Genomic DNA, 65681 nt, shown 5'->3' with positions numbered 1-65681 from the left:
CATTTTGATTGGTAAATCTGTTGCATTTACACTGACCAAAACCATTTCTGACAAAGACGGCAGATATCTGATAGTTCTGGGTACTTTGTTTCGGGTGCCTATCCTACTGGTTAATGTGTATGCACCAAATTTTGATAATCCCTGCTTTATGAACAAGTTGTTTGAAAATCTACCCTCTCTGAGCGACTGCTTTCTGATTTTTGGAGGGGACATGAACTGCGTTATTGATCCTCAATTAGACCGTTCTAAACCTGGCTCAACCCAATCATTAATTGCTAGGACCCTTTGCAATTTCCTGTCTAGTAATGGCTATGTTGACCCGTGGAGATTTTGTAATCCATACAATAGGCAATACTCTTTTTATTCACATATGCACCAAACATTTTCTCGCATAGATTATTTCTTCATAGATGCTAATCTTATGCCAAAAGTGACAAATGTATCGTACCATCCAATTATTGTTTCAGATCATGCGCCTGTGTCCCAAGATGTTCAGATTTCCCCCAGACCTCACTATCCCAATCAATGGCGATTCAACACATTATTATTATTATTAGCAGATGACAAGTTCCATAAATTCATTACAAGTGCAATAGAGGATTTTATTACTCTTAACGACTCTGATTCTGAACCCATCTCTAGGGCACTACTGTGGGAGTCCTTAAAAGCATATTTACGAGGTCAGATAATTTTCATATTCGGCACATATAAGAAAATTAAGGATATCAAATATTCAGAAGCTTTCAACTGATTTAGAATCAGTAGACCAACAGCTTGCGACCGCCCCATCTGATGATCTCTCTAAGCATCGCAGGGTCTTGCAAACTGAGTTGGATCTTATCACAACCAATGAAGAAGAACGCATGTTACTTCACTCCCATTCTAGATATTATGAACATGGCGACAAGGCTGGTAGGTTACTATCTCACCAGTTGCGTCGTGAAACAGCCTCACGTTTAATACCTCGCATTAGGGATGGATCAGGAGAGCTCCAGGAGGAATTGGATGTTATTAACTCTGTCTTTTCATCTTTTTACGAGTCCCTGTACAAGTCTGAGCTTTCACCAGGTCTAGCCGACATGCACATGTTTTTTGATGAACTTCGGTTTCCCTCCGTAAATCCAGAATAGATTTATCAATTGGACTCTGCCCTGACTATTCAAGAACTAAATTCAGCTTTACAAAACATGCAAAATAATAAAACCCCGGGACCTGACGGGTTTCCGGTCAAATTTTTTTAAGCATTTCATAGCCAATTTACTCCATTGCTTTATTCTGTTTATGTTGAATCTTTCTCACTCCGTTCTCTCCCTCCTACATTGAGACAGGCCTCTATTAGTGTTCTTTTAAAAAAGGACAAGGATCCCGATCTTTGCACCTCCTATAGATCAATCTCTTTAATGAATGTAGATACAAAGATTCTTGCAAAGGCCATGGCTCGCCGACTTGAGAAGGTCCTTCCGACTATCATTTCTAAGGAACAATCTGGCTTTATAAAGGGGCATTGGCTCTATTATAATATTCAAACTCTATTAAATGTAATCTACTCAAAAGAAACTACAGTTACGCCTGAAGTAGTAATATCAATTGATGCTGAAAAGGCGTTCGATCGAGTTGAGTGGAACTATCTATTTGCAGTCTTAGCTAAATTCAGATTTGGTGAAAGTTTTATATCATGGACACGCCTTCTTTATACATTCCCATGTGCCAGTATTACCACTAATAACATTCAATCTGGCTATTTTCTCTTTAATCAAGGTTGTAGACAGGGCTGCCCCCTATCTCCCCTCTTGTTTGCACTTTCAATAGAGCCCCTGTCTATTTATTTGAGGACCTCCCCACCCGGAAACTGAACATTTTTTTAATGTTTTTAGAACGTTCGCATAGAATTGTTCGCGAACATGAAACGAAAATTGCACGAACATTACATGAACAAAGAATGAGGACAGGTAATGTTCGTATGCGAACATTATATGAACATTATACAAATGTTCACAAATGTTCACAAACATCATGAACAGTTGAAGCAGAACATTCTATGAACAGTTGAAGCAGAACATTATCTGAACATTTGTAGCAGGTGTCCATCCAGCCACACCAGGGAGCTGCTATTCACAGGGGATCATACAGACAGTGGGCCTACAATTTTTATGATTGTATTAGAGGCTTACTCTCCAATATTGAGAACTAAAAATGAAGTAAAACAAACTTTATGAATGTTTTAAAATTCAATGTTTTATTCCAATAATGACTTGCAAATGATACGCTGGATAAACATAAACATTACTAAATCTCTGCTTGAAACAAAACAAACTCTACACCAATCTTTTCATGTAGACATCTACATACAATTAATAATACATCATATTTAAGAGCAAAACTGAACAGTTTTAACACAAACACATTACAATCAATAAATTTCCGGAGAAAATTCATATGAAAAATTACATCATACAAAAAAATACAAAATTAATAATTAAAATTAATGTTTAATCCCCAGAGAAAAAGTTTCTCCAGAAGTAAAATTCAATTTTATCAAAAATATTGTACAACCCTGACTCCAAAAAAGTTGGGACAAAGTACAAATTGTAAATAAAAACGGAATGCAATGATGTGGAAGTTTCAAAATTCCATATTTTATTCAGAATAGAACATAGATGACACATCAAATGTTTAAACTGAGAAAACGTATCATTTAAAGATAAAAATTAGGTGATTTTAAATTTCATGACAACAACACATCTCAAAAAAGTTGGGACAAGGCCATGTTTACCACTGTGAGACATCCCCTTTTCTCTTTACAACAGTCTGTAAACGTCTGGGGACTGAGGCGACAAGTTGCTCAAGTTTAGGGATAGGAATGTTAACCCATTCTTGTCTAATGTAGGATTCTAGTTGCTCAACTGTCTTAGGTCTTTTTTGTCGTATCTTCTGTTTTATGATGCGCCAAATGTTTTCTATGGGTGAAAGATCTGGACTGCAGGCTGGCCAGTTCAGTACCCGGACCCTTCTTCTACACAGCCATGATGCTGTAATTGATGCAGTATGTGGTTTGGCATTGTCATGCTGGAAAATGCAAGGTCTTCCCTGAAAGAGACGTCGTCTGGATGGGAGCATATGTTGCTCTAGAACCTGGATATACCTTTCAGCATTGATGGTGTCTTTCCAGATGTGTAAGCTGCTCATGCCACACGCACTAATGCAACCCCATACCATCAGAGATGCAGGCTTCTGAACTGAGCGCTGATAACAACTTGGGTCGTCCTTCTCCTCTTTAGTCCAAATGACACAGCATCCCTGATTTCCATAAAGAACTTCAAATTTTGATTCGTCTGACCACAGAACAGTTTTCCACTTTGCCACAGTCCATTTTAAATGAGCCTTGGCTCAGAGAAGACGTCTGCACTTCTGGATCATGTTTAGATACGGCTTCTTCTTTGAACTATAGAGTTTTCGCTGGCAACGGCGGATGGCACGGTGAATTGTGTTCACAGATAATGTTCTCTGGAAATATTCCTGAGCCCATTTTGTGATTTCCAATACAGAAGCATGCCTGTATGTGATGCAGTGCTGTCTAAGGGCCCGAAGATCATGGGCACCCAGTATGGTTTTCCGGCCTTGACCCTTATGCACAGAGATTCTTCCAGATTCTCTGAATCTTTTGATGATATTATGCACTGTAGATGATGATATGTTCAAACTCTTTGCAATTTTACACTGTCGAACTCCTTTCTGATATTGCTCCACTATTTGTCGGCGCAGAATTAGGGGGATTGTTGATCCTCTTCCCATCTTTACTTCTGAGAGCCGCTGCCACTCCAAGATGCTCTTTTTATACCCAGTCATGTTAATGACCTATTGCCAATTGACCTAATGAGTTGCAATTTGGTCCTCCAACTGTTCCTATTTTGTACCTTTAACTTTTCCAGCCTCTTATTGCCCCTGTCCCAACTTTTTTGAGATGTGTTGCTGTCATGAAATTTCAAATGAGCCAATATTTGGTATGCAATTTCAAAATGTTTCACTTTCAACATTTGATGTTGTCTATATTCTATTGTAAATACAATATCAGTTTTTGAGATTTGTAAATTATTGCACTGATATTACATTATCAGCACTGGCGTGGAATAGCTTAAGAGTAAACAGTGTTGGAACTTAAAATTATCTTTTATGTAGCCTATACTGTATAGTGTTTTTAACCCACAAAGAGACAGATAAACACTTCTCTTATTTTATTTGCCAACAAATTTGAAAACAAAGGTGAGAACATTGTGACAGACTTGAATCATACTGGCTGTCATTATACACCATCACCGAAATACATCTGAATTTTTACAATTTCATCAAAAACAAGTCAAATTTCATCAAAGGTTTTTTTATTATTATTATTTCTCAGGAGTGGGATAATTTATTTATTTATTTTTCTTTAGAGCTTGGATGTCAATTTCAGTCATCATTGCCATGTTTTTATACTTTGGCATTTAATACAATATTGCTTTAAATTTTGATTTTTTAAAGAAAATGAATATGTTCTTAATCCTGAGTATCTGTTGTTATTTTGTGAATTCTTACCTTTATAATTTCATTGTAACTTAAGGTACAAAACACTTAAGTTGTCTCCTGGTAGTGTGCATGAGGTAAGGGTTAGGGCGTGAAAACTAATAGTATACCTAGAAGGGTAATTGCAGTATACTTCAAAACTAAAACGTGGACTAGATGTATATAACCAGTAACTAATAGTATATTTCCAATATGCTATAAAGTATACTTTTATAAACTAAAAAGTGGACTAGAAGTGTGTAACGAGCAAACCAATAGTATATTTCCAGTATACTACAAAGTATACTTTAGTAAACTAAAAAGTGGACTAGAAGTGTAAAACAAGTAACTCATAGTATATTTCCAGTACACTATGAAGTATGCTTTGGTAAACTAAAGAGTGAACTACAAGTATAGAACTAGTAAACTATTAGTATATAAGTTTACTTGTGGTATACTTACAGTACAAAATAAAAAATACTAGTTGTATACTCAAGGTTTACTTCTCTTAGACATAACGTATATTTTATAAACTAAAAGTGGGCCAATTTAGTCCCAAGAAGTATTAGATTAGTTTACTTACAAGTATACTGTAAGTACATTGATATCAGTATACTTGGTACACAAAAGTATACTTAAGGAAATATACTTTAACTTTACTTAAGTATACTTAATAAAATGAACTTGAAGTATGCTTCTTTTTGATAAGGGTATACACAGCTCTGGAAAATTTTAAGAACCCACTGCAAAATTATCAGTTTCTCTTGTTTTACTATTTATCAATATGTGTTTGAGGAACATGAATATTTTTGTTTTGTTCTGTAAACTACTGATAACATTTCCTCAAAACTCCATATAAAAATACTGCCACTTGGAGCATTTAATTGCAGAAAATGACAACTGGTCAAAATAACCAAAAGGATTAAGTGTATTCAGATCTTGAATAATGCATAGAAATCAAGATCATATTCAATTTTATACAACACAATACTAATGTTTGAACTTAGGATGAGTTCAGAAATCAATATTTTGGTGGAATAACTAACATTTAATCCTAGTCAAGTCAAGTTTATTTATAGAGTGCTTTGAACAACAGACATTGTCGCAAAGCAGCTTTACAGAAAATTCAAGACTTTAAACATAAGCTGATTTTATCCCAAAGTTATCCCTGCTTTATCCCCAATGAGCAAGCCTGTGGCAATGGTGGCAAGGAAAAGCTCCCTCAGGCGACACGAAGAAGAAACCTCAAGAGGAACCAGACTCAAAAGGGAACCCATCCTCATTCGGGTGATAACAGATAGTGTGATTATAAATAATTTGCTTCTTTAAATGTGTCCTATATAGACACAAAGTATAACTGTGTTACCAGGAAAATCATTATAGTTTTAACATGAAGTCTGTTTTGTTGAAGTTATAAACTGTTCATTGATGGAAACTTGAGTGCAAAACTGTTCATGGCTATCAACTGCAGTCCTAAAGTTAGCAAGTCAACTGTCGTCCTCAGACATAAATGTATTACTGTAAGTGTCCAGAGCTGTCTTCCAAATATGACTTTCGACTGTCCATATGGGGCCGTCCTCCACACTCCATAACTTTCATACCTCTTGGCATGCTCTCCACCAGTCTTTCACATTGGGTGACTTTATGCAACTCCTGGTGCAAAAATTCGATCATCTCAGATTGTTTCATGGCTTGTGATCATCCATCTTCCTCTTGATCACATTCCAGAGGTTTTCAATGGGGTTCAGGTCTGGAGATTGGGCTGGCCATTGTGGTCCTCCATCCACACCTTGTTTGACCTGGCTGTGTGGCATGGAGCATTCCCCTACTGTAAAACCCAATCCTCAGAGTTAGGGAACATTGTCAGAGCAGAAGGAAGCAAGTTTTCTTCCAGGATAACCTTTTATATGGCTTGATTCATGTGTCCTTCACAAACAAAAATCTGCCCCATTCCAGCCTTGCTGAAGCACCCCCAGATCATCACCGATCCTCCACCAAATTTCACAATGGGTATGAGACAAAGTGGCTTGTAAGTTTCTCAAGGTCTCCGTCTAACCACTAGATGACTAGGTGATGGGAAAAGCTGAAACATGGACTCATCAAAGAAGATGACTTTACTCCAGTCCTTCATGGTCCAATCCTTATGGTCTTTAGCAAACCTCAGCCTGGCTCTTCTTTGATGAAGGGCTTTTTTCTTGCTTTGCATGACTTCAACCCCTCCTGGAGGAGCCTGTTTCAAACAGTCCTTACCATGCACTTAACCCCAGCTGCCATATGCCATTCTTTTTGCAGGTCACTTCATGCCATCCTATGGTTGTTGAGTGAGACTTGAAGGGGCTGATGATCATCCTGGTCAATGGAGAGTCGTTTTCACCCTCTGCCAGTCTGTAACTTTGTTGTCCCCAGTGTCTGCTGTTTGACCTTGTTCTTATGAACTGCTATCTTTGAAATTTTGAGGATGGAAGCAACCTGACACTCACTGTATCTCTCTGCCAGTAAAGCCAGAATTGGAACCCTTCTTTTCCTCACTCAAAACTTTTCTTTTTAACTCTTTTGGCATGATACATAGATATTTTTGTATTCCAATTAAATTTAAGGTACTACAAGCACTGTTTTCACCATCCAAACTGGTCCTATTGCAAAAGAATAGTGATGACCACAGCAGTGGTTTTTATACTTTTCCACATTAAATAAGATTTGGTTCAGGTGATCACCTAATCAGTACAGAAAAAATAGTTTCTGAGCAGCATATTACAGAAGAGAGCACTTTTCAGATGAAAAAAGAAAACATAATGAAGACTGCTGGGTTTTGGTGCAAAATGAAGAAGCGAGTGTGAGAGTCAAAGTGTCCAGAAGAACTGTGGCTGGTTCTGTAAGATGCTCAGTAAAACCTACAGCACATTTCCGCATACAGTGGGGCAAAAAAGTATTTACTCAGTCACCAGTTGTGCAGGGCGGCACGGTGGTGTAGTGGTTAGCGCTGTCGCCTCACAGCAAGAAGGTCCTGGGTTCGAGCCCCGGGGCCGGCGAGGGCCTTTCTGTGTGGAGTTTGCATGTTCTCCCCGTGTCCGCGTGGGTTTCCTCCGGGTGCTCCGGTTTCCCCCACAGTCCAAAGACATGCAGGTTAGGTTAACTGGTGACTCTAAAATTGACCATGAGTGTGAATGGTTGTCTGTGTCTATGTGTCAGCCCTGTGATGACCTGGCAACTTGTCCAGGGTGTACCCCGCCTTTCGCCCGTAGTCAGCTGGGATAGGCTCCAGCTTGCCTGCGACCCTGTAGAAGGATAAAGCGGCTAGAGATAATGAGATGAGATGAGACCAATTGTGCAAGTTCTCCCACTTAAAAAGATGAGAGAGGCCTGCAATTTTCATCATAGGTATGCCTCAACTATGAGAGACAAAATGAGAAAAAAAAATCCAGAAAATCACATTGTCTGATTTTTAAATAATTTATTTGCAAATTATGGTGGAAAATATGTATTTGGTCAATAACAAAAGTTCATCTCAATACTTTGTTATATACCCTTTGTTGGCAATGACAGAGGTCAAACGTTTTCTGTAAGTCTTCACAAGGTTTTCACACACTGTTGCTGGTATTTTGGCCCATTCCTCCATGCAGATCTCCTCTAGAGCAGTGATGTTTTGGGGCTGTCGCTGGGCAACACAGACTTTCAACTCCCTCCAAAGATTTTCTATGGGGTTGAGATCTGGAGACTGGCTAGGCCACTCCAGGACCTTGAAATGCTTCTTACGAAGCCACTCCTTCATTGCCCGGGTGGTGTGTTTAGGATCATTGTCATGCTGAAAGACCCAGCCACGTTTCATCTTCAATGCCCTTGCTGATGGAATGAGGTTTTCACTCAAAATCTTACGATACATGGCCCCATTCATTCTTTCCTTTACACGGATCAGTCGTCCTGGTCCCTTTGCAGAAAAACAGCCCCAAAGCATGATGTTTCCACCCCCATGCTTCACAGTAGGTATGGTGTTCTTTGGATGCAACTCAGCATTCTTTCTCCTCCAAACACGACAAGTTGAGTTTTTACCAAAAAGTTCTATTTTGTTTTCATCTGACCATATGACATTCTCCCAATCCTCTTCTGGATCATCCAAATGCTCTCTAGCAAACTTCAGACCGGCCTGGACATGTACTGGCTTAAGCAGGGGGACACGTCTGGCACTGCAGGATTTGAGTCCCTAGCGGCGTAGTGTGTTACTGATGGTAGCCTTTGTTACTTTGGTCCCAGCTCTCTGCAGGTCATTCACTAGGTCCCCCCGTGTGGTTCTGGGATTTTTGCTCACCGTTCTTGTGATCATTTTGACCCTACGGGGTGAGATCTTGCATGGAGCCCCAGATCGAAGGAGATTATCAGTGGTCTTGTATGGCTTCCATTTTCTAATAATTGCTCCCACAGTTGATTTCTTCACACCAAGCTGCTTACCTATTGCAGATTCAGTCTTCCCAGCCTGGTGCAGGTCTACAATTTTGTTTCTGGTGTCCTTTGACAGCTCTTTGGTCTTGGCCATAGTGGAGTTTGGAATGTGACTGTTTGAGGTTGTGGACAGGTGTTTTTTATACTGATAACGAGTTCAAACAGGTGCCATTAATACAGGTAACGAGTGGAGGACAGAGGAGCCTCTTAAAGAAGAAGTTACAGGTCTGTGAGAGCCAGAAATCTTGCTTGTTTGTAGGTGACCAAATACTTATTTTACCGAGGAATTTACCAATTAATTGATTAAAAATCCTACAATGTGATTTCCTGGATTCTTTCCCCCCATTCTGTCTCTCATAGTTGAAGTGTACCTATGATGAAAATTACAGGCCTCTCTCATCTTTTTAAGTGGGAGAACTTGCACAATTGGTGGCTGACTAAATACTTTTTTGCCCCACTGTAAAACTGCACTTATTGTGCCTGAGACTACTATTTTTTTTTTTAAGCAAAGGGTCATCTCACACCAAATATTGACTTTGTTTCATTTATTATGGCTTATGGCTTATTGTTTATAGTATTTTTTAACATTGAAACATTTCATGTCATTATTTTAAACCATTTTTAGTCTACAGCATTTCTTTACATGTGCCTAAGACTTTTGCACAGTATTGTATATTTTAAGGCCCAAAGCCAACATGATGAAGAGAAAAAGAAAGAGGCAGCTTTCTGACACACTGCTGTTCACTCAAGTGTGAAATCACAGCAGCACCAAGTTCATTCTCTCATATCCCATTTCACAGAAGGCAGGATGTTGAACGTATGACCAGTTTGATGAAGATTATAATCCGGCCCTCCAGATGAATTTAAAAGTAGACAGCCTTTCGATTTCATAGAATCGGTGAAGTTTAGTTCCCTCTGAAATTTGGTCATTGTGATATATGTTTATTTCTGCAATATCGAAACAAGGGTGTTCTGAGAGCACAATATCCCCCGCGACAAAATATTGCAAATTAAATTTTAATATGCGTATTACTCAGTGGCGGCTGCTGGTTTTTAAAACAGGGGAAGCCCATTTTACGCATTCATCGTAAAACCTGTAGGCCGGATATCAAAGCATAGAAAGGTGTGCCCCATTAGCATAGTGAACTAGACAACCCTACCTAGTGGCAGAAAGTATTTTTGCTTGTACATTTCATGTTATAGTCTGGCTTGCCAGGCTAGTGCCTCATATCCTTAATCAAAAATATCAAACATCCAAAAATCACTGGCTATTCAACGAAGAGCCTTGAACATCATACCCTGATATGCAACACAGAGTCTTTAACACAACACCCAGCTGTGCAACACATCCTTGAACATCTTCTGCAACACAGTCTAGAAATTCATAACCAGGTAGGCTATGCAACACACAGAACCTTGAATATTATACCCAGGTATAACCTATAACACAGAGCCCACCATTCTCTTAACATTACTGAACAATATACACACTTCAGATTCATGAACATGAACACTATTTATACACAAATTCTGCCCTCCGCTCCTTTTCCAGAAAATGGTCTGTGACCCTGTCATACCAGCTGGTTGTGCTTTCCAGAGACTTCACCAATTTCTGTTAGCAGCTAGCACTGCAGATCCCAATAAGGCTCAAGCTAGCCTACAACCAGATTGAACTACAAATGAAATAAACGAGTGAATTCATGAATGATCAAACTGATAGAATGGATGAAAGTTAACGGAGCACAACGAGTAATATTTACATTTATTTACAGAGTAATGTACAGAGACATCAATGAGAAGAACCGTTTATATGAAAAGAAATTCGGACAGCACTTTGGCACACGACTACACTTTCTCGACATCCACTAGGGACTGACTGATCATACTTCCGTGTTCCTCACCGAAGTACCGCCCTCCTCATGTCTTTCAAACACTACCTCCAATAATCCTTTATCAGCCCGGCTTCTTGTCCCTCCCACTGTCTCGTTTAGTCCCAGAGAAGCCCGGCTTCCCTGGAAGTGACAATTTTGTTGATTTTAACCAATAACAACTAGCTGAAATTGGCTGTTCAGAGCCGTCTCGTAGACTGCAACAGATACCCGGCTGCCAGTCAGTGTTGCCAGATACTGCTGACGTTTTCCACCCAAAATATGTTCAAAACCCGCCAAAATGCACTTAAAACCGCCCAGTCTGGCAACACTGCTGCCAGTCCATAGAGCCCATTGAAATAAGAAAGGTTACAGCCTGGCAGCAAAGGTGATTCTCGTAGCGAACTGCAAGTTCGTCAGACATCACTCAAATAAGTTACAGGATAGTTATGAACATAAATACAATCTTGGGCATATATTATGTTATGCAAGTTATTGTTTTAATGAGAATTCAACGTCGTAGACGCCGCAGTTTGGGGAGAGAATTTTAGGGGAAGCTCGGCTTCCCTTGTTGTCTCTGAGAAATCGCCCCTGGTATTACTGTCCTATAACAAAGCCTTTTGCCAAGTTTTGTGAAATTCCTCCAAAAATTGGGAGAGGAGTTGATTGCAGAAGGTGAGAACCCTTTCCGGGACAGACAGATGGACAGACAGACGGATTTTGCCACGACATAATCCCTCTTTGGGCCTTTCAGCCAGCTGGGGATAAAAAAAAAGCCAGGTCATTCTATGGCTGGGAAGTGATTTGAGGGGATTCCTGAGCAAATAATGTGCATGAAATCGCTCACTTCGTGCAGTCAAGCCGACAGAGGAAGTCTGTGTGCGCATGCGCAGGTTTACCTGCTTCTTCTTTGGGGTTTTATGGCAGTTGGCATCCACAGCATTGCATTACTGCCATTTAGAGGTTTACCTTTGACTGTACACTGACAGTTCCAGCATTCTGTCACTAAACAAACAGCTGATCACACCGAAGTGTTCGCTGACCGCCGATATTTATTAGTTTGGTCCTGCGTTTCCTTTCCTTCGCAACATAATATCTTTTCTTCTCGCTTTCCGTTATTGTAGTAGGTCTTTCACATTTCATTCGCACACTCACGTCCTCCATTTTTCTCTCCTGTTTCAAATTTGTATCCCATAATGCCTTGCACAAACGGGAAAAGCCCACCACGTGATGCATGATGTAGTATTTTGAATTGGGTCATGGTGAAGCAGGAAAAAATAGCGGAAAATTTTGCGCCACGTGGCCCTTAATTCATTCATTGTTCTCTGAAAAAAACTAATAAAATTGGAAGTCTGTGATTTGAATTCAGTAGCGTTTGCTCTATTAAACAAAAAATAATTGGGTGTCAGGGGAAAATTCTTTTTATGACCTAAACTTGAAAAATCTGAAAGGCATTACAGCTTCAAAATTAGTGTTCCTCATCAAAATCTACTTCTAGTCCTGAATTGAATTGAAAGATAGGGAAAAACCCACAGTATCTGTCCAACTGGTCCCACTCAGGGATGGTTGTGGAATCTTATGCAAGGCCCCCAAAAGTATTTGGACAATTAAACACCTGTCCATCAGGTTTCCAAGTCAATCTTTAAAAGGTTTCACAGTTTAAACACACTGATGATCTCTGTTTCTCTTCAAACATTCCACTGTCATTGTGATTGTTGTCATGAGCTGTGCTGCAAATCAAGATCTCTGATCTTACATTCAATAAATAAATAAATATATAAATCCAGAAATTCCAGAAGCCTGGCCCACAAAACAGACCTTTTGGTAAAATTCAAACATGAACTGTAAGAGGAAAACTGGATCGTGTTCGTACTCAATAATGGTCTCGAAAAAGACACAGTGCTAGTTTGTTTAGCAGAGGTAGCTGGATGGAGAAATTTGTCCATTTCTGTATCCCTTGTTTTTCTTTTTCTCCCCCAGGGTTGATCTATTAGAACAGCCGTAAGCAACACAAACCATCAGCACTTTTGCATCGTGAGTGGTCGTTTGCAAAGAACCCATGGCTCCAGGTTAGTTTAGGCAAAAGATCATTATGTTCATGTAAATGAGTGAGCGATAATGTACAGTAAGCTGGTTATTATCATGAAATACACCCTGACAGGGTGATGCAGGAGTCCAACACAAAGCAGAGAAGGTCTTGAATCACCCTGAAGGGGTTTTATTTTGCGATAAGAATCGGCTCACTATACATTATCCTATTTATTACACAGTTATGTACTAAAATAACTCAACATCTGACACAAAATATTGTTTTAAAATTATTTTATTGCTTCTGGTAATGTCGTGGTCCATAACAGTTTGTAATAAAGAAAAAACAGGCCGTAAGCCAATCAGAATCAAGTATTTAACAAAGCTTTGTAATAATAATACAACCCCAATTCCAAAAAAGTTGGGACACTGTGTAGTGGGAAGACATGGGACAAAAATAAAATACCTAGGCCTAAATGTTTAATTTTTATTTATTATAGATGAGACAGATCTTGTCATGTTTTAACCCGTATGATACAGCAGCCAGGGATAATGGATGAGAGTTAAATATAACTTGCGGTTAAATGACGATAGAGAACATTGAGAAAATTGTTGCTTTTAACACCTTTAATGACTGACTCTCTCACCTGCCTCTCTCTCTTCCACATCCTCTCAGTGATCACTTACACACACATTAAACTGAACACATCCCTGATACTAATCATGTAAATAACAACCACTGCACACATCTGTACAAATAAATAAACATCCACATCATGACCATTTTAACTGTTAATAATAAACATTACACAGATTACAAATATATTTATTAGTGCATATTTTAATTGTCCCATTATGCAGATTAACAGTGTTTAATATCAGAATGAACAAAGTGAATTTATTTCACTCAGAACTGATTTGAACTTGTGAATCATCACCTAATGCAGCATTAACATACAAATCCATCTGATCTTTACAAAACCACAAACTGCTGGTGGAGGGAAACTTAGAGCTTGAATTCTCCTCCACTGCACAGTTTCACACACACACACACACACACACACACACAATCCAAGATTAACAGCAAATGCAAACAAGTACAAATACAGTAAAGACATATTTACTGAGAATAAACTCAGAAACAAATGCTCAGTTTATTTAAACTATTTAAAACATAAATAAAATTCTTTTCAGCTCATTCTGCATTTAAACACACTTTTGTGATTTTAATTAAATGCTATGTCGTAAGTTTGAGTTAATACCTTGTTATTTCAAGACAGTGTGTCATTATTTCACTTATTATTTTGACTTCCTCGTGCTTTCAAAATATACCATAATAATATATTTTAAGATATCTTATTATTTGAGTTAATTCATTATTTCAAGATATTCTGTCAATATTTTGAGTTGATTCACCTGAAAAAAAAAATCAGTGTGTGCTTCAGGGTTTCCAAAAGGGGGAAAAAAGACTTACACAAAGAACACTAATATTTTAATCTGCAGTATTTTATTAATGAACTGGAATAAAACAACATCAATGCTAACTGATCTGATTCACTCTTACAGAGCACTCAAGTGGGAGGATCTTTAGAGGAGATTCTTTATGATCAACACCTAGGAATGGCAGTAATTTATCAGTAAATGTGTGTGTGAAAGTGTGTAAGTGTGTGTTAGTGAGACGGTCGGAGAATGACAGTTTTCCTCTGTCCCAGTCCAGCTTCACTCTGATCCTCTGGAGTTTCTGTGCTACTGAGAGCTGAGTGCCTGTATCTGGTGTTGAAATTGCGCCATATTCATCACCATCATACCCCACACCCCAGATTCCACTTCTGGAGGATATCTCCCCCTTCCTCTGAGCAGATTCTGTCATCACACCCACAATCCACCCTGTACCGTCTCCAACTTCCACATCCCAGCAGTGTGTCCCTGAGTTAAAGCCCTCAGATCCCAGGATATGCCAATATTCATCATCAAATCTCTCTGGATTATCAGGAAGTTTCTGTTCCTCATCGCTGCGTCTCACACTTTTCAGATCATCAGATACAATGAGTCCAGGATGAGCAGTGTTGGGGTCCAGAGTTACAGGTGCTGAAAACACACACACACAGAATTAAGAGTCTTACTGCAGAGGTGTAGAATTGGGTATGGACGGTATGGGCGTGTCCCGACCGATATTTCTGATTGAAGGAAAAAAAAAATGGCGGTACACAAATGGTTCCTGTAGGTTTCCACTGGGCGAAACAGCATGCAAAATTCCCTCATGAATATTCGCTCTCAAACATTTTCACGTAATAAGCAAAACAGCCTCCGCCTTCTGGATCAGAAATGTTTGGTTCCTCCCGCCTCTCTTTTGAAAACGTCCCATACCGAGAACACACATCCGCTGAACTGATTGGTTCTCGAGGGGCTTCATTTGAAAGCGGGGGCAAAAACTTTTCTCTGTAGAACCCTGTCACTCCCTCCTCCCCCTCCCCCCTCCGCGCTGGGCTCAAGACAACAGAAGGGCAATAATATAACAACAACCAATCAGAATTCAGATACAACAACCAATCAGAATTCAGATACATTCTGTTGCCAAGTAAAATTGTAGCCTTTCAACATATTAAAAAGGTTCTAGAGCAGGGGTTTCAGAGTGTGGGAGAGTCAGACCCCCCTCACAGAGCAAATAAACAACAGCGCCCCCCACACACAATTTTTATTGTTGCTGTACTTAATGTCTCATCTCATCTCATTATCTCTAGCCGCTTTATCCTGTTCTACAGGGTCGCAGGCAAGCTGGAGCCTATCCCAGATACTTAATGTTCCATTCGTATTTAAAAAAAATAATGGTTGTTGTACACATTTTAATTTTTTTATTTTAAACATATGAGCTTTATTAAAACCTCTTTTTTTTTTTTACACATTTTAAACATCTGTGCTTTTTAAAACCTCTTTTTTACACATTTTAAACATCTGTGCTTTTTAAAACCTCTTTTTTTTACACATTTTAAACATCTGTGCTTTTTAAAAACATCTTTTTTACACATTTTAAACATCTGTGCTTTTTTAAAAACCTCTTTTTTTTACACATTTTAAACATCTGTGCTTTTTAAAACCTCTTTTTTACACATTTTAAACATCTGTGCTTTTTTTTTTAAACATCTTGTTTTACACATTTTAAACATCTCATAGCATCGTTAGCTAGCACCTCTTGGCAGACAGCACACTGTGGCAGTGGAGCATCTTCAGATCCCGTCCATGAAAATCCAAACTTTAAATAATCGTGGTCATACTTCCTTCTTTGTTTGCTTGGCCCAGACTCTGTCTCCTCACTCACTGTAGCTTTAGGTACTAAAAATCGATCAATTTTGTCTCTGGCAAAGGCTAGCTGAAGTTCGCTAAATGTCCGCAATAGTAACTTATTCTGGTTTATTTTTCCTCACGTTGCGCCCCCCCCCCCCGAAGAACTCTGGCGCCCCCTAGGGGAGGCGCGCTCCACACTTTGTAAAGCCCTGTTCTAGAGCCCTTGTCCTGTTTTACCGTTAGATCAATCACATATCAGCTTAAACTGGCATTTTAAAACTAGTGGAAGATCCCACAGAAGAGAGCCGACTCCCCCTGCCAGCCTCATGGAACGCAGTGCTTAAGGCTCCGGATGTGTTTTACTTCCATTGATGAGGGAAAGGAACATACGCCCTCCCGACAGTCAATGCATTATTCGCTTGTAAAACACATTTGCAAATTGGTAGAATGAGTTAATCATCACATGCAAGATTTGCAATTAATCAAATGAATTGCATCCATCCATCCATTATCTGTAGCCGCTTATCCTGTTTTACAGGGCTGACACAGAGACAAACAACCATTCACACTTACATTCACACCTACGGTCAATTTAGAGCCACCAGTTAGCCTAACCTGCATGTCTTTAGACTGTGGGAGAAAACTTGAGCACCCAGAGGAAACCCACGCAGACACGGGGAGAACATGCACACAACACACAGAAAGGCCCCCGCTGGCTGCTGGACTTGAACCCAGGACTTTCTTGCTGTGAAGCGACAGTGCTAACCACTACACCACCATGCTGCCCAATGAACTGCATATTATTATTATTATTCATTAATTATTACAGTTCTGAACTTCAAATTTTAAAAGTCTGGACTTTGGAGAGATGATGGATACTCTTTTGGTGGAACACAACAGAGCAAAATATTGCGACTCTATAATGTTGACCTGACGTTGGCGCCACTGGGGGTTGGCATTGGGTTTATGTCCCCACCAATGTTAATACCAAACCTAAGCCATTGTCTTACTGTATTGGACGGTATACTGCATCTTCTCCCAGACTCTGAACTGCAGGTTGGCCAGATGTATTGCCACATGGATCAGTGCTCCTGAAAGCTCCTCTGGATGCTGCAGTGTGCTCTGGGCTCTGCAAAAACATTCAGGAGTCAGTGTTGCTGTGGGTTTGGATTCAGAAACACAGAGAATGGAGAGAGACAGGAAGCACATCACTCACCTGTTCACTGTGGCCTTGTAGTTCTGTAAAACAACAAAGCAAATATCAGTGGATATCATTTACATTTTTACACCACTGAAATGTGACGTTTCTGGTGATGGAAAGAAGTTTTACTTTCTCACAGTATAAATACTGACTAAATGACCCTCACTTCTAAGAATGAAACATCTTCAGCTCTCATCTCCTCTTCTATGGCTCCAATTGTGTCTGATAGAGATGATATGTCTTTGCTCAGCTTCTCAAACTTCTCCTTCATCATCTGACTCTTCTGCTCCTCTTCCTCTCTCAGTGCAGTGATCCTGACTGCCTCTTCATCTCGTAGAAACTGGTGAAGCTTCTCAAACTCCTCCTTAATCTGGCGCTCTGTGTGTTGGGCCTGAATCTACAGTGAAGAGGAAATCAAATGAAACATCACTGAATATGCAATGAAACAAAATATAATTATAATATCAAACCCATGTTATTGATTCTAACCTTTATATGTTCTGCAGTCTGACTCCAGTTCAGTTTCCAGTCTTTAAAGACCTTCAGTTTCTCCTGTAGGGGCTTCAGTGCAGTTTTGAGCTTCTCCTGAAATAAATTAACACGCTGCATGTAGTCTCTGTGTTTTTTATATTATTTGAACTCAGATGAACTAAATTGATTACAAAGTAATTGTCATAGTTATGAACAACAGCATTTGTTCACATGTGACCCATGAGTTCATATGTACATTTTATTTACCTTACAGTCTGTTACTGCCTCATCAATGGGGCAGAATTTGTGGTTGGTGTGTTTTCTTGAAGTCTGACACACCAAACACACCGGCTGTTGATGATCCAGACAGAAGAGTTTGAGTTTCTCACTGTGCAGACTGCAGACTGTTTCAGAGCCTGATGAAGATCTCTGACTTCTCTCCTGTAAGAAAGTCTCACACAGGTTCTTTAAGGCCCGGTTTATGGGAGGAAACTCCATAGATGACTTCCTCCTACAAACAGGACATTCTCTGGATCCTTTGGTCTCCCAGAACTGCTGCAAACACACTTTACACACACTGTGAGTGCAGTGCAGAACAACAGGATCCTTGAAGATTTCACAGCACACAGGACAGGAGAAATCCTCCTCTGAAAACTTAGAAGCCATTTCTTTTGCTGCTGTTGTTGTTCTCTCTCGTCCGAATGCTCAGAGTTTCACTTTCACTTCTGTGAAAAGTAATTACACCCTGATTTCAGGTTTCTTTAAAGCTAAATAGATGACTTTGTAGGTTCAGTTAATCATCACTTCCTTTCACTGTGCTGAAAATGAGACTCGGATTTCTCCATAAACTGAGAATAAATCTCAACTCACCAGAGCAGAACACTGCAGGCTGTTAATGAAGGACTTCAGTCGTGTCAGACTTGGCACTTCCTTAATAGGAGGAGTTTTCGAGAGACACATTATGACCTGTTACACTCCTCAGTTACATCAGAAACAGCACACGGCACTTACTTATGTTTAAGCACTGAGCATTAACTGTAATTTTGGTACAAATTTATCCAGTTATGAATTTCACTCTTCTGAACTGAAAATAATGTTTCACTTCTGGAATCATTTAAAGTCGATCTTGCAGTTTCAGACACAAGACCCAGAATGCTCTAATCATCAGTGGGATGAACTGGATCTCAGTCAGAAGAGTTATAAGCTCTTATAAACAGCAAATGATACTGCACCTTATCCTCAGACCTGAATAAGGAAGACACCCACAGGAAACAGCGCAATGGCAAATAGTCACATACTGTACTGAGTGAGATTATAGTTTTTAATAATATTTACTCTACATAACACAGTTGATGCAAATCCTGTAGTGCTACAACTGATACAAGATGTTGTTGATCATAAATGGAAACCATTTACCAATATTGAATGGCAAATGATATTCATCATATTTGTATAATATTGTGTGACATTTTGTTGCATTCACCGTTTTATAGAAGGGGGTCAGTTGTAACATTTTTCATATTTTTTTAAAAATTCAAACCTCATTTCCCGAAAAGCAGGAATATTTTCCAAAATGCAATAAAAACAAAAATATGATTTGTTAATTCACGTGTATCTTTAGTTAACTGATAAAAGCACGAAGAAAATATTTTCAAGTTTTACTGACCAACTTAATTCTCATCTCATCTCATTATCTGTAGCCGCTTTATCCTGTTCTACAGGGTCACAGGCAAGCTGGAGCCTATCCCAGCTGACTACGTGATTTGGCATGTTTTAATTGTGCGACAGTAATGATGTAAATACCAGCATGACGGAGTAGTGTCCAAAAGCATTTTTTTCATTTTACCAATGAAATCACTATATAGTCCTCATCTCATCTCATCTCATCTCATCTCATCATCTCTAGCTGCTTTATCCTGTTCTACAGGGTCGCAGGCAAGCTGGAGCCTATCCCAGCTGACTACGGGCGAAAGGTGGGGTACACCCTGGACAAGTCGCCAGGTCATCACAGGGCTGATACATAGACACAGACAACCATTCACACTCACATTCACACCTACGGTCAATTTAGAGTCACCAGTTAATCTAACCTGCATGTCTTTGGACTGTGGGGGAAACCGGAGCACCCAGAGGAAACCCATATGGAGAACATGCAAACTCCGCACAGAAAGGCCCTTGCCAGCCACTGGGCTCGAACCCGGACCTTCTTGCTGTGAGCCGACAGCGGTAACCACTACACCACCGTGCTGCCCCAAATTAATTCTATTTTGAAACTATAAATTAAGTTTGAATTTGATACCTTGCAACACATTAAAAAAAAAGTTGGGAAGGAGGCAAAATAAGACTGAAAATTTTATAGGATATTCAAGTAACACCATTTTGGAAGATTTCACGATAAGGAGCTTAATTGGTAACATGATTGGGTATAAAAGGAGCAGCACCAAAAGCACCAGCCTTTGCAAGCAAGGATGGGTTGTGGCTCACTCTTTGTGCCAAAATTTGTGAGAGAATTGCTAGTTATTCAAAAAAAAAAATTTCTCAATGCAAGATTACAGAGAATTTAGCTCTTTCAAAAACAACAGTACTTAACATTTTGAAAAGTTTTAAGGAATTCGGAGACATCACAGTGCATAAAGGGCAAGGTCGGAAACCACTGTTGAACGTGCGTGACCTTCGAGCCCTCAGGCGGCACTGACTGGGAAACTGTCATGCTAATGTGACAAATACAGCCACATGGGCTCGGGAGTACTTCGAAAAGCTGTTGTCATGTAATAGACTCAGGAAATCATGGATTACAGCTTGAAAGTTCCAACACTCCAATCAACTAAAAAATGTACAATTTAAATGGGAAACGTGCTTCAGTTACACTGTGTTCGCTATACTTTCCAGGGGTGTCAATAATTTTGAATTTTTTTTTGTTGAAAATAATTATTTCTTGATAAGTCATTTGTTTTTCTCTGAATAAATTTAGTTCAATTAAACATTGGATTTTTCTCATTTTTTTCAGTGTGAAATGAAGCGACTTCACTAAAAGGTCTATTTTTTTTCTAACCCTTTTCACTAATGTTTACAAGGGGTGCCAATAATTGTGAAGGGCACTGTACATGCAGTGGCTTCTGAGAAAAACATTGGAATACTGTGCCTTGATAAGCTTTATGGATCAAGATATAAGGATCTCACTACTCGACTTGATGCCTTCTTGATTTCTTGCTCCTGCATCCATCATCCTTCCATAAAATAAAATCTTTATGGATGTATCAATTCTCACTCAGAGGAAACAAGGAGAGCAGAGACAGGAGATCTTTTTTTCCATCGCATGTGACATAAGCACAGTATAATGCCACCTCCTCCAAAGAACAAATTCCAAAAAATAATCATCCAATCCATCCATATGGTCCGCACCTAGGAAGATGATCGGGGACCCTTCTCACGACGTCGTCGACGCCTCGCTGCTGCTCGTTCCATGAGCTGATGCTCTGACAGGGTTCGACCAAGCTTCACCTGGGCACGCCATGCCGTTCTGTCAGCCGCCACCTCAAACCAATTGTTGCCGAAGCCAAAGATTTTTAGGTCTTCTTTCGCACTGTCTTTCCATCTTTTAAGGGGATGGCCTCTCGGTCGGGTGCCGTGCGAGAGTTCGCAGAAGAGAAGCTGCTTTGGGATCCTGTTGTCACCCATCCTACAGACGTGACCCAGCCAGCGGAGTCTATTAGCTCGAATCATAGTTTCCACTGTAGTTGAGTTGGCACGTGACAGGACCTCTGCGTTCATGATGTGATGCTACCATTTAACTCTGAGGAATTTCCGCAAGGATCGTTGATGGAAACTTTCTAGCATTTGCAGTTGCTTTGAGAGAGTTGGCCATGTCTCACTGCCGTAGAGCAGAATCGGTAGTATAATGGCTCTGTACACTGTCAGCTTGGTGGTGGTGGACAGTCCATTTCTGTCCCAACATCTCGTAGCTAGACTGCGGAATGAGTGAGCTGCTCGGCTAATTCTCTTCTTGACCTCGGCTTGAAGGCTCCCATCGTCGCTGAGGTTGCTACCCAGGTACACAAAATTGTGTGCCCGCTTGAGTTTAAAGCCATCTAGGAGGATCGGTGGTGGTTCTGAGCACTGAATGTGCATTACCTCGGTCTTGGGTTTGCTGATGGTGAGGCCATAGTCGTTACATGCGTTGTTAAGGGCTGTTGTGACATTCTGTAGAGAGTTAAGGTCTGCAGTGGCTAAGGCTGCATCGTCGGCATACAGGAAGTCGCTCAGTGTCATTTTGGATGCTGATTTAGACGAGGCGGCGAAGTTGGAAAAGCTTGCCATCCAACTTGTGTCGTATCTCAACTCCACAGTCTTGCATTTCCTTATGTGCATGGCGAAGCATGAAGGGAAAAAAAAGGATAAACAGCGTGGGTGCGAGAACACAACCTTGCCGTAGTCCAGAGGAGACTTCGAATGCTTCAGTGAGTTCGCCTTTGATAGAGACTTAGGCCTGCATGCTGTCATGGAAGCTGCTGATGATGGCCACCAGCTTAGGGGGGATTCCAATCTTGCGCAGGATATCCCATGTGAGAGACCTATCCACTGTGTCAAACGCTTTGACAAGGTCAATGAAGATGATATGGAGCTGCTGGTTCTGCTCGCGGCTCTTCTCAATCAATTGGCGCAGGGCACAGATCATGTCATTGGTTGAGCGCCCTTCTCTGAAGCTACACTATGTCTCTGGGATGTGCTTTTCTATGCTTGGCCAGATACGATTCAGGATCACTCGTGCAAACAGTTTTCCGACGATAGATAACAAGGAGATGCCACAATGGTTTCCACATGTAAACCTGCAGTTCTTCTTGAAGAGTGTCATGATGTTGCCATCCTTGAAGTCTTGGGGCACTCTCTCTTCCTGCCAGATTGTGAGCAGAAGCTTGTGGAGCTCGTTGGTGAGAGCGATGCCACCGGCTTTGAGGACTTCCGCAGGGATACAATCTGGGCCAGGTGATTTGTCGTTCTTTAAGTGTTTTAGTGCCTTCTGCACTTCAGCAAGGAGCGGTGGTTCAGCAAGCTCATGTAAGATTGGCTCTTGGGGAATGTCATTGAGAACTGATGGATCAGCGCTACTCGGTTGGTTGAGCAAAGTGGCAAAATGTTCTTTCCAGCGAGTTAGTATGTCGTCTTTCTCGGTAAGGTGAATACATTGTTGATGGGACCAAGGCCAGATGAACGCCTCTGCTGAACCATCTTCACTGCCTTAAAGAAACTCTGTGAGTCATGTTTCTCCGCATGTTCTTCTATCTCGCTAGCTCTGTCAAAAATAATCATAAAATACACTAATATTGAATGAATCAAACATTAGATAAAGGTCCAGATGTGTGTGAGAAGCCAAACTACAGTTTTATATATGATTTGTTTTTACACAACACACACAAGTCTGGCTCTCGAAGAAACTGCTGGAAAATTAAAACTGAAACTGACACTTGTCACACGTATGTGTAATTACACATCAAATATAATCCAGATTAAAGGTGTGGGGAAAAAAGGCTTGTGCACAGTTCTGGATATACAGGTTGGGTGAAAATGTTTAGTTTTATTAAAACACTTTGAGGCAGAAAATTTGTCAGGACAAATCCATCCATCCATCCATCCATCCATCCATTATCTGTAGCTGCTTATCCTGTTCTACAGGGTCGCAGGCAAGCTGGAGCCTATCCCAGCTGACTATGGGCGAGAGGTAGGGTACACCCTGGACAAGTCGCCAGGTCATCGCAGGGCTGACACATTGAGACAAACAACCATTCACACTCACATTCACACCTACGGTCAATTTAGAGCCACCAACTAACCTCACCTGCATGTCTTTGGACTGTGGGGGGAAACCAGACCACCCGGAGGAAACCCACGCGGACATGGGGACAGCATGCAAACTCCATACAGAAAGGCCCTCGTCAGCCGCTGGGCTAGAACCCAGGACCGTCTTGCTGTGAAGCGCCAGTGCTAACCACTCCACCACTGTGCCGCCCTGTCAGGACAAAGTGAACTTAAAACACATCGAGCAGGCACAGTGCAGGTGATGAGCAAATAGACAGAGAGAGACTCGATAATGATAACAAACCAGGATATCAAACACAGAATAAAAAAAGCCAAAGTCCTTCCCACACCAAGTGGCGGTGCCGATCTCCGTTTACATGGCTAGGGTTAGAGTAGGGGGCTGGTCCTCTGGTAACCACAAGAGTTTGACTCCCCACTCACATCTGTATTGCAGCGTGCCTTGCCAGGTGGTAGCAGGTACCATTTTTATGATGGTCTTTGGTATGACTCGATTGCGAGTAGAACTCGCGATCTCCTGATCGAGAGGCGGACACGCTAACCACGAGGCCACTCGCTGGTTCAACACAGAATAAGCAGCTCACTAACATCCCGAGTAAAGACCAAGTGTGAGATTTCACAGTGATTAATTGAAATCGAGTGATTGTGAATGTGATGTGGTCAGTACTTTTGAGAATCATGGAAGTTGGAGTTTGTGTTTTCAGTCGAAGGAGACGAGACAGATCTTGTCATGTTTTGACCCACATGATACAGCAGCCAGGGATAATGGATGAGAGTTAAATATAACTTGCGGTTAAATGACGATAGAGAACATTGAGAAAATTGTTGCTTTTAACAACTTTAATGACTGACTCTCTCACCTGCCTCTCTCTCTTCCACATCCTCTCAGTGATCACTTACACAGACATTAAACTGAACACATCCCTGATACTAATCATGTAAATAACAACCACCACTGCACACATCTGTACAAATATATAACTGTCCATGTCACAAACAGTTTAACTGTTGATAATAAACATTACACAGATTACAGATATATTTATTTGTGCATATTTTAATTGTCCCATTATGCAGATTAACAGTGTTTAATATCAGAATGAACAAAGTGAATTTATTTCACTCAGGATTGATTTGAACTTGTGAATCATCACCTAATGCAGCATTAACATACAAATCCATCTGATCTTTACAAAACCACAAACTGCTGGTGGAGGGAAACTTTGAGATGGAATTCTCCACGACCCTGTATTGAGGTATTTCACCTGACGTCACAGGGTCACGTGACGCCCCGGTGTCCACCATTTTGGACGGCAAGCTAGTTAATGTCAACAACAGTAGCTAGTATGTTACTGTAGCAATATTTACGTTCAGTCATTTGGATGACTGTTAAAACCTTTCAGTCTCAAGTTTTTCCTTTACTGGATTTACTAGTTTACTGAGCTAGCGCGCGATGGCTCCCGGCTTGGCCGGCTAGCGCGCGATGGCTCCCGGCTTGGCCGGCGAGCGCGCGATGGCTCCCGGCTTGGCCGGCGAGCGCGCGATGGCTCCCGGCTTGGCCGGCGAGCGCGCGATGGCTCCCGGCTTGGCCGGAGAGCGCGCGATGGCTCCCGGCTTGGCCGGAGAGCGCGCGATGGCTCCCGGCTTGGCCGGAGAGCGCGCGATGGCTCCCGGCTTGGCCGGAGAGCGCGCGATGGCTCCCGGCTTGGCCGGAGAGCGCGCGATGGCTCCCGGCTTGGCCGGAGAGCGCGCGATGGCTCCCGGCTTGGCCGAGCGCGCTAGCTCAGTAAACTAGTAAATCCAGTAAAGGGAAAACTTGAGACTGAAAGGTTTTAACAGTCATCCAAATGACTGAACGTAAATATTGCTACAGTAACATACCAGCTACGATGTTGTTGACATTAGCTAGTGCTAACAGCTAGTTGCTAATACACTGCTACAACTACACCGACCCTAATAATACAGTTCTTGGTCATTGCCTGGTAACAGCAAATTTATAACGGGCCATGTCTCAACAGACTAAGAAGTTATTTCAATGACATTTAATAACATTTTGTTTATCCTGAGGACCGAAAGTAAATGAAAATGTGAACAAACCTTAGCTGTAATCAGATGGCGACCACCGGCTCCAGGGACGACCCGCTGATGTAGGCATGTTACCCAGCCTGACACAAAATATTTGTAGGCATCCAAACTCTTATACGCTTTCAGATCAATACCTGTGTATGGCGATGGGTTTTTAACGACATAGGTATACAGATCATGTGGGCCGAAGTCAGGTAAAGACGAGGGCTTCGTGTACTTCCGTACATCAGTGAACAATCCTGGTGGAAGCAGGTAAACGTCATTCTCTAAGCCTGCTAACCTCAATTTTTGCAAATACCTCTCCCTCTGCTCGCCCTGTAAATGCCCTACGTCGCTGGATAGTGAAGGTGTTTTCTGCATCTCGCTCCTTTTTCTTTTATGTTTTTCGTTTGTCGCCTTCCTCGCATTCAAACTGATTCGAGCCGTGCCGTCCAAAATGGCAGCGTCACATGACTTGGTCACGTGAGTGAAATACCTCAATAGGATAAGCAGCTACAGATAATGGATGGCTGGATGGAGTTTCCATGACACACAGACCTTACAGACCATTTGCACTTACATCATGAATCTCCCGTGATGCTCTCCGATTTTGTTGTGTCCACCATCTTTGTGGTATAACATCCATGGCGACCGAGGAGAGTACATTGACAAAACGTAATTTTTCGCAAATATATCACGAATTGAGTAATAGTGACAAGGTCAGATACAGGGAAAAGATAAAAGAATGTTCAGGGATGGATCCGTACAGCAATGTTGTAGAGTATGAAGACGATGTACGAATGTCGCCAAGTGTGAATTACACAGACATTGTGAATTATCAGGTGTTAACGACTAGCTTCGTCACTGGTACCAACTGATGTACACTACATTTCACTGTTTAGTGCAAGTTTACTGTAAGGCTCTAGTAGGTTCCTGATGTGGGCAAATGTTACACAAAACACAAACCAAAAAAAACAACCTTGACGTCTTCGAAGGCAACATTTTACCGAGCTCAACGACCTACATTTTACTGGGGCTTTGTGCTATGCAATTGTAACTGCACTATGAATTGGAGTAGCGCTTACATGTATATCACTTACAGTATGTCGCATCTTTATATATAGTTTGTCTATGGTTCACATAAACGGAAGAAATATAAACTTACCCTTTATGAAAGGATCTGCACATTTGTACATATTTGTATCTGGTCTCTTTTTTGTCCGATCTATTCAGATTTGCAAGCCACTGTCTCTGTCGTCTACGGGTTAGATCTTCCATTTGGGGTCCTTCTCGCATTTTAACTGAGCAATCTGACTCCAGCCTCAGCAGAATTGTTCAAGCAGCCGATAACTGAGCAAATTTGTGGCATTTCGTATAAAAGGAGAACTGAAGGCAAATTTTTTATTATCAAAATTCTATTTATCTCATTTTATTCAATATAGGAATGCATTTCTGATAGCGATTTTGTCACTGCTATAGCAAGTTATGAGTGTTTGAAATATGCTATGGAATATATCAGTCCATATGTCAAAGCGATGGCTGTAAACGAGATGCATTGAGACCTGTGCGAGATATCGTAGGACGGAAGTAAAACGTTCAGCGGAAATCAAACCCTGTGTCCGAAATCGCTCACTCATTCACTACTCCCTGTGTAGGGAATTACTATAAAGAGGACTATATAGTGGGCGGCATGGTGGTGTAGTGGTTAACGCCTCACAGCAAGAAGGTCCGGGTTCGAGCCCCGTGGCCGGCGAGGGCCTTTCTGTGCGGCGTTTGCATGTTCTCCCCGTGTCCGCGTGGGTTTCCTCCGGGTGCTCCGGTTTCCCCCACAGTCCAAAGACATGCAGGTTAGGTTAACTGGTGACTCTAAATTGACCGTAGGTGTGAATGTGAGTGTGAATGGTTGCCTGTGTCTATCTGTCAGCCCTGTGATGACCTGGCGACTTGTCCAGGGTGTACCCCACCTTTTGCCCGTAGTCAGCTGGGATAGGCTCCAGCTTGCCTGCGACCCTGTAGAACAGGATAAAGCAGCTAGAGATGATGAGATGAGATGAGATGAGATGAGATGAGATGAGATGAGGACTATATAGTGAGTTCATTGGTAAAATGAAAAAAATGCTTTTGGACACTAGTCCGTCGTGCTGGTATTTACATCATTACTGTCGCACAATTAAAACGTGCCAAATCAGTCGGCTGGTGGGTTTTCAAAATAATAAACACATGCATGTATTTTTGTGATAAATCTATATTATACTGAGTGTATTTCCCACATTAATCAATACAAAGTACCTGCAACTTGCAGTTCTTTTAAATCAAGGCTGAATACTTTCTTTTTTGCCACTACCTTTTATTAAATCAAATTTGAGACTTTTAATTTGACTTCTTTCAGCATGACTACAATACATGATGGGATATATTGTTTGGGTTAGTGACCATCGGTTGTACACTACTTTTCATGATGCATTGTGGGATACTTTGAGTGCAATATATAGGTGTTAGGGTTTTGCTGGGATTCAAACCTGGTTCGTTGGTGTGATAATCCAGCAAACCCCCACTAGGCCACCAGGGGGATGACTCAAATGCAGAGGCCTGAGGCAGAAGTAGAAAAAGTATCAAAAAGGTTTATTTACAATATGTACAAAAAATATCCAAAAAGTAAAAATACAAAAATGCTCAGAAGATATAAGGGAAAAAATAAAAAAATCCAAAAGCACAAAACAAAAGCCAAAAAAACAGAAAAGGCAAAAATACCAAAGCTCAGAAGATCCAAAAAACACAGTAACTACTAGGTCCAAAAGAAAAGCAAAATGCAAAATAAAGAACACGGTACAGAGGAAACTGGAGATAAACATAACAGCACAAAGACTCCCTGACAAGAGGACTGAACTCAGGGGGTATAAATACACAAACTAAATTGAACACAGGTGAAGATAATCAGGACTAAACAGGCAATTAACACAAACACAAAACACAGGAACAGTGGCGGCCTCTAGAGGCCAAAATAAACATGACACGAAAAGGAAATAACAGCGGCCTCTAGAGGCCAAAACAGTCCTAGTCCTAACAGGACCCCCCCCTCTAGGAGCGTCTCCTGACGTTCCCAGGGCGATCCGGATGGGCCGAATGGAAGTCCCGACACAGTTCTTTATCTAGGACATCCTGAGCAGGAACCCAGCAGCGCTCCTCAGGACCATAGCCCTCCCAGTCCACCAGATATTGCAACCCGCCGCGGACCCGGCGGGAGTCAAGCAGGCGATGCACAGTGAACACAGTCTGACACTGGAAGATGCGGGGGGGTGGGGGGTTCCTAGGGGCAGGGGCATACATAGACGTCAGTACGGGCCACAACAGGGAAACATGGAAAGTGGGGTTGATCCTCAGAGTCCGGGGCAACTGGAGCCGGTAGGAGACAGGGTTAACCCTGCGCACCACCTTGAAGGGGCCAATGTAGCGAGGAGCAAGCTTGCGGTTCTCCACCCGCAGCGGAAGGTCCTTAGTGGACAGCCAAACCCGCTGCCCAGGGCGGAAAGCGTGTGCAGGTCTTCTATGGCGGTTGGCCTGAGTCTGGTTGGTTCTGAAGGTCTGTATGAGGGTCTTTCTGACCTTGCTCCAGGTCTTGCGACACCGTCTCACATATTGGTTGACCGAGGGCACCCCTGCGTCCTCCTCCTGGTCCAGGAACAGAGGTGGCTGGAACCCGAATTGGCACTGGAATGGCGACAGCTTGGTGGCCGATGACTGCAGGGTGTTGTGGGCGTACTCTGCCCATGGCAGCCAGGTGCTCCACGATGTCGGGTTATCCATAGCCAGGCCTCGCAGGGTGGTTTCCAGGTCCTGGTTGAGCCTCTCCGTCTGACCATTGGACTGTGGGTGAAACCCAGAGGAGAGGCTGGCAGTGGCTCCGATGACCTTGCAGAACCCGTGCCACACTTGGGAGGAGAACTGGGGCCCTCGGTCTGAGACGATGTCCTGTGGAAGACCAAAGACTCGGAAGACATGATTAAACATGAGTTTCGCTGTTTCAAGAGCAGAGGGGAGTTTGCACAGTGGTATGAAGCGGCAGGCCTTGGAGAATCTGTCAACTATGACCAAAATGACCGTGTTACCTTGTGACTCAGGGAGACCCGTGATGAAGTCGACTGCCACGTGGGACCAGGGATGCCGGGGAATGGTCAGAGGATGCAGGAGACCCTGGGGACGCTGTCGTGGGTTCTTGGTTCTGGTGCAAACCTCACAGGACAGGACAAATGACCTTACTTCCTTCTCCATGTTAGGCCACCAGAAGCGTCTTTTCAGGAAGTCCAGGGTCCTCCGAGCTCCCGGGTGGGTGGTGAGAGGGGAAGAGTGACCCCACTGGAGAACCTTGGCCCGGGCTTGATGTGGGACGTACAAGAGGCCCGGTGGCCCCGTCCCAGGACCGGGGTCCTGGCATTGAGCTCGTCGGACAGCCTCCTCAATACCCCAGCGGACAGGGGCCACAATCCGGGACACAGGGATAATAGGCCCGACTTCATTCTCCCTGTGAGTGGCAGAGAACAGCCTGGACAGTGCGTCAGGTTTGGTGTTCTTGGAGCCAGGGCGGTACGAAAGGGTGAAGTCAAACCGACTGAAAAACAGGGCCCACCTAGCCTGTCGAGGGTTCAGTCTCTTGGCTTGCTGGAGGTACTCCAGGTTCTTGTGGTCAGTCCAAACCAGGAATGGATGTTGCGCTCCCTCCAGCCAGTGCCTCCACTCCTCAAGGGCCAGTTTGACCGCTAGCAGTTCTCGATCCCCCACATCATACCGGGACTCCGCAGGACTCAGGCGGTGGGAGAAGTAAGCGCAGGGGTGCAGCTTTCCTTCCGAACGTTGAGAGAGCACCGTGCCGACACCACTGTCCGAGGCGTCCACCTCCACGATGAATGGTTGGGAGGTGTCCGGGAGGACCAGAATGGGTGCCGTGCAGAAGCGGTCCTTGAGGTCTTTGAACGCCTTTTCCGCTTGAGGAGACTAGACATAAGATCCACCTGTCCCTTTGGTAAGGTCTGACATGGGTGCTGCTACAGAACTGAAGTTCCTGATGAACTTGCGGTAGAAGTTAGCGAATCCTAAGAACCGCTGAACCTCCTTAACGGACTTGGGAGTAGGCCAGTCCTGGACGGCCAGGGTCTTGGCAGGGTCCATTTGGAGTTGGCCTGTCCGTACAATAAATCCCAGAAGGAGACCTCGGGAACATGAAATTCGCATTTCTGGGCCTTGGCGAACAGATTGTTCTGTAGCAGCCTCTGGAGAACCTGGCGGACATGGTGGTGGTGCTCCTGCACGGTCTTGGAAAAGATAAGGATGTCGTCGAGATAGACAAAAACGTACAGGTTAATCATGTCCCTTAAGACGTAATTGATTAGGGCCTGAAAAACAGCTGGTGCGTTGGTGAGTCCGAAGGGCATCACCTGGTATTCATAGTGCCCAGACGGGGTGATAAAGGCAGTCTTCCACTCGTCTCCCTGTCGGATACGGATGAGGTGGTATGCGTTCCGTAGGTCCAACTTAGGTGAAGACGGTGGCACCTTGGAGCAGGTCATAAGCAGTGGACATCAGCGGAAGGGGATATCGGTTGCGCACAGTGATCTTGTTCAGGCCCCTGTAGTCAATACATGGTCAGAGCCCCCCATCCTTCTTGCCGACAAAGAAAAAGCCGGCACCAGCAGGTGAGGTGGAGGGTCGAATGAACCCAGAGACCAGGGCGTCTTTGAGGTATTCCTCCATGGCCTTGCGTTCTGGCTGAGAGAGGGAAAACAGTCTGCCACGAGGAGGGGTAGTCCCAGGGAGCAAGTCGATGGCACAGTCGTAGGCCCGGTGCGGAGGAAGAACGGCGGCCCTGCTCTTGATGAATACCTCCTTGAGATCCCAGTACTCTGTGGGAACTTGAGATAACTCGGTGAGATCAGGGGGCTCGGCAGGAAACACAGGAGAGCTAGAGAGCAGACAAGAGGCATGGCATGCAGGGCCCCATTCCACAACCTGGCTTGTTACCCAGTCTATGCAAGGGTTGTGGCGAGTAAGCCAAGGAAGGCCTAGAATAACTGGGAACTCAGGTGAAGGAATCAGGTGCAGGGATATTTCTTCCTTGTGACCTTGAGACTGGAGGAAGACTGGAGAAGTAACTTGGGTGACTCTTCCATCACCTAATGCTTGGCCATCGAGGGCAGACACAGACAGTGGGACTTCAAGAGGTGCAGTCGGAATATTGATGCTTTGGGCGAAGTGACTATCCATAAAGTTCTCAGCCGCCCCTGAGTCTAACAAAGCTTGACAAGAGTGGACAGACTCACCCCAGGAGATGGAGACTGGGATGTAGATTCCTTGGCCAGGGAGTCCGGGAGAGAGGGTAGGCCCCGTCACAACCCTCCCTCGGCTGGACGGGGCAGTCCTTTTTCCAAGAGTTCGGGACATGATGCTCGGAAGTGACCAGGCTTGCCACAGTAGATGCAGCACTTGTCCCTCCTTCTGCGCTCCCTCTCAGATGCGGAGAGGCGAGTACGACCCACTTGCATGGGTTCTGGACAGTCACTGAAGGAGGTAGACGGTCTCCAGGTAGAGGTAGGGAGGCTGGGGGGGCTCAAGGCTTGGTGGCGTTCTCTCATCCTGTTGTCCAGACGAATAGCATGTGAGATGAGGATTTCGAGGTCACTTGGGCATCCAATAGAGGCCAGACCGTCCTTGATGGGGTCAGACAGACCATGGTGGAAGGCTGACACCAGGGCAGTCTCGTTCCATCCACTTACTGCTGCGAGCGTCCGGAACGAGATGGCGTAATCTGCGACGCTTCCTCCTTGCCGGATGGACATGAGCTTTCAGGCTGCGTCGGTACTGATGTCCGCCTGATCGAAGACCCGAAGCATCTCTTTAGAAAACAGCTGGAAATCAAGGCACTCAGGTCCTTGTCTTTGCCAGATAGCAGTAGCCCAGGCTCGCGCCTTACCAGCTAATAAGGTGATCACAAAGGCAATCTTGCGGCGATCCGTAGTGTAGGTGGTAGGCTGAAGCTCAAAGGTGAGTTGACACTGGGTAAGGAACTCTCGGCACTCACTGTGCTTGCCGTCGTACCTCTGTGGTGCAGGAAGGCTGGGTTCGCGAGGTGAAGACGGCAGCATGGCAGGAGGCACAGGAGCAGGAGCGGGAGCTGGATCAGGAGATGCAGGCAGAGATGTCAGCTGTGCCAGGGTTTTCCCAATTTGCTGAAGCAGTTCCTTGTGGCGAGCAAGGGCCTCACGTTGGCTGGTGAGCGTATGTCCATGGTCGCTCCGAAGCGTGTCAAAGCTGCCGTAATTCCCTGAAGGTTGGCCAGGTAGACAGTTGAAGCAGCCTCTGCTGAGTCGGTCATGACGGAGTCTTTCTGTTAGGGTTTTGCTGGGATTCAAACCTGGTTCGTTGGTGTGATAATCCAGCAAACCCCCACTAGGCCACCAAGGGGATGACTCAAATGCAGAGGCGTGAGGCGGAAGTAGAAAAAGTATCACAAAGGTTTATTTACAATATGTACAAAAAATATCCAAAAAGTTAAAATACAAAAACGCTCAGAAGATAAGGGAAAAAATAAAAAATCCAAAAGTACAAAACAAAAGCCAAAAAAACAGAAAAGGCAAAAATACCAAAGCTCAGAAGATCCAAAAAACACAGTAACTACTAGGTCCAAAAGAAAAGCAAAATGCAAAATAAAGAACACAGTACAGAGGAAACTGGAGATAAACATAACAGCACAAAGACTCCGTGACAAGAGGACTGAACTCAGGGGGTATAAATACACAAACTAAATTGAACATAGGTGAAGATAATCAGGACTAAACAGGCAATTAACACAAACACAAAACACAGGCCTCTAGAGGCCAAAATAAACATGACACGCAACGGAAATAACAGCGGCCTCTAGAGGCCAAAACAGTCCTAGTCCTAACAATAGAGTGTAAATAATCCTCACTAAGGTTTTGGACAACACTACAAAATGGTATCCCCACAATATAGTGCCCTATATAGTGAGTCGGGAGCGATTTCAGTCACAGTGAAAGTAACCAACATCTGCCAACGTTGTCAAAAGACGCGCACCCTTGTTCGAATGGTGATGTAATCAAGCTGGACGTTTTGATAGCAATCAGGAAAGTTTGAAAAAAGTAGGCAGTAATCATTTAAACTCGTTTTTGTGCAATATTTCATTTGGAAAACAGTTTTCAAAATGGCGGCACAGACACCTGGCTGACACTTCACGTTTCGAAGTCTCGCACAAGTCTCGTGAAGATCGTGCGGATAAGCGACGCCTGCCGTGGACCAAACGAACTAAATTCAACATGGCTAAAAACCGAACAGGCCAATAAGTATAATGTTTAATTGCAATTAATTGCCAATATGAGTCACGATATAAGGTTACTAAAAACAAAAACATAATTGAATAACACGTTAATTCAGAAATAAAGCAAGTTTAAAAATGACTTCAGTTCTCCTTTAAATATTCAACCCAGACTCAGGCAACGCCACATGTGGGTACATTCTGTTCGACACGCCCGCAACAAGATCAAGTCTGAGCTACTGCTCACTTACGTATCCCCCGCTCTCACTTCTATCAGAATGCAAGCAATCAAAGGAACAGCACACTGATTATGAATGTTGACTTCAACAAATAATTAACCCTGAAACAAGTAAGTAAAGAGCAGTGTTCTCCCCAGGGATTTCAAATAGCATCCCGGTAAACGGTCATTTTGAAATAGCATTTTGCTTCTTGAAATAGCATCAAAATCCACCCTATACTGTATGTTTATTTCTGTAATATCTAAACAAGGGTGCTCTGAGACCACAATATCCCCCGCTACAATATATTGCAAATGAAATTGCAATATGCACATGACTGTCCTATAACAAAGCCTTTGGCAAGTTTCGTGAAATTCCTCCAAAAATTGTGAGAGGAGTTGATTTCAGAAGGTGAGAACCCTTTCTGGGACGGAAGGATGGAGATGGATGGACTTCGCCACCACATAATCCCTCTTCGGGCATTTAGGCCAGCGGGGGATTAAAAAAAAAAAACAACAGAGGCCATTCTGTGGCTGGGAAGTGATTTGAGGGGATTCCCAAGCAAATAATGTGCATCAAATCGCTCGTTTCGTGCAGTCAAGCAGACAGAGGAAGTCCGTGTGCGCATGTGCAGGTTTATCTGCTACTTCTTTTGGGTTTTACAGCAGCTGGCATCCACAGTATTGCATTACTGCCATCTACAGGTTTACCTCTGACCCTGCCCTGACACTTCCATCATTCTGTCGCTAAACGAACCGCTGATCACACCGAGGTGTTCGCTGACCACCGATATTTATTAGTTTGGTCCTATGTTTCCTTTCCTTCGCAACATAGCGTCTTTTCTTCTTACTTTCCATTACTGTACCTGCTATACCTCAAGTGCTTCAAGTGCCCTTGACTGTTTGTTTATTTGCACCAATTTACGTGTGTGTGTGTGTGTGTGTGTGTGTGTATGAGTGTTTAGTCTATGTCTAGTTCTTATCTAGAGTGTTTAGACTGTTTATATTGTTTGTTTTTTTTTCAATTATTCTATTTTTATTTATTGCATTGCCTGTTTGCACCGTGGGTCAGAGAGGACTGAAATTTCATCTGTGCTGTATGTCGAGCATGTATAGCATATTTGACAATAAAGTTGACTTGACTTGAATGGAGTCAGTCTTTCACGTTTCATTTGCACACTCACATCCTCCATTTTTTTCTCCTGTTTCAAATTTGTATCCCACAATGCCTTGCAAGAACGGGGAAAGCCCACCACGTGATGCATGACATAGTATCTTGAATTGGGTCATGGTGAAGCAGGAAAAAATAGCGGAGAATTTAGCGCCACATGGCCGTCAGTTCATTCAGTGTTCTATTAAAAAAAACCTAATAAAATTGGAAGTCTGTGATTTGAATTCAGTAGCGTTTGCTCCACTAACCAAAAAATAATTGGGTGTCAGGGGAAAATTCTTTATATGACATAAACTTGAAAAATCTGAAAGGCAGTACAGCTTCAAAATTAGTGTTCCTCATAAAAATCTACTTCTAGTCCTGAATTGAATTGAAAGATAGGGAAAAACCCACAGTATCTGTCCAACTAGTCCCACTCGGGGATGGTTGTGGAATCTTATGCAAGGCCCCCAAAAGTATTTGGACACTTAAAAACACCTGTCCGTCAGGTTTCCAAGTCAAGCTTTAAAAGGTTTCGCAGTTTAAACACACTGATGATCTCTGTTTCTCTTCAAACATTCCACTGTCATCGTGATTGTTGTCATGAGCTGTGCTGCAAATCAAGATCTCTGATCTTACATTCAAAAAATAAGTAAATATATAAATCCAGAAAGTCCATAAGCCTGGCACACAAAACAGACCTTTTGGTAAAATTCCAACATGAACTGTAAGAGGAAAACTGGATCGTGTTCGTACTCAATAATGGTCTCAAAAAAGACACAGTGCTAGTTTGTTTAGCAGAGGTAGCTGGATGGAGAAATTTGTCCATTTCTGTAGCCCTTGTTTTTCTTTTTTGCCCCCAGGGTTGATCTATTAGAACAGCCGTAAGCAACACAAACCATCAGCACTTTTGCATCGTGAGTGGTCGTTTGCAAAGAACCCATGGCTCCAAGTTAGTTTAGGCCAAAGATCATTATGCTCACTTAAACGAGTGAACGATAATGTACAGTAAGCTGGTTGTTATCATGAAATACACCCTGACAGGGTGATGCAGGAGTCCAACACAAAGCAGAGAAGGTCTTGAATCACCCTGAAGGCATTTTATTTTGCGATAAGAATCGGCTCACTATACATTATCCCATTTATTACACAGTTACGTACTAAAAAAAACTCAAAATCTGACAAAATATTGTTTTAAAATGATTTTATTGCTTCTGGTAATGTCGTGGTCCATAACAACAGTTTGTAATAAAGAAAAAACAGACTGTAAACCAATCAGAATCAAGTATTTAACAAAGCTTTGTAATAATAATAATACAACCCCAATTCCAAAAAAGTTGGAACACTGTGTAGTGGGAAGACATGGGACAAAAATAAAATACCTAGGCCTAAATGTTTAATTTTTATTTATTATAGTCGAGACAGATCTTGTCATGTTTTAACCCATATGATACAGCAGCCAGGGATAATGGATGAGAGTTAAATATAACTTGCGGTTAAATGACGATAGAGAACATTGAGAAAATTGTTGCTTTTAACACCTTTAATGACTGACTCTCTCACCTGCCTCTCTCTCTTCCACATCCTCTCAGTGATCACTTACACACACATTAAACTGAACACATCCCTGATACTAATCATGAAAATAACAACAACCACTGCACACATCTGTACAAATATATAACTGTGCACATCATGAACATTTTAACTGTTAATAATAAACATTACACAGATTACAGATATATTTATTTGTGCATATTTTAATTGTCCCATTATGCAGATTAACAATGTTTAATATCAGAATGAACAAAATGAATTTATTTCACTCAGAATTGATTTGAACTTGTGAATCATCACCTAATGCAGCATTAACATACAAATCCATCTGATCTTTACAAAACCACAAACTGCTGGTGGAGGGAAACTTAGAGCTTGAATTCTCCTCCACTGCACAGTTTCACACACACACACACACGTTTAATCCAAGAATAACAGCAAACGCTAACAAGTACAAATACAGGCAAGACATGAGCTTTCAAATTCTCAATTTATTTAAAATACATCAATAAAATTAAATAATCTTTTCAGCTCATTCTGCATTTGAACACTTTTGTGATTTTAATTAAATGCTATGTCGTAAGTTTGAGTTAATACCTTGTTATTTCAAGACAGTGTCATTATTTCACTTATTTTGACTTCCTCTTGCTTTCAAAATATATTTTATTATTTGAGTTAATTCATTATTTCAAGATATTCTGTCAATATTTTGAGTTGATTCACTTGAAAATAAAAAAAAAATCACAGTGTGTGCTTCAGGGTTTCCAAAAGGGGGAAAAAAGACTGACACAAAGAACACTAATCTTTTAATCTGCAGTATTTTATTAATGAACTGGAATAAAACAACATCAATGCTAACTGATCTGATTCACTCTTACAGAGCACTCAAGTGGGAGGATCTTGATGGAACCATTAACACATAGGAATGGCAGTAATTTATCAGTAAATGTGTGTGTGAAAGTGTGTAATTGTGTGTTCGTGAGAGGGTCGGAGAATGACAGTTTTCCTCTGTCCCAGTCCAGCTTCACTCTGATCCTCTGGAGTTTCTGTGCTACTGAGAGCTGAGTGTCTGGATGTGGTGTAGAAACTGCGCAATATTTATCACCAAAATACCACACACACCAGATTCCACTTCTGGAGAATATCCCCCCCTTCCTCTGAGCAGATTCTGTCATCACACCCACACTCCACCACGGACAGTCTCCAACTTCCACATCCCAGCAGTGTGTCCCCGAGTTAAAGCCCTCAGATCCCAGGATACACCAATATTTATCAAATCTCTCTGGATTATCAGGAAGTTTCTGTTTCTCATCGCTGCGTCTCACACTTTTCAGATCATCAGATACAATGAGTTCAGGATGAGCAGTGTTGGGGTCCAGAGTTACAGGTGCTGAAAACACACACACACAGAATTAAGAGTCTTACTGCATAGGTGTAGAATTGGGTATGGACGGTATGGGCGTGTCCCGACCGATATTTCTGACTGAAGAAAAAAAATGGCGGTACACAAATGGTTCCTGTAGGTTTCCACTGGGCGAAACAGCATGCAAAATTCCCTCATGAATATTCGCTCTCAAACATTTTCACGTAATAAGCAAAACAGCCTCCGCCTTCTGGATCAGAAATGTTTGGTTCCTCCCGCCTCTCTTTTGAAAACGTCCCATACCGAGAACACACATCCGCTGAACTGATTGGTTCTCGAGGGGCTTCATTTGAAAGTGGGGGCAAAAACTTTTCTCTGTAGAACCCTGTCACTCCCTCCTCCCCCCTCCGCTCTGGGCTCAAGAAGACAACAGAAGGGCAATAATATAAACAACAACCAATCAGAATTCAGATACAACAACCAATCAGAATTCAGATACAAGAACCAATCAGAATTCAGATACATTCTGTTGCGAAGTAAAATTGTAACCTTTCAACGTGTCAAAAAGGTTCTCGAGCCCTCGTCCTGTTTTACCGTTAGATCAATCACATATCAGCTTAAACTAGCATTCTAACACTAGTGAAAGATCCCACAGAAGAGAGCCGACTCCCCCTGCCAGCCTCATGGAACGCAGTGTTTAAGGCTCCGGATGTGTTTTACTTCCATTGATGAGGGAAAGGAACATACACCCTCCCAACAGTCAATGCGTTATTCGCTTGTAAAACACATTTGCAAATTGGTAGAATGAGTTAATCATCATGTAACCACTGATCCTGTTCTACAAGGTCACAGGCAAGCTGGAGCCTATCCCAGCTGACTATGGGTGAGAGGCGGGGTACACCCTGGACAAGTCGCCAGGTCATCACAGGGCTGACACAGACAACCATTCACACCTATAATCAATTTAGAGCCACCAATTAGCCTAACCTGCATGTCTTTGGATTGTGGGGGAATCCGGAGCACCCAGAGGAAACCCACACAGACATGGGAAGAACGTGCAAACTCCACACACAAAGGCCCCCGCTGGACTTGAACCCAGGACCTTCTTGCTGTGAAGTGACAGTGCTAACCACTACACCACCATGCTGCCCAATGAACTGCATATTATTATTATTCATGAATTATTACAGTTCTGAACTTCAAATTTTAAAACTCTGGACTTTGGAGAGATGATGGATACTCTTTTGGTGGAACACAACAGAGCAAAATATTGCGACTCTATAATGTTGACCTGAAGTTGGCGCCACTGGGGGTTGGCATTGGGTTTATGTCCCCACCAATGTTAATACCAAACCTAAGTCATTGTCTTACCGTATTGGACGGTGTACTGCATCTTCTCCCAGACTCTGAACTGCAGGTTGGCCAGATGTTTTGCCACATGGATCAGTGCTCCTGAAAGCTCCTCTGGATGCTGCAGTGTGCTCTGGGCTCTGCAAAAACATTCAGGAGTCAGTGTTGCTGTGGGTTTGGATTCAGAAACACAGAGAATGGAGAGAGACAGGGAGCACATCACTCACCTTTTCACTGTGGCCTTGTAGTTCTGTAAAACAACAAAGCAAACATCAGTGGATATGCATGGATTAAAGCAAAAAAAAAAAAAATCATCTGACTGAGAAAAAAAAAAAGCTCCATGTCGTTGGCCCCTACCACGTCAGCAATGCGTCAAATTTTAAACGCCGTGTTGTCCATTATCCCCTCGGCCCCTACTTATAGTACATTTACATAATTTTAACAATGACTAAAGCTAAGGCAAGACTTTACCATGGTCATTACTGGCTATAAATGATGAAAAATCAAGTTTTCAGCGCAAAGTGCAAATTTATTTCAACAATACTTTAGTAATGCACAGCAGTGGTTCAGAGAAAAGTGCAAGTGCAGTCGAACTAGAACCATGCTTTCAAAAGAGTGGAACAGAAAGAAAAATAAGAAAATCTGTTGAAATAAAGCCAGGAAGCAAGAAAAGTAAAGTGAAAGTTCACTTTTTCTGCTTCTTCGCAGTGAAGCCAAGGCATCTAGTTTGGCAACACCTGATGCCTGTTTTTGTTTCTTTTTCCTTGGCACAGCAGCAGGAGCTTGCCATTATCGCCCATTTCATTTTGCCAAGCCCATCTCCACTTATTTTTTACCGTTTTGTCGATGTCTGACACATCTGTGCCTTCATTTAAAAGAAGCGCGTCCATGCTGGCAAAACCGAAAGTAATTTGACGCGCTCTAGTGATGGAAATCGAAGGGCCTATGTCAGGTGAAATATGGCCTTATACGCAGTACTCGAGTTGAGGGGGGGATGTGGGGGGAGGCATCCCCCTTCTGAAATAAAAATCTCAAATCATCCCCCTTATAAAACGGCCATCCCCCCCCCATCACATCCCTTGTGCCATTTTACCAATTAATGTGGAAATTAGCCTACTATTATTTTAACAAATATTACTACCATTTCAACATTAGAGGCTTTGCGCAGTGATAGCCTACATGTAGCCAGATAAAAAAGACGCATATTTATTTATTCGGTTGCACCTCTCATTCACACCTACAGTACCAGTCAAAAGTTTGGAAACGCCTCTAATTCAGTGGTTTTTCATTATTTTAAAATTTTCTGAATTGTAGATTAATACTAAAGTCATCGACATTATGAAGAAATGTATATGGAATTATTTGGTAAACAAAAAGAGTGTTAATCAAACCAGAATATGTTTTATATTTTAGACTCTTCAAAGAAGGCACCTTTTGCTTAGGTGGCAGCTTTGCACATCTTGGCATTTTCTCAGTCAGCTTTATGAGGTAGTCACCTGGAATGGCTTTCAGTTTACACCTGTGCCTTGTCAAGAGTTAATTTCTTGAATTTCTTGACCTCTTAGGCTACATCCACACGACAACGAGATTTTTTTTTAGCGGGTAAAAAAAATATCGCGTCCACATGGGCAACGGATCAGTAAAATATCAGGTACATATGGCAACGCAACGCTTGCTGAAAACGATGCAATACACATGCCACACCTCTACGTGCGCTGTAAGACGGTCCCATCGGAGACACCAGAACAATAGAAGAAGTAGGACGCATGCGCATAAACCCCTTCTTCTACCCGGCGTGCTGCTTGTTCTAGTCATGTGGTTGTGACGTCATTGTAAACAAATCCGTTCTACTCATCCAGACGACTTCGCAACGGCGCCGTTGCCAGATTTTTCCACTCTGGAAACCGTTCTCAAAAAATATCGTTTTGGGGCACCCAAAACACCGGTGCCGTGTGGACGCCAGGCCGAAACGATAAAAAATTTTATCGGATTCACCTGAATCCGTTGCCGTGTGGACAGGGCCTTAATGTGTTTGAGACCATCAGTTGTGTTGTGAAGAGGTAGAGTTGGTATACAGTGAATGGCCCTATTTGAGTACTGCTCTAATCCATGCCAAGAACTACTCAACTAAGTAAAGAAAAACGACAGTCCATCATTACTTTAAGAAATGAAGGTCAGTCAGTCCGAAAAAGTTTGGGATGAGTTGGACGGCAGAGTGAAGGCAAAGCAGCCAACGAGTGCTCAGCACCTCTGGGAACTCCTTCAAGACTGTTGGAAAACCATTTCGAGTGATTACCTCATGAAGCTGATTGAGAGAATGTCAAGAGTGTGCAAAGCTGTAATCGAAGCAAAAGGTGCCTACTTTAAGAATCTAAAACATATTTTGGTTTGATTAACATTTTAAAAAGTTTACTAAATGATTCCTTACATGTTGCTGCATAGTCTGGATGACTTCAGTATTCATTTACAATGTTGGAAAAAAAATTTAAAAATAAAAGCATCGAATTTGAAGGTGTTTCCAAACTTTTGACTGGTACTGTATACGGAGGTTTCAGTCACTGAAAACAGCTACTTTCGCAAACTCGGGGCAGAGTGGAGATTTCTGAAAACTCCATCTTCAGACACTCGTGTAAATCGGGAAAACGAAGCAACAGTGGGCGAGAGGGCGCGCACGAATATAATGAGTCATAGGTGTGAATCTTTCACCGAATGCCAATTGTCCCGGTTCTTCATGAAATCGCACGCGCACGCACAAATTCATTAGGTTAACTTTCAAATAACTGTTCTTGTGCACTTGCGACACCGGAGCCACTTTCCTGAATTTTGAGCTTCGGAGTATTGGCTTCCACTGTTTTCTGACCTTTTGTGCTTAGTGAATGAGACACTTCATTACACTCCACTGACCGACTTCCAATTCCAGACTTTTTTGAAAATGTAAAATATAGGCCTACGAGATTTTTTTTGGGACTTAATTCGCGTTGGTCCTTCACTATTAATTTTTGAGACTGACGAGGCACTAAATACTGTGGAATTATTTTCTCCTTACTATGAAGTTTGGCATCTTAAACAAGTGTCGGGAAATCTTGCAGCCCGACTCTGCAGCCTCCAATGTTTAAGCAAACTGCTGAAACCATAATGTTTAAAGATTAAATCGTAGGTTAATCAAACCAAAGAAAAATACAGCCTTTCCAGAACGTTGTCTGCCGAAGCCTGTTTAACCTACAAAAGGCTTAATAGCATAGGTCTTGCTGCGGCTTCAATAGGGCTGTTTAGATTTTTTACCTGATCACCTTTCAAGAGGCAAATATCATCATTATTATTATTACTACTACAATAGGCCCAGTATTAGTAGTAGGCAAGTAGTTGCCTAGTAGTAGGACAGCCAAATTGTTTCATCAGTGGAGCCGCCGTTAAAAGGAAACTGATGCGGCGCGCCGTGGCTCGCCTCGGGTTGAATCGCATCCCGAGGCGCGGGGCTGGCCCGCCCTGGCAGCGCTGGTTCGTTGGGGAGAGGGCAGAGGTCGCTGGCTGCCAAGTTTGGGGAGGCTGGGACCTCCCATGGCCGAGTTACGAGCGTGCAAAGTCGGGCTGGAGCTGCCGATAGAAACGAAACTCAAGCCGAGCACCGCGGTTCGCTGCCTACGCCTAGGCTCACTGGGACTAGACAGTAGCGTAGGCTGTATTTATTTATTTATTTGCGCCTATATAGCGCAACAACTTATTCCTTTACATATACTCATAGCGGGCGGCACGGTGGTGTAGTGGTTAGCGCTGTCGCCTCACAGCAAGAAGGTCCGGGTTCGAGCCCCGTGGCCGGCGAGGGCCTTTCTGTGTGGAGTTTGCATGTTCTCCCCGTGTCCGCGTGGGTTTCCTCCGGGTGCTCCGGTTTCCCCCACAGTCCAAAGACATGCAGGTTAGGTTAACTGGTGACTCTAAATTGACCGTAGGTGTGAATGTGAGTGTGAATGGTTGTCTGTGTCTATGTGTCAGCCCTGTGATGACCTGGCGACTTGTCCAGGGTGTACCCTGCCTTTCGCCCGTAGTCAGCTGGGATAGGCTCCAGCTTGCCTGCGACCCTGTAGAAGGATAAAGCGGCTAGAGATAATGAGATGAGATATACTCATAGCACAAGAAAGGGTTCAACAACAGGCAATCACAGCAGCTTGGTGAAGTTCTAAATCACATCAGTGTCAGACCTATGGGCCTACCCCCCCCCCCCCTTTTTTTTCTTCCTTGGATCTGCATCACTCTCATTATTGACCTTTAGCGCTCTCAGTTGACGGAAATCCGTCATAGCGACGGAAAACTTTAATCCATGGATATGATTTACATTTTTTCACCAATGAAATGTGACATTTCTGATGATGGAAAGAAGTTTTATTTTCTCACAGTATAAATACTGACTAAATGACCCTCACTTGTAGCAATGAAACGTCTTCAGTTCTCATCTTCACTTTTATGGCTTTGATTTTGCCTGAAAGAGATAATATATCTTTGCTCAGCTTCTCAATCTTCTCCTTCATCATCTGACTCTTCTGCTCCTCTTCCTCTCTCAGTGCAGTGATCCTGACTGCCTCTTCATCTCGTAGAAACTGGTGAAGCTTCTCAAACTCCTCCTTAATCTGACGCTCTGTGTGTTGGGCCTGAATCTGCAGTGAAGAGAAAATCAAATGAAACATAACTGATTATGCAATGAAACAAAATACAATTATAATATCAAACCCATGTTATTGATTCTAACCTTTATATGTTCTGCAGTCTGACTCCATTTCCATTTACAGTCTAAGTATCTTCAGTTTCTCCTGTAGGGGTTTCAGTGCAGTTTTGAGCTTCTCCTGAAATAAATTAACACGCTGCATGGAGTCTCTGTGTTTTTGATATTATTTGAACTCAGATGAACTAAATTGATTACAAAGTAATTGTCATAATTATGAACAACAGCATTTGTTCACGTGACCCATGAGTTCATATGTCCATTTTATTTACCTTACAGTCTGTTACTGCCTCATCAATGGGGCAGAATTTGTGGTTGGTGTGTTTTCTTGAATCTCGACACACCACACACACCGGCTGTTGATGATCCAGACAGAAGAGTTTGAGTTTCTCACTGTGCAGACTGCAGACTGTTTCAGACCCTGATGAAGATCTCTGACTTCTCTCCTGTAAGAAAGTCTCACACAGGTTCTTTAAGGCCAGGTTTATGGGAGGAGACTCCATAGATGACTTCCTCCTACAAACAGGACATTCTCTGGATCCTTTGGTCTCCCAGAACTGCTGCAAACACACTTTACACACACTGTGACTGCAGTGCAGAAGAACAGGATCCTTGAAGATTTCACAGCACACAGGACAGGAGAAATCCTCCTCTGAAAACTTAGAAGCCATTTTGTTTGCTGACGCTGTTGTTCTCTCTTGTCCGAATGCTCAGAGTTTCACTTCTGTGAAAAGTAATCACACCCTGATTTCAGGATTCTGTAAAGCTAAATAGATGACTTTGTAGGTTCAGTTAATCATCACTTCCTTTCACTGTGCTGAAAATGAGACTCGGATTTCTCCATAAACTGAGAATAAATCTCAACTCACCAGAGCAGAACACTGCAGGCTGTTAATGAAGGACTTCAGTCATGTCACACTTGGCACTTCCTTAATAGGAGGAGTTTTCGAGAGACACATTATGACCTGTTACACTCCTCAGTTACATCAGAAACAGCACACGGCACTTACTTATGTTTAAGCACTGAGCATTAACTGTAATTTTGGTGCAAATTTATCCAGTGATGAATTTCACTCTTCTGAACTGAAAATAATGTTTCACTTCTGGAATCATTTAAAGTCGATCTTGCAGTTTCAGACACAAGACCCAGAATGCTCTAATCATCAGTGGGATGAACTGGATCTCAGTCAGAAGAGTTATAAGCTCTTATAAACAGCAAATGATACTGCACCTTATCCTCAGACCTGAATAAGGAAGACACCCACAGGAAACAGCGCAATGGCAAATAGTCACATACTGTACTGAGTGAGTTTATAGTTTTTAATAATATTTACTCTACATAACACAGTTGATGCAAATCCTGTAGTGCTACAACTGATACAAGATGTTGATGATCATAAATGGAAAACATTTACCAATATTGAATGGCAAATGATATTCATCATATTTGTATAATATTGTCTGATATTTTGTTGCATTAACCATTTTATAGAAGGGGGTCAGTTGCAACATTTTTCACATTTAAAAAAAAAAATACAAACTTTGTTTCCAGAAAAGTAGGGATATTTTCCAAAATGCAATAAAAAAAAATCTGATTTGTTAATTCACGTGCATCTTTATTTAACTGACAAAAGCACAAAAAATATTTTCAATAGTTTTACTGACAAACTTAATTGTATTTTGTAAATATAAATGAAGTTCGAATTTGATGCCTGCAACACATTAAAAAAAAGTTGGGATGGAGGCAAAATAAGACTGAAAAGTTTATAGGATATTCAAATAACACCATTTTGGAAGATTTCACAATAAGGAGCTTAATGGGTAACATGATTGGGTATAAAAGGAGCAGCACCAAAAGCTCAGTCTTTGCAAGCAAGGATGGGTTGTGGCAAAATTTGTGACAGAATTGCTAGTTATTAAAAAAAAAAAAAAGTCTCAATGCAAGATTACAGAGAATTTAGCTTTTTCAAAAACAACAGTACATAACATTTTGAAAAGTTTGAGGGAATTCGGAGACATCACAGTGCATAAAGGGCGAGGTCGGAAACCACTGCTGAATGACCTTCGAGCCCTCAGACGGCACTGACTGGGAAACTGTCATGCTAATATAACAAATACAGCCACATGGGCTCAGGAGTACTTCGAAAAACCGTTGTCACGTAACAGACTCAGGAAATTATGGATTACAGCTTGAAAGTTCCGACACGCCAATTAGGCTTGGGCGGTATGGTGAAAATATCGTGTACGACAAAATACCGGCGATATTTTTCATACCGTCAAATAAATATATTTGTATTTTTATCCAACTTACTCGAAACGACTGCAATGTCATTTTATTACAGTACAACCGTCTCTGGTACAGCGCGCGCAGGCCACTAGATGCTGTTGACCCACAAACTGCCAAAGACTCTAGAATCTTTGGTCAACAGGCAGCAGCGACAGTTGGCCCAGTCAGTGCGTGAGGATAGCGACTGTAAATGATGGCGGTGTGGAATTAGTCAAAAAGGCCAATGCCTCGGCCATTGTCTGGGAGCATTTTGGTTTTCTGCCAAATGATAAAGGTGAGCCGGCCAATTCCACCGAAGCTATATGTGCTATATGTTATAAGAAAGTCTGTGCTAGAGACGGCAACACGTCGAATTTGCACTCTCACCTCAAAGTATACCATCCTGCAACATACCAGACAGTGAAGTGAACTCCGAAGCAGATCAACCAACCAACAGTCGCTGGATCTTTTGCGAAGGCAACAAAGTACAAAAAGGACAGTCTGAGGTGGAAGGACTGCACTAAATCGATTAGCAAATACATAGCAGAAGGTATTTTGTCCTTTCACATAGTAGAGAAAAAGTCTTTTCCTCAGATGGTGAAAACGTTTGACCCTCAATATGAGTTGCCTGGAAGAAAATACTTTTCCCAAACTGCAATACCAGACCTCTACAGACAAGTGCGTGAGGAAGTAAAAGTGTCAGTGTTGGGAGCAAGTCACTACACATTAACAACCGATATGTGGCCCTCGAAAGACATGACCCCCTTACATGTCACTGACGTGTCACTACATCTCAGCAAACTGGGAGCTAGAATCAAAATGCCTCCAAACTAGCTTCTTCCCCAAAAACCACACGACAGACAATTTGAGAGATGCTATCGAAGAGGCACTTGAGGAGTGGGGTTGAAAAAGTGTCAGCAATTACGACAGATAATGGGGCCAACGTCATAGCTGCAGTAAGGCTGCTGAATTGTCCATGGTTAAACTGCTTCGGCCATAACCTCAATCTTGCTGTAACAAATGCACTGGCAGACCAGAAGAAAAAGACTGACAGGGCCATAGGAGTATGCCGTTCCATTGTATCCGCCTTCTCACACAGCTATCAGCGACAGCGGGGGTTGAAAAAGAAGCAACAAGAGCTAGGACTGCCGGAGCGTAGTTTAATAACGGTAAGTAGCCTAGCCTACTAGCAAATACTGTAGCCTATTGCCGGAAGCTGGGGCGGAAACTGTCGTATGCTCAGCTAGCTCAGCTGGGAAACACTTGCCAGTCATAACCAGACGGTCGTAAGTCGATCGGTCGTAAGTCGACGACTACCTGTATTTCAAAAAGTGCCAGTATTAAACGTTTTTGGTGGAAGGGCAGCTTTAAATAATATTTAATGAGATTAATGTTTATTGTTAATGATTAATTTAGGAGGCGGCACGGTGGTGTAGTGGTTAGCGCTGTCGCCTCACAGCAAGAAGGTCCGGGTTCGAGCCCCGTGGCCGGCGAGGGCCTTTCTGTGTGGAGTTTGCATGTTCTCTTCGTGTCCGCATGGGTTTTCTCTGGGTGCTCCGGTTTCCCCCACAGTCCAAAGACATGCAGGTTAGGTTAACTGGTGACTCTAAATTGACCGTAGGTGTGAATGTGAGTGTGAATGGTTGTCTATGTGTCAGCCCTGTGATGACCTGGCGACTTGTCCAGGGTGTACCCCGCCTTTCGCCCGTAGTCAGCTGGGATAGGCTCCAGCTTGCCTGCAGAACAGGATAAAGCGGCTACAGATAATGAGATGAGATGAATTTAGGCCAATGCTCCATTTTGGTTGTTTAAAATACCGAAGGGGTACTGGGTAAACTAGGTCTATGGTGCGAAATATTTATAAACATCTGATAAAAACCCGCCAAGCTAACGTCAAACCCGCCCAATTTTTGTCAACCAGCCCAAGCCATTTTTTGCCCGCAAAGTAGAATTCAAAACCGCCCAATCTGGCAACACTGGTTTCCACACACTCAACTGCAGGCGGGCTTCCTCCACTGACTGAATCACGTGTTGTAAAGACGCTTTACCATAGGTCGAGGGAGGAGTCAGCAGCAGTGCTGCCTTTAGGGGTGCTTGAAAAAATTCGGGAAGAAATGGGAGCATTTGTGATGCTGCTCGTGAAATAAAATGCTAAAGAATCGTTGTGTTTCGAAATGAGATCACGTGTACAAAGACGGCTGTGCGCGCACCCTGGCAACAGAAGCAGTAAGCTTCCCAACTGATTCTGGGACAGACTAGCCCACTTATCAATCATTTAAACGTGGATATATACTGTTCTCAGCATCAACATGGCTGGTTGTTGCATGTATACGGTTGTACGAATCGCTATTCCACCGGCGGACTAAAGTTTTATAGGATTCCTAAAGGATCACACCCATTTCAGAGCAACAGACGGCGGCTGTGGCTGCAGGCGATTAAACGTGTGGACTGGAATGAGGACAAAATAAAAAATGCTCGTGTCTGTAGCGCCACTTTATATCAGGTAAGGTTATCTATCTACTGGTTTTACTGGAAGCCTTGTTTACATTAGTGATTACCTGCATGGTGTAGAATAATCATCAAAAGCAGCTTAAGTTGTTGGATAAACTGACGTTAGCTTTGGCTAGTAGCACTAACTTGCTATGCAGCTAAAGTTTTATTAGATTTGCCCATTAGCTTGCTAGGCAACACAAATGTTTGTTCTAAGCCGATCTTTGTGTACAAACAGAAGAATGGTCTATAAAACTTTAGCTGCATAGCAAGTTAGTGCTACTAGTGCTACTAGCCAAAGCTAACATCAGTTTATCCAACAACTTAAGCTGCTTTTGATGATTATTCTACACCATGCAGGTAATCACTAATGTAAACAAGGCTTCCAGTAAAATCGGTAGATAGATAACCTTACCTGATATAAAGTGGCGCTACAGACACGAGCATTTTTTATTATGTCCTCATTCCGGTCCACACGTTTAATCGCCTGCAGCCACAGCTGCCGTCTGTTGCTCTGAAATGGGTGTGATCCTTTAGGAATCCTATAAAACTTTAGTCCGCCGGTGGAATAGACCCCTTCACAGTAAACGTCATTCATACGTAAGCGGAAATTGCGCGCGCAGCCTGGACCCAAAAAAGACTCAGAAATGCCTAGTTGTTGTGTTGTCGGGTGTCAGAATCGTAGCAGTGATGGGGTTAAAATGTTCAGAATTCCAGCAGGATCTCACCCATTCCAAAAAAATCGCCGACGTCTATGACTTCAAGCCATCAAACGTGTAGACTGGGATGAAAGCACTATCAAAAATGCGCGGGTTTGCAGCGCCCACTTCATCACAGGTAAGATCAGGCTATTTATTAAATCTCTCTTTTTTATTCTTTCTAGTCTTCGTTTATTGATGTAGCAAAATACTTTGGTAACGTTTGTCTGATTAGCTGGGTCATAGTTACACAATGTAATGAATATTGTTAGCATGTTAACTTAGCTTTGCATGCAATTTTGTTTGTAGGAGAATGCCAACTTATGTTGACTGCTCTAACCTAGCTCCCGCCCCGTTCAGTTTCATTTCTGGTCTCTGCCTCTCGCTTTTTACGCAGCTCTGATTTCTCTTAGCTGCACTCTTTACACTATCATTCCTTTCATGCCATTACCTCCTGCAAATTGCTGTTTAGTGTTGGTATTTGCTGTTGTAGCTAAAGCCACATTGCCATCACATCACTGGCATAATTTGATTAAAACAAAATGAATATGAATGGCCCATTGTTAATCAAGTTGTACATGCCCACACAACATAATCATATGCGTCTAAAGACTTGTAGGCACGAAGTTTTTCGTGGGTGTACACTGAAGTCTTGTCAATAAGGTACGAGTATATATCTGGCCATTGTATACCAGGGAACTTACTAACATCGTCCGTCCACTCTTTAATTAAATGCAGATCCGGTAGGCGATGTCCACTTGTTAGAGTTAACTTATTTATGTAGCATTCTCGATCTTGTAACGACAATTGTTTGGCATAATCTGACAGCTCATAATGCCGGTCTATGGGCAGCGCCATTGTTTCTGGGTCCAGGCTGCGCGCGCATCCTGGCAACGGTCGGTTTGTTTACAAACATGCGAAGGGGTCTATTGAGGTATTTCACTCACGTGACCAAGTCATGTGACGCTGCCATTTTGGACGGCACGGCTCGAATCAGTTTGAATGCGAGGAAGGCGACAAACGAAAAACATAAAAGAAAAAGGAGCAAGATGCAGAAAACACCTTCACTATCCAGTGACGTAGGGCATTTACAGGGCGAGCAGAGGGAGAGGGATTTGCAAAAATTGAGGTTAGCAGGCTTAGAGAACGACGTTTACCTGCTTCCACCAGGATTGTTCACTGACGTACGGAAGTACACGAAGCCCTCGTCTTTACCTGACTTCGGCCCACATGATCTGTATACCTATGTCGTTAAAAACCCATCGCCATACACAGGTATTGATCTGAAAGCGTATAAGAGTTTGGATGCCTACAAATATTTTGTGTCAGGCTGGGTAACATGCCTACATCAGCGGGTCGTCCCTGGAGCCGGTGGTCGCCATCTTATTACAGCTAAGGTTTGTTCACATTTTCATTTACTTTCGGTCCTCAGGATAAGCAAAATGTTATTAAATGTCATTGAAATAACTTCTTAGTCTGTTGAGACATGGCCCGTTATAAATTTGCTGTTACCAGGCAATGACCAAGAACTGTATTATTAGGGTTGGTGTAGTTGTAGCAGTGTATTAGCAACTAGCTGTTAGCACTAGCTAATGTCAACAACAGTAACTAGTATGTTACTGTAGCAATATTTACGTTCAGTAATTTGGATGACTGTTAAAACCTTTCAGTCTCAAGTTTTTCCTTTACTGGATTTACTAGTTTACTGAGCTAGCGCGCTCGGCGGCCGAGCCCGGAGCCATCGCGCGCTCGGCGGCCGAGCCCGGAGCCATCGCGCGCTCGGCGGCCGAGCCCGGAGCCATCGCGCGCTCGGCGGCCGAGCCCGGAGCCATCGCGCGCTCGGCGGCCGAGCCCGGAGCCATCGCGCGCTCGGCGGCCGAGCCGGGAGCCATCGCGCGCTCGGCGGCCGAGCCGGGAGCCATCACGCGCTCTCCGGCCGAGCCGGGAGCCATCGCGCGCTAGCTCAGTAAACTAGTAAATCCAGTAAAGGAAAAACTTGAGACTGAAAGGTTTTAACAGTCATCCAAATTACTGAACGTAAATATTGCTACAGTAACATACTAGCTACTGTTGTTGACATTAGCTAGCTTGCCGTCCAAAATGGTGGACACCGGGGCGTCACGTGACCCTGTGACGTCAGGTGAAATACCTCAATAGCGATTCGTACAACCATATACGCAACAACCAGCCATGTTGATGCTGAGAACAGTTTCTATCCGCGTTTAAATGATTGGTAAGTGGGCTAGTCTGTCCCAGAATCAGTTGGGAAGCTTACTGCTTCTGTTGCCAGGCTGCGCGCGCAACTGTTTGATCACATAACGCTGAAAAAGGGTCTATAACAAGATAAACACTTTAACACAAGAGACCAACATTCGCAATTTACACAAAGTAATATCCGAGTCTCTGTCTAGCGCTTTACCCTGTTTCACACAACAATGACCGGAGCGACGACCAAGTCTGACCTCTCTTCTTCTTCTTCTTCTTTCAGGTTTAATGGCGGTTGGCATCCACTATGGTGCATTACCGCCACCAACTGTATTTTTGCGGAACTGCGACACTATCTAGTTGGAGTTTCAATGGAGTGACCAAAAAAAAAAAACCCAATAAATACACTAAATCCTACCTAAAAGGCCTGTATTTTTAAGGAACTCAAAAACATGCTTCCAAGCAGATGGTACTGAGAAGGCAAGTAACCTATCAAGAGTGAGCCTAGTCTCCCCTAGCTCTCTAACTCGTTCTAACAGAATTGCTCTCTGGACACTATAAGCTTGGCATTCTAATAACACGTGATTTACAGTCTCTCTTTCCTGACAGTAGATGCAGTGACCAGTGGCATGTTTGCCAATTGTGTGGAGGTTGCCATTTAATCTACTATGACCTATTCTAAGCCTTGTGATTACTTGTTGTTCTCTACGGCTACCGCTGCCCAGTCTTCTTGAAGGGACCTGTTTTTGAATTGCTCGTAGAAAGCTGCCCCTACTTTCCCCATCCCACTGCCCCTGCCATGCACCCAACATTTTCCTGAATATAATAACCTTGACCTCCGCTTTGCTTAGTGGGATGTTAGACTGGATTTCAGATTTCAAAGCCTCTTTGGCATTGACCTCTCTTCAGCCGACTGATGCGCGAATAACAGGAACACAGCGTCACACACAGTGTCAAAATAAAAGACGACTACCAAAATAAAAGCTCCCTAAAAAGATGAACTCATTCAAAACTGAATATACAATGAAAATACAATAAAACAAAGGGATTTTGGTGGAATATAAATCTCACATGCAGTGTTGCCAGATTGGGTGGTTTTGAATTCTACTTTGCAGGCAAAAAATGGCTTGGGCTGGTTGACGTTAGTTCGGCGGGTTTTTATCAGATGTTTGTAAATATTTTGCACCGACGTTCTGTGTGAGAATACAGCCAGAGACACTTATATAGCCTTAGAAGGACTTTGATGCAGCACATTCTATGTACATTATTATCTACATCCACTAGTCTACATCCAATCCAATCCATATTAAACTAAGCCGAATGATGTTGTTGAATATGCGAAGGAAATCAGGAAAAACAGCTCTCTTTGGTCAACTGAGGCAAGTCATAGACCTAGTTTACCCAGCACCCCTTAGGTATTTTAAACAACCAAACTCGAGCATTGGCCTAAATTAATCATAAACAATAAACATTTATCTCATTAAGTATTATTTAAATAAAAAAAAGTCGATGTAACTGTAAGACTAATATGAATGTGTGTAATGTAGTGCAGAAACTAAACTCATAAACTAGTAAATAAGAATGACGCAATCCAGTCTCCATTTTCTCTTTTCATGTTACATTCAGCCATGCATCATAGCCTAACTTTTTTTTTTTTAAATTGAAGTACATAAAACAGGTACAATCTAACAAATCCACAAAAATCAGGATGACAGATCATCTAGAAGACTGAATACAAAAAATGTACCTTCTCGAAAGTAGTTGTTCTCCAGACGCCATCTTCAGGGGACAGTCCGTAAAAGTCGAGTGCAGAGCTAAATCCTCTGGACAGGGCCGCTGACAGCTTTGGCTGGGCCCGGGACAAAATGCTCTGAATGGGCCCCCCCTAACAACCCCCCCCCCCCGGGCCAACACACACACTCTCTTATCCCAGTCTCTACTCATGCAATTGGGGTGCTCTTGAAGTAGCAGCGATGGACAGGGGATTTCGGGCAGGGCTGGGGGCGAACATAGTATACTGTGCGTGCGTACTGTCCAGTGTGAAAAGCAGAGAAGAACACACCGCTCGAGAAACGGCGGGATATGATTGCGGGCTAATGTGAATATTCTTAGCTTCAATCAGATATATGAAACACAATGTTATTAAGCCGTTGTGGTTATGAAATGATTCAATGCCCTGTGCGTTTGATATGGTGTTCAGTGTGACTTGCTCTCCCCTCGTTTGTAACATGAATTGCGTGCCTTGGTTGGGGTTACTTTATGGGGCTGGAAAAAGTTGGCTGTGTCTTACCTGGCTCAGCTGCCCCACTGCCTTTGCTAGTACCTACTGCATCATCCGAATCTTTTTTAAAATATTTATGCAGTGAGCCCCTGAGTCTCTTGGTTTCTTCCTCTCTTTTTCTCTTTTCTTTTCTGTGCTCCTGACTTGTGCATGTTGGCAAATGGCACGCACGCTGATTGTCGAAGGGCTATGATCGAACGATGTCGTTTTTTTCCCCTTAAAGGTGGAGTAGGAGATTTTGGAATAACGGTTCCCGCAAGCCATATTTTGAAAAGAAACACGCCCGCCCTCGCCATGCTCCCACCCCCCGCGTCTCCACCCCCCTCCCCCTTATAAAGCCTGAGAAAGTCAGACTTTATAATGGGTGTCTATTGCGTTACACACCAGTGGAGCTCGTTAAGTTAGACTCTAACTTATTACACTCTACTCTATTAGAGTGTAGAGAGCTTGGAAAAATAGCTCAAAATTTCTCATTTAAACTGTGTTTTCAGCCTCAATTTTCACTCCACACACATAATTTTCTCAAAAGTAGTAGCCACACTTGTCCTGATTCACACAATGTGTCTACCTACACGATAGGACTTGCAATTTTTGAATGAGAAGCCTGAAAGTGAGGAGAGGGCAGCCGCGCAGCCCCATAGACTGCCATTATAAACTTGGCAGAAAAGTCACTTGTTTTTAACTCGCTCTAGTGACCTCATTTTTTACACTACAGACAAAAACATTACATCAGTGTGTTCAGGAGAGCCTTGTGGCGCTCACTGTGAAAGAAATTTGTGAACATCTTCCGTTTTCGTGTAAATCCCCGTTGTTTGGAGGGAGCGCACTGAGAAAATCCTGTGACACTCTGCTCGCAGCGCGCAGGTTGGGGGAGGGGCTGCTCGCTCTCTCACACACACACACACACAGAAGGGACGGGCTGAAAGAGTCAGACCAAACCATTTTTGCATTAGGGGTGGTAGGGGGTTCTTGACGCCTTTTTCAAAGACAATAAAGGCAAAAGATCTAGAAATCATTTATTGAATGCAAATATAGCACATTTCTCCCCCAAATCAACACATTTTGAAATGAAATAAAATAATCGCAACTTCATGAGAGCCCAGTTCTGGGGCCCCCCCCATTCCTGGGCCCGGGACAACATACCCGTTTGTCCCCCCCTGTCGGCGGGCCTGCCTCTGGAAATGCACAATTTCGTAGCATTTTATGGAAACACAGTCTAGTGTTTAGTTTGAAATTAAAAGGAAACTGCATGCAACAACATTATAGTCCAAGCGGGTTGGAATTTTGAATGGGAGGTCATGTGATGCTACAAAATTGTGCATTTCCAGAGGATTTAGCTCTGCACTCGGCACTCGACTTTTACAGACTGTCCCCTGAAGATGGTGTCTGGAGAACAACTACTTTCAGGAAGGTACATGTTTTGTATTCAGTCTTCTAGACGATCTGTCCGTACACTTACAGAGCCAGGGACACTTCGGTTTGTGTGTAGGAACCCTGTACTCACTTCCACTGAACTGTAATGTTGTTTGGACCTTGGCAATGGTTTTAAAAACAGCATTTTGTATCGGTGAAATGACATGCCCCTTGCACTGCCATGTTAGCGCTTTCGGTTTAAATCACAAAAAAACAACTTTCTCAAAACACAACCGATTGACGTGATTGTGCTACCAACTCAACGTATGCACTCCCAATCATGCGAAAATAGCCCTAAAAAGCATTTCACTCCGGAGTATTCCTTTAAATGATTGTAAAAGACATGTTGAGGTGAGTAGTGTCATTTCATGTGCATTATACTTAGGTCTACAACAGGCTGTCATGAAAAGACCAAACTTATTGAAGATTTCCGTAAAGTAACAATGTATGAATAAGCAGTTTACATAAATATATAATATAGTATAATATAATATGCTTTCCTATCTTTTAGGGAGCACAACATATTAGGGAGGCTAAGCGCAGGGAAGGCTGCTCCAAAATATCTCAGTTCTTTCCATCAGAAAAGCAGAGTCTCATTGAGAAGGTTACTACAGCTGAGGGGTATTTCACATCTTTTGTTGTTGAACATAATGTGCCATGCATGCGTGTAGGCACACTGGCAAGTTATTTAGGAAAATGTTTCCAGACTCGGAAATAGCAAGAAATTATGCCTGCTCCTCCACTAAGACAGCAGCGATGATGAACCTGGCACTGGAACCTGAATGTTCAGAGGATGTCTCATCTCATCTCATTATCTCTAGCCGCTTTATCCTGTTCTACAGGGTCGCAGGCAAGCTGGAGCCTATCCCAGCTGACTACGGGCGAAAGGCGGGGTACACCCTGGACAAGTCACCAGGTCATCACAGGGCTGACACACAGACAACCATTCACACTCACATTCACACCTATGGTCAATTTAGAGTCACCAGTTAACCTAACCTGCATGTCTTTGGACTGTGGGGGAAACCGGAGTACCCGGAGGAAACCCACGCGGACACGGGGAGAACATGCAAACTCCGCACAGAAAGGCCCTCAACGGCCACGGGGCTCGAACCCGGACCTTCTTGCTGTCAAGAAGGTTGTTGACAGCGCTAACCACTACACCACCGTGCTGCCCGTTCAGAGGATGTGTACAAATTAATCCGGAGGTGTTGAGAGAACAGACACTGCAGGAGATAGATGTGAGTAACCCTGAAATCCACTGTGAAGATGAAGAGCTTTTTTACCCCTTTTCCACCAAATCAGTTCCAGGGCTGGTTCGGGGCCAATGCTGGTGCTGGTTCACAACTTGTTCAACTTGCGAGCCAGCTGAGAACCAGTTTGCTTTTCCATAGCTCGCGGTGCTAAGGGGAGCCACGTCATTATGTTGCTGTATACGTCAGTTACGTCACTGTATACGTCAGTTACATCGCTGCATTTGCATAAACCTTGGCGCGAATATCGACACAACAACAACACGGAGAAGAAGAAGAAGCAGCAACAACAACAACAATAATGGATGACTTTGCGTTTGTACAGCTGCTGCTTCTCGTCGCTTATTTTAAAAATGGCGATCTTTCACGGTCTTGCTATTGTTGTTGGTCTTAACAACTCCGCTCCCCCCCCCCCCCCCGCCCCCCCCCGCTGATGTAAGCAGTTCTTTTCTCTGGCCCAGCAAAGAGCTGGTGCTAGCCTGGAACCAGTTTTTCTGGCCCCAGAGCCAGTTCTTTGTCAGTGGAAACAGAAAACCTTGTTCCAAACTAAGCACTGGCCCCGAACCAGCCCTGGAACTGCTTTGGTGGAAAAGGGGCATTTGTTGGGTTCTTGACCAGGAGGCACTTGCTAAGTGAGGAAGCCCTCCCCCCTTTCAAGACAAAGCAATTCTTCAAAGATGCCAGAGCATTCTATGTTAGGAGCTTCCAAAAAGTAAAGGAAAAGTTCCCAATGAGAGACCAAATCTTGACAAATCTGTCAGTGGTTAATCCAGAGAGCCAAGATGATATGCAACCACAGCAGATTTTGACTTTGGCTGAGAGATTCCCTAATGTGATGAAGGCAGATGCCAGAGAACAACTCCACTTGGAAGTCCTGGATTATACCTCTACCAATTTGGAAGCACTGGTCCCAAATTACAAGAATTTGTCAATCGATGAGTTCTGGGGGAAGCTGTCCAAAGTAAAATCAGTAAGCTCAGGGCAGGTCAGATTCAAGGAGCTCTGCCAGTTAATGAAGGTGTTGTTGGTTCTGCCTAATTCCAATTGTGATGTGGAGAGAGCATTCAGTTTGGTGCGTCACATCAAAACTGAATTCAGGTGTCAGATGTCTCACCAAACTCTTGTGAACCTGATGTCCTGTAAAATCAACAAATTCATTGACATAGAGTGCTATGAGCTTGAAGTTTGAGGGAAATTGCTCAAGTCTGCAAAGCAAGCAGGATCAAAATACAATGAAACCCTGCAAAAGTCACATGAAAAGGAATGGGCCTACATTTAGGCTAAAAAACAGTGTTCTATTCATGTGAAGATATGACAGGAAATTGGATCCTAACATGGAAAAGACATGGAAGTAGGTCTATGTTCCAGCTATGTCCAACCTATGTAAATAGTTACTGAAAAAGTTGTGTTCTATTCATGTAAAAGCAAAAATGAAAGGAAATATCATAAGTGTTTTATATGGCTTGCTCTGTAGCATGCTAGTAGTTAATTAAAATTTATTGACATTACATCGCCCCCCCTGTTATGTGCATCTTTATTTTATTTTTTTTTGGGGGGGGGGCGGGGCATGACTTTTTTCCCATCAGCGGGGAGGGTCACGACACCTCCCTGAAATGAGTTTCTGCAGGTTGGGATGTCTGGTTTTCATGCCTGCGTGTAAATAGTGGAAAACGGAGTTTTAGGTTTTCCAGACGTCACGATATGCGTCACAGAAAACAGCATAGACGTCGCCAGACCCATTTTAGGGTAGCTCCAGCCACCCTATCTTATGGCAAAGCCACCCTATATTTTTTGCCCTTTTTTAAATTATTTATATTTTTATTTTTTTTCCCAAAAAAAACAAAGGCAGTAAAGCACTGAACATGAGCCATCAAGAACGCAAGTTAATCCGAACAACAGTTTCTGCTTGCTTATTTATTGTTTAATGCAATATTATTAATATCGTTATGATTCCTCCTCATTGGCTCTGTGTCAAGCGTCACGTCGAGTGGTAGGCTAGTAGGACTTAAAAAACTACGCGGGCATTCTGCAGCAGGCGCGGTGCGGGCTTCCATTGAGTTGGGTTTGCAGAGAGTCAGAATTCTATGCTTTCATTTGCAGACACACACGGTGAGATTGTAATTTGATGTCAGTGGTTTGCATTTGCTTAACTTTACCTAGGCTATATTGAGCAATGGGTAGTGAGGAAAGACGATATTGTAGCTTTTCTATTTCAACTGTAAATCTGGCACGTTAGCATGGTGAACAAACTTACTAAGCTGTGTGGGTTGTAGCCTACTAGCATTAGTTTTGGCATGGGAAAAGATTATCTGTCTGTCTATCTTTTGGCTAGATGGATATACGAAGATTTTTTAAGAAAGGGAGTCAGCAGCAAGAGGCGAGAGGCAAAGGAGCAGATGCTGAGGCTGTCTCGATTGAGGTCAGTAAAGGTCTACTACGAGCAACAATGTATTTTGGCCACATCATTGTGCAACGCAATAGACGCATTCGTCGAGACGTTGCAAATGTCGCCTTCTAATTGTATTAATGGGAAAGTGTCAGAACGTTGTGGCCGCCGAACTTTTTTTTTTTCAAAAGGCATCTGAGTTGGGCGTCTCAGTGTCTGAAGTGTCATGCTTATCAGTATGACATGGCTGATTAGAACGTGTATAACATGAACCCCCTGTTAAATGACACGTTTAAGGTAGAAAATCAAGTAATCCCTTTGCATTAGCAACCTGGGATAAAAACACAACACAAAGTGATGACCTATGCACAATGCATCCCAAACTCAACTCAGGTATTTTCCCTCTTAGAGAGTGTTTTGCCCTTATTCTGGCCAATTTAACATGAACACACTGTGTGATGTGGAAATTGGCCTATATACAGTGCACAACAAAATATGAACTTAATTTATTATAACATCATTTCATTAAACAGCCATATACTTCCCTTTATGCTGTAATACTAATAGTACTGTGGAAAATATGGTATACATTATATTGATATGATCTGATATAAACTTAAATTAATTATAAACTTAACTTCAGGGTTTAACCATGTTTTTGTTTTTGAACTCCATGAAGGGTGAGGCAGAAAGACAGGCTGTGGACGAGAGTGAGGAAGGACGTGCAGATTTAGGGGAGGTGGAGCAAATAGATCTGCAGAGAGAGGTAGAAGAATCTGAGAAAGAGGCAGAAGATGAACAAGCAGGCCATGAGGAAGAAAATGCTGCTCTCTCTGATTTAGGTAATAAAGACACAGGTCCCAGACAGGTGAAGCTGAATAGCTATCCACAGGACAGCTTTGGTGCACAGAAAAGGGCATTTAACCACAGCTGGTTTGCTAAGTACCATTGGTTAGAGTATTCAGTTAGCCGGAATGCTGCGTTCTGCTTTCCATGTAGAGTGTTTGGCAAAAACATTAAGCATGATGCTCTGGTTAGCAGTGGCTGCAGACATTGGCAAAAAGCTTTGACTGTCTTCAATAAGCATGACATGGCACAGTCCCACAAGGACAGTGTTGTTGCATGGAGGGGGTACCAGGCAACTACCCAGCAGGGAGATGTGGTTCAGATGGTGATGTCTGCAGAGGCAAATGAGATAGCGGCGAGAAGGGACTATTTAAAGCGAATTGTTGCCGTCACCTCAATGTTAGGGGCACAGGGACTACCCTTTCGTGGGAATGATGAAAGTGTTGAGAGTACAAACAGAGACAACTTTTTGGCTTGCATGGAGCTTCTTAGGAAATTTGATCCATTCATGCAGAGCCATAATCTTCCATCAAATGCCACATACATCTCACCAGTCTCTCAGAATGAGATGATTCAGTGTTGTGCTCAGGAAGTGACAAGTGTCATTGTGTCTGAGATCACACGCTCTAAAATGTATTCCATCAGGGCGGATGAGGCAAGAGATGGTCGGTCAGAGCAGCTGGCTGTTTGTGTTAGATATGTGTCAGAGGGGGAGGTAAAGGAACATTTTCTGGCACTTGCAGAGCTGATGTCCTTTGATGCCCAGTCTATTACAGACAAGCTACAAGAGCAGCTCCAAATCAATGGCTTTGCTGATATCAAGTGTGTGGCACAGACATATGACGGTGCCGCCGTCATGAGTGGACCCACAGGAGGTGTGCAGGCACGATTTAGAAGTCTTCATCCTGAGGCTATCTACATACACTGTTATGCGCATGAGCTTAATCTAGTGTTGTGCCACACTTGCAGGGCTGTTTCGGAGGCTGTGGAGCTATTTGATTTATTGGAGTCTCTATATTCTTTTTTCACCACCTCCCTTGTGAATCACCATGCATTCAAACACGCTCAGTTGAAGCTAGGTTTGGCAGCAGAACTTGTGCAACTTTCCAACACTCGTTGGGCATGTCAGCTACAATCAATCAATGCAGTGCTTCAGACCTTACCTGCCATATTTGAATGTCTGACTGTCATCGGGTCTCCCATGGCCACTGGAATCAAAGCAAAGCTATCGATGTTCTCAACCATCTATGCTCTGTTGATGTTTCAGACACTTCTGTCCATCACTGAAGGACTCCATAAACTCCTTCAGAAGGAGACGTTAGACCTGGCAGAAGCGCTGATTGGCAAAGATGCTGTGTGCGACACTCTTAAAGGTAAACGCACTGATGCATTTGCCACAGAAATGTTCGGGAGAACCAAGGCTCTGTGCCTCACACATGACATTCCAGAACCACATGCCAGGAAAAGACAGAAACAGAGAAAAATGGCAGATTATGTGTGTGACACAACTGTTGGTTTGCGCACTGAATTAGTGAACTCTGAGGTCTTTAAGAGAGATTTGCTTTTCCCATGTTTGGATAGGATGGTTGGTGAACTTGAACAAAGGTTTTTGAGTGTAGATGCAGGGCTCCTTAAAGGAATACAGGCATGCAGCCCTAAATCTGAAAACTTCTTGAATGAAGTGAATTTGAAAGAGCTTGCTGTGCACTATAATATTGACCTGAAAACAGAGGAGGTCCTTGTTGCCAGAAACTTTCTTGCTCGCAAAGCAGATGCTGGGTATACACCCCAAGATATGCTAGCTGTACACAATCTCTTCAGCGCAGACATGTTCCCCTCTCTGAAAGAAGTCCTCCAAGTTGCTCTGACTGTGCCTGTTAGTAGCTGCTCATGTGAGAGGTCCTTTAGCGCTTTGCGCCGACTGCACACCTGGCTGCGTAAAACAATGGGGCAGACAAGGCTTCATAACCTTGCAGTCATGGCTATCGAAAATGGCATAGTTAGTCAGCTGAATGACAACAAAGTCATAGACCGTTTTGCCACTCTGAAAATTAGAAGGCACTCTTTGATGCTTCCACCCACAAAGTAGAAAGTTTGTCTTAAGTCGTTCAAGTGGGTTTACTGATCCATTTCGAATAGTGATGGGAACAGATTGTTATCTGTATAGTTATAAGTTGTACTATCTCCTGGTTAGTTTTCATATACTGTTAATTTAATTTTACTTAATCTGTTAAATTGACATTTCCTTTGTTTCATAACACATCACTGCTATTTGCATTAAAACTTGTCAACAGACTAATGTGAAAAAGTCTCAAGGATATCCTTCTTTGTGATGATGCTATTGTCTATTGTCTACTGTCTATTTATGACAACTTGTATTTTAGGTTAAACTGTAGGTTATGAGCAAATCCATCAAAGACAAAGCCGTTTTTTTGTAATTTTCTCACATGTAGTAGACATACAAAGAAATTATAACTATGTTTCTCACTGTGCCAGGTGTAGACAAAGACATGCCAAAGTATACAGGACACACACACACACACACACACACACACACACACATAAACAGGGTTATTGCAAAGCAGCAGAGGGCGTATTGCAAAGTCATGTAAAGTAAATGGTGCAAAAGGTATAGTGCAAGTAATGTGGTAGACATATGGGGGGGTTTGAGACCAAGTTTTCATTCCTGGCTTAATGGCAGCATAGTGGTGCAGATTTCTAGTTTCCTGGCAGGCTATGGGTGGGGGGGGGTATGAAGATGTTGGTAAATCTGGTGGTTAGAGAACATAGTCTTCTGTAGAATGTTTACATGATGATTTGTGAAGCACTTGCCCTCTTCAGTTTGCGCAGGAATGCATGACACCTACCATTGTTTTTTTCACATTTTTGTAGTTTAGCTGGTGAAGTTGCTTCAGCAAGCAATTAAATGATGAACGCAATTTTAAAATAGAATAGAAATGGTGGGAAGTGTGTCCCCAAGGTATGATGCTCTTGAAATAATGAATTGATTGACAGCCTTAGTAGGTGCTCTGAAAAATGTTCGGCGCGTGCTGCGCGCGCACAATACCTTTTCTCCTCTGGGTGCTAAGCTACCCCTGTCTCTCAAACCTAGTGACGTCCCTGGAAAACAGGGATGAGAATTTTCCGCCGATCAGCGGATTTCCGACTTTTTCAGACCAAAATGATCATTTTTGAAATTGATATAAATCCGTTGAGAAATTTTCGGGGGGGGGGGTGTATGATTAACGATCTGTGGTCACCTTATAACGTCTTGATTCTTGGTGGGCTCCGGGTTAACACACTCGAGTCTTTCGACATGTCGTAATTAACATTCACTTTTGCGACAATGTTCGACTTATTTGCGGTAAAATTTTTGGGAAATCCCATCGCGTGCAGTGTATAAACACAAGTACGCATGCTCTCCACGCATGACTTGCAATCGCCGTTCACCGACCCGTACACACTTTTTGACGATACGCACTGGTAACATCGGAAAGACCCATGTATTCAGGCGGAATATTTCAGCATATCGACAATGGCAAAAGTCCTAGATAAGAAAGAAGAGGATCGAGCGAGGGAGATTGATAAAGGTGCAGGAATAAAGAACTGTTTTCGATGGGCTTGGTTAGAAAGAACACTGAATGTCGAGATCGACAAGCAGACTGTCGCAACGAAGCTCGGTGATCACATACGGAAAATAGACGTCCCAGGAAAAGTACTTTGCTCATTGTGTTCTGACATGATAAACTACGCTAGTAGAGGGGCAAGGACTATCGAACTTCACATATACACCAAAAAACACAAAGGTAGGTCGAAAATTATTTTGCCTGTTCAATGATTCATTATATTATTTATAATGTATATCGCACGAATCAATGCCATGGTGTGTGTGTGTGTGTGTGTATATATATCTCAAATACATGTCATATATAAGTGTGTATCTTTTATAAATGGGGTTAGCTTATCTAATGTAGCATGTTGGGGAGAATCATAGTATCATATCTATATTTCTGATAAAATTTTAGGTATGATACCATGTATAACTCTCCTACTTATTGCTCATTTCATGGGGGGGGGGGGGGGGGATTGCTGGCATGTGCCGCGCGGGAGCATCTGACCAAATTTTTTAGGCCGAGATGAACTTATAGTTTTTGATTTTAAAAAAATTTCCAATATTTAATGCCAATTGTACATGCCTGTTCTTTACTTCAAAATCACCATCTTGATCTTCAAATTGACCATATGGTATATGTATTACATTACACAACATCCTGTCCAGATAAAACCTAGTTAGTACACACAACAGTTGAAAGGGAAGTGATAAGTGATGTTGAATGTTGCCTGCTTAATATGCAAGACCTCCTGCTACCATGATGACATCAGAAGAAAGCTTAAGAGAATTATATGATAGAACTTTTTTCTGGTTTGCACTTCATTTTAAAGGATTAGAGTATTCAAAGACATGAACAGCAAAAATGCAGAAATATAATACTGTAGAGCTCGTTTATATTAAAAGGTGCATTTATTTTTTTGAAATCATCAAATGTGAATTGATTAAAAACAAGTCTCTTGTACCATATTAATCATTTTCACCTGGTAGTCCACCAAGAAGGGGAATTTATTTCCAAATACATTACAACTTTTTGCTGATAAAATTAATAGTTTTGGGGTAAAAAAAATATCCAAAAATCATTAGCTCCCGCCCCCTGGGCCCCCACTGGGGCTCTGCCCCTGGGCCCTGCTGGGTGCCTGCGGCCCCCAAACCCCCGGCTTTTTTCAGACTTTTTTAATATTTTTCATCCTCTTCTGTAATGGAAATTTCTAATAAACACTTCAGAACGCTTAGGAGTCGTCTTTTCAGTTATTTATTATAGTAGATCATATAACAGATATATAAAATAGGAAAGGAAAGAGAAGAATAGAAGAAGACACCACTTCTGATGATGCCGAGAGTACGCGCACTCTGAGTTGTGTTTTAGTGGCTGTTATCTATTATACTCTGAAAGCATTCGCTCACTGCTTGTGTCCTCACGTGATTGGCTCAAGATTTTCTATGAAGCTTTGTTAAAGCGTGCACCTGGCATGCTCTGGTATGTGCAGGCGGATGCGAGTTAGGGAGAGCTCAAGCTCCCTGCTTATCACCACCGAGGTCAGGAAAGGTGGTTACATCATGGGAAGATGCGTAGTTAGGACGAACTCAAGCACCCTGCTCATTACCACCAAGGTCACAGAAAAGCGATTACAACATGTGGAACAACATCTCTTCTTAGTAACTAAGCCATTTTAGTTCAACATACAGAAACACAGAGAATAATAATGTTCGTCCATCAATTTTCCTTCACATTTCCCCCCTTATTATCCTATAGGATAATAATTGCTAAAAGGAAAGAACTGTACACAGTTTCAGTGATAAGAGTTCCCAGAGAGATTCGACTTAACACGTCATTGAGTGTACAGGGATAATGCTAAGGCTG

At 42.7% G+C, this 65681-nt stretch overlaps 1 protein-coding gene and 1 pseudogene across 1 annotated transcript; both read right to left on the bottom strand.

The window, feature by feature from the left end:
* Positions 1–14156: 14156 nt before the first annotated feature.
* On the bottom strand, positions 14157–18726 carry LOC132891573 (nuclear factor 7, brain-like). The gene is made up of 6 exons (XM_060929280.1): positions 18091–18726; positions 17842–17937; positions 17519–17749; positions 17368–17390; positions 17162–17280; positions 14157–14957 (listed from the first exon to the last, which is right to left on the bottom strand). Exons 1-6 carry the CDS (start codon positions 18487–18489, stop codon positions 14410–14412), a joined length of 1416 nt encoding a protein of 471 aa, XP_060785263.1. The 5' UTR covers positions 18490–18726; the 3' UTR covers positions 14157–14409.
* Positions 18727–37796: 19070 nt separating this feature from the next.
* On the bottom strand, positions 37797–45056 carry LOC132891181 (E3 ubiquitin-protein ligase TRIM39-like; annotated as a pseudogene).
* Between the last annotated feature and the right edge of the window lie 20625 nt (positions 45057–65681).

Source organism: Neoarius graeffei, chromosome 9, assembly GCF_027579695.1.
Source record: "Neoarius graeffei isolate fNeoGra1 chromosome 9, fNeoGra1.pri, whole genome shotgun sequence".
Taxonomy (NCBI): Eukaryota; Metazoa; Chordata; class Actinopteri; order Siluriformes; family Ariidae; genus Neoarius; species Neoarius graeffei.
Note: the sequence above shows the minus strand (reverse complement) of the source record. Positions and strands in the feature narration are given on the sequence as shown.

What these genes read in the sequence shown, in the direction of transcription:
- LOC132891573 (XM_060929280.1), bottom strand. Translation starts at nt 18,489, where the DNA reads ATGGCTTCTAAGTTTTCAGAGGAGGATTTCTCCTGTCCTGTGTGCTGT. An exon ending in AGACTGCAGAACATATAAAG is followed by an intron (nt 17,750 to 17,841) that starts GTTAGAATCAAT and finishes TCTTCACTGTAG; the next exon opens with ATTCAGGCCCAACACACAGA. An exon ending in AAGATGTTTCATTCTTAGAA is followed by an intron (nt 17,391 to 17,518) that starts GTGAGGGTCATT and finishes GTTGTTTTACAG; the next exon opens with AACTACAAGGCCACAGTGAA.